Source organism: Indicator indicator, chromosome 16, assembly GCF_027791375.1.
Source record: "Indicator indicator isolate 239-I01 chromosome 16, UM_Iind_1.1, whole genome shotgun sequence".
NCBI classification, from domain to species: Eukaryota; Metazoa; Chordata; class Aves; order Piciformes; family Indicatoridae; genus Indicator; species Indicator indicator.
Window position 1 is genome coordinate 20,570,970 of NC_072025.1, and position 54,016 is coordinate 20,624,985.

The 54,016-nt window shown below is 49.7% G+C and overlaps 1 protein-coding gene across 2 annotated transcripts; it reads left to right on the forward strand.

Annotated features, from left to right (window-relative positions):
- Positions 1–1,082: 1,082 nt before the first annotated feature.
- On the forward strand, positions 1,083–37,158 carry ST8SIA2 (ST8 alpha-N-acetyl-neuraminide alpha-2,8-sialyltransferase 2). Of its 2 annotated transcripts, XM_054388061.1 has the most exons (6): positions 1,083–1,180; positions 16,677–16,739; positions 19,277–19,405; positions 19,940–20,197; positions 24,051–24,344; positions 36,873–37,158. In XM_054388061.1, exons 1-6 carry the CDS (start codon positions 1,083–1,085, stop codon positions 37,156–37,158), a joined length of 1,128 nt encoding a protein of 375 aa, XP_054244036.1. The 2 variants fall into 2 exon arrangements, with proteins under 2 accessions (XP_054244036.1, XP_054244037.1); XM_054388062.1 differs by lacking the exon at positions 16,677–16,739.
- The last annotated feature ends 16,858 nt before the right edge of the window (positions 37,159–54,016 follow it).

Sequence of the window (54,016 nt, forward strand, 5' to 3'; positions counted from 1 at the left end):
CTCTCCCATCCAGGAGCTGGACTGACAGATAACAGGGATATAAGGAAAGGACATCTTGGTCTTTTTTTTGGCTGTTCTTCGGTTCAGCCAGCCCCTTTTCTTTCCTTTTTGCCAACTTTCGTACATTTCCATCTCCTTTTCTGGGTAGACCCTGCACCCGTTTCTCTCCAGAACACGCTCTGGCGCAGGATGTTGTTGGCAGAACTGTCACCCGCAGGAGACTGGTGGCAGAGACGCACCCAAGCGCTTCAGCAGCGGAGCCCCTTGCGCAGTTTCTGCTTTCAATAAATTCTGCCCATTCAAACTCAGCGAGATTTGAAGAGCAGTGGCAGAAGCACGGTGGTGATGAGGGTCAGGATTTATAGTAACAGAAAGGATTAGCGTTCCTAAAATAGGAATTAATAGTAATACGTGGCATTAATTACTCATCATCTTTACCAACAAAGTGTTTTCCATCCCCGGAGATCCGCTTCGTCACAGGCACCTTGCAAGGGAGCGCAAAGTACGGTCACGGCCACCGCCACTGCAAACGCTACTTTGCTTTGTGTCATTTTATGACAGCTTTTGACCTTTCGGGGAGAAGCCACCCTCCTGCTCCTAACCCTCACCACCACCCCAGGCAGGAATGACCCTGCCACATCGCGCCGGTGCGCAGAGCAAAGCAGGGGAGGAGACATGCCACGGCCGCGCAGGGCAAGCGACAACAAAAAGCGAAGGGGGCACCTCTGGGGTGAGCGGTTGGCGGCTGTCCACCCCCACGCCAGGGACCCGGAGCTGCTCGCAGCTCCCGGGACGCAACGCAAACTTTAGCGGCGGGGGCAGAACCCGCCCCGTGCCCCCTCCCCTCCTCTCTTCTCCCCTCCCATCCCACCCCCTCCCCGCGCCGGGCGGGGCGGGACGGGCGCTCGGCGGGCGCCGAGGGGCGGAGCGGCCCCGCCGGGCGGCGGCGGCGGCGGCGGCGGTGGCGGGGCTGAGCCGGGACGCGGCGCCGCGCTCCGCACCCCGCGGAGCGGTGCGGAGCGGCGAGCCCAGCCCTGCCCTGCCCTGCCCTGCCCTGCCCTGCCCAGCCCAGCCTGGGAGCCATGCCGCTGCCGTGCCGGGGCTGGACGCTGGCGCTGCTCACGCTGCTTGTCGGTTTCCTCATCTTCGCCGATATCTCCGAGATCGAGGAGGAGAGCGGGTAAATAATCCTTTTCCCAGGGCGGAGGGGCGCGGAGGGGCGCGGAGGATAGGGGTGCTGGAGGCAGAGGAGGAGGAGAAGGCGGCGGAGGGCGGGAGGGGTGGGCGGGCGCCCGGACAGTTTCTTTGTCTCCGGCTCTCCCGGTTTCTCGCTGTGCCGAAGTGGGAAGGGAGCTCGCTCCGCTCCCGCTCAGCGCCGCGGAGCCACCGGCAGCCCCGGGCGGGACCGCCCCAGTGCCGGGCAGTGCGGGGTGCGCCGGGGCACGGGGGGCAGCCACGCCGGTCCGGGCAAGAGTGCGGGAGGTGGTACCGCTCGTGTTGGAGACACTGAAGCACCGCTTGGGCGTAGAGATGCTGGAACAGGTACCAGTCCCGTTAGAGACACTGAGGCACCAGTCTGGGTAGGAATGCTGGGGCAGGTACCAGTCCCGTTAGAGACACTGAGGCACCGGTCTGGTAGAATGCTGGGCAGGTCACCGTTAGAGACACTGAGGCACCGGTCTGGGTAGGAATGCTGGGGCAGGTACCAGTCCCGTTAGAGACACTGAGGCACCGGTCTGGGTAGGAATGCTGGGGCAGGTACCAGACCCGTAAGAGACACTGAGGCACCGGTCTGGGTAGGAATGCTGGAGCAGGTACCAGTCCCATTAAAAATGCTGAGGCACTACTCCAGGTAAGGATGCTAGAGCAGGTAGGGATGCTCAGTCAGGGACAGGTCTGGGTAGGGATGCTGGAGCAGGTACTAATCTGATTAGAACAGATACTGGTTTGGAAAGAGGGCTTTGTGTGCAGGCAGTGTTCAGGTGTTGATGGACTGATAGTGTCAGTCCCTAAGCAGGATACTGGTGGAGGCAGTCTGCTGGCCAGGGATGGTGGGGCAAGTTGCAGCCCAGGTGGCTTGGGCACCCATGCTGATCCAGATGGGTGTAACAGAGAAGGTGCCAGCCCACGGGGGTGATTAATAAGGGAGCAGTCTGCAGGGTACTCGATCAAAAACTGGTCTGCAGAGTAGAAGAGACTGAGGGGTCGGTTGGGTGAGGGTGATGGAGCAAGGTGGAACAGCTCAGCTCACTTGTCTGCCCCCATGGCTGCATCACAACTTTCATGATCACCCCTACCCCATTCCTTCCAGGGTACGTGTTTATCTGCAGGTGCCCTAAAGCAGCCTCTAAGTCTGAGGAGACAAGCAACACCCTACCCACCACATAAACCCCATCTCTGGGGGCTGCGTGGAAACTTAGGGGGTGAGAGGAGCAAGCAGTGAGTGGAGGGTTTGCATTAATGTGAGGAACTCACTACAGCAGTGTGGGAAAACCAATCCAGTAAATCTAGTAGTGTGGGGTGCACTTGTAGTGCCCAAATGACACATGGTCTTTCTGTTTGGGACCAGGTGGCTTATCCATTGTGTTACATCCAAACAAACACCTGGCTGAAATGATAAATTAATTGCAGTGACATTTGTCATCATTTCATTGTTATGTTATATTGGGTGCTGCAGGCAAGAAGTGCTTAAAGGTCAGTAGCCTTGTCCAGAAACATCCAGCAGTGGACTGTAGGTTACTAGATTGGATGAATTGTTGCTCTGCAATGAGCTAGCATTATCTACATAATAATAAAGGAAATGAAAAGCTTCTAAAGCATTCTCCCCATCATACAGGCTGTTCTTATCCCCTTGCTTTCCTGCCTTCTTTCTTCTCTCTCCTTGTCTATCTGCTAGATCTGTCCCCTAGAACTTGCTGTGCCCTTATTGAAAATCTATTCTGTTTTGTTACTTACTTCTCCTGCTTTTCACCCTGGTTCATTAGGGATTCCCATTGTTGTGTTTTTTTTTTTTTTTTCTCCTCTCTTTTCTCTACATTGTATGGAAATTAGATGTTTGCTGGCTGCTTATCTCCAAGCCCTGGCATCTGAGTTTGTTGCTGTAGTTCCACCAAGGAAGCGCTGCCAAGCGGGTGCAGCAGGGGAGACAGCAGCAGGGTCAGAGGAGCTCTGTTAGAAGCAGGAAGGGGCTTGTTTCACAGGGCGTTTCAGAAACTGTAGTCTATGAGGTAACTAGCAAAGGAGGGGAGCACCCTACACCCCAGGGAGTGAAGCAGGGGTCCTGCCATCCAGTGCTCTCAGATATGTGTCAGTCCCCAACCGTTTGTAGGCAAGTTCCCACATCAGCTGTGCTGCTGATAAAGGGATGCCTAGAGTGGAGGTGGGACCCTGCTATATTAGGAGGTAATCATGAAGGCAAACTGGCCCTTTCTCTTGCTTTGCCTTCTCCCACCCACTTTATTTTCCCATTGCATCTCTGAAGTGATTCAGGCTGGATGAGCTCCTTCATCCCAAATGCAGTAAGAAGCCAAGGACTGTTCACCTTGCACTCAAAGCTCTTAGCACAGGAGCCTGGCATCAAGAGCACTTCAGCCTTGTGCTGTCTTGGTACCAGGAACGGTCAGCAGAGTGCTCCGACCTGACTGAAGTATGTTGCTGGGGAGATGTGAAAAGCTGAGCACCTGATCTGCAGCAGGTGAGGGGATGATAAAGGGGCTTCAACTTTGAGGGCCACCTGATAGCAGCATATTTTGCAAAGGGGTCCTGTAGGTAAAGGGGACCATGACAGCAAAGGTGTACAACAGTGTAGAGAAAGAGACCCTTCCAAAGTTTTCCAGCATCTCTCTATGTGTCTGGAAGGGAACAGCTCCTCTCCATGAGAGGTCTGGGAGGTACTGGGTATTTGTGCAGCTCTCCCCCCAGATCATGAATATTTGGCTGATGAATCATGTGCCTCAGCATCCTCCTCCACATCTCTGCAGACCACCTTGGCTTTGGTCAGCACAGCCCAAGCAATAAGGCAGGCAAAGAGCTGGCCAGGTGTCCCCTGGCAGGCTTACAGCACTGAAAGGGGTGGGGGGGGTGGGGGGGGGCGGGGAGGGGGGGCTGGGGAATGCAGGCAGGTGCAACTCTTTTCTTCTTTTTCCTTGGCATGGAAACACTCTCTAATTACTGTGAGGAGCGAACAGCTTGCCCACTTTTACACATACCCTGCCCCCTGCCTGTGACTTGGATTGTTTTTGAAGAATATGCCTCACAAGGGTGGGAATAGGGGGGAAACATATTTCTCTCACCTACAACTGCTGAGAAATTGCAGGAAAAAAAAAAAACCAAAATGTTCATTAGCTACAAAGTAAGAATGTAATATTTCTGGCAAAAGGACAAAAAAAAATCAAAAAAGAAAAGTCATGCTGTTTCCCTGGACAGCAAGTTCCCAGCATCGCAGTTGAAAGAAGGTGGCTGGAGCTGCTCTGCCTGCCAGAGGCTTCTGAGAAAGATGTTTTCTTCTTAAGCAGTCCCATCTTGCTCCTCTGGATATTCTTACACCACCTCCTGCAGCCGGGAGATGCTGAAACAAAGAGGAGTCAGGGCAAGGATGAAAATTCAGCAGTTCCTTGCTGCCGACGCTGTGTCGCTCTCGTTAGCCTGTTCCTCCCACCCTGCAGCCAGCCCTGCGCACGGTTTTTCCTCCTGCTTACATCCCCGCCGATGTCTACGGGCATAGACACGCACTACCTATAGCCGCACGGCCGGGCTCGGCAGCTGCCGGCGGCCGGCCGCGCTCCTCCCGCTCTCCTTGGCTGGCTCTTCGTGTTGGGCGGCCGTGCAGTGCTACCGTTGCGAGTGGGCTTGGCACTTCGGTCCCCAACAACCGCCAGGTTCCGGGCTGCTGAACTTTTCCTGCAGCCCGATAGCAGCTACGTTTCCTCTCTGTCGCTCTGGTTCCGGCTCTTTGTTTCCCGGAAGGAAACAAAAGAAACGTTCACGTCTGGCTTGGGGGACACTAATGCGATCGCAGCCATCTCTTCATCCACCCCAGGACAGGGAAGCGGGCCGGACCTCTTGCTACAGAGCAAGACAAAGGACTTGGCATTGAATGGAATCATTATTGCCGGTGGCAAGGTGGGAAATCCTGCTCCTCGGTGGCAATTTAAAGGGACTCTTTGTTATTACGCCGCTGCTGTAGCGGTTCCGCAGGGGTCCGGCTGTGTCCTGATTGTCTGTAGAGGGAGCTGGTGACCCGCTGCCACCAGGTGACTTTTCAAATTAGCCTATGAGCCATCTTAGGGAACACTTGACACTTGGTGATGGGCTGGTCTTAATATGAGTCAACCTTTTCGCTGCTAGCTCGGACCACATGCCTCTCCATTCTGATTGCAAGAGGAATTATATTCTGCTCTATTTGAAGTGATGATACCTAATATTGCTGTCCTGCCTGGAAGCTTGTCAGGAAATTGCCACTTTTTCTTCAGGTGTCCTTTTCCAATGCCTGCCTTTCAAAGGCTCAGGAATGCCGCAAGGAGATTTTGTGCCCTTTGTGCTGATGTGCTTGCTTTGAGTGGTCTGTAGTGTGTGGTGGTCATTACACTTCTTGTCAGGGTTGGTCTGTGGAGTATAAATGTCCAGCTAAGATCTTTTGGGCTGTGATTTACTGTGCCTGACCCAGAGTTAGTCTAAGACTTGATCTCCACCAGAAAGTTCAGTTGATAAAGTGCTGTTCTACCAACATACACTCCGTGCCCTCATACAGCAGGTGCACACGAGCCAATGATTTTCCAGGCTGGTCTGCAAGAGTAATACCTCTCTGCAGGACAGAAGCTCACAGACATTCTCTAACCATTCATGTAAATGGAGCCACTGAAGAGACCTTGGTATGTCAGGGCTCTAACAAAAGCCCCATAGTGCATCCAGCTGGAAAATAATGTTGCAGCACTGATTGGAGCAAGGAAATATTTGGTGTAGGCTTTGGTCCGACTATTCTGATGATAACTTGAGCTAGAGCAGCCAGTTTCAGGTTGGCTTCAGTGTTCCACTTCATCTCCTGCTGCCCTGCGTGGTGTCTGCCACAACGACCTATCTGAAACCTGTGCTCCTGCCTAGAGCAGGTTGAAGGAGATGAGACCCCACAGCTTCCTTTGTGAAGCTGATCTGCAAGGGAATGGCAGGAGGAGTGGTACCTGCAGGGTATTGGTGTCTGGCAGGAGTGCTGGGAGCAGCAGGATGGGAAGCACTAGCAGACCCCTGAGCAGTTCAGTGGAACAAAAAGAAAACCTAGCACTGTGAACATAACCAGTCCCTCTAAGGGCTTTCCACTACAGTTGGTGAAAAGTTACTCTATGGTCCAGGCCTGACTGTCAGCAGCTTGCAAGACCCCTAAGGAGAGAATTTCTGATCTTGCCAGTGAGGAGAGCAATAGCTGTGGTACAAGGATGCATATCACCAGCCAGTAATTCTTGGGTGTAGAGGTGCTGAAGCCATGGGTGGTCCCACACCCAGCGATCAGAGCCATGAGGGGAGCAAAGCAGTTTCCACAAGGGCTTCAAGTTTCCGTTTTGCCTGGGTGGGCTTTTTGGGGGGTTTTCCCATCGCCAACCCTGCAGGTGCACAAGTCCAGTCTGGAAAGGGAAGGAAGCCATTTTCTCCCTGCAGAGAATGAGGAGTTGCAAATGTTGCTTCAGTCAGCAAAGGCCAGTTGAGCAGCTCAGAGTGAGGGTCAGTGATCAGCTGTACGGTGCCTACTCCTCCGTGCAGCTGATGTGTTTGTGGGCAGAGAGCAAAGCCCTGGGACCGTGGCCAGCAGTTACACAGCAGATCCTGCTGCCACCATCAGCCCTCCTGGCCTCTCCAAGCAATGGATGGAGGGCTCAGTTTTCCCGTATATTCTTTGCAGCAACCATGGTTGTTCTGCTTGGACATTGGCTCATCGGTGCCTTTTCGCATGCCAGGATGTGCTTTTGATCCTCCAGGAAAGCCTTCAACAGAGGCCCCCTTACCTTTCCTTGAGTTTTCAGGCAACAGGTATTTTAGGTTTTCATCTCTGAGACCAGCACTACTTAAATACAGCTATAGGCACAGTTGCTATAAAAAACAGCTGCTCCAAAGACAGGCTGCTAATTGCCTCCAACAGTTGTTTTCTCTAGGCCTGGGTTATCCTCAGCAGCAAGAAATAAACCCAAACTACATTAGAAAACAATTGTTTTGCCCTTTCTCTGATTTCTGTTCCCAGTTGCCTCTGGAAACAAGGGAGTTCCCTGGCATGTGAAATTCACCCTAGGAGCAGAGTTTCAGGTGTATTTCAGCAAACACCATGGCAGAGCAGGCTGGTGTGAGCAGCTCTGCCCCTTGCAATGCAATAGTAAAAAAGAATAAGAAGGAAAAAAAAAATAATAAGCATCTTTACAGCTCCCTTTTCTATGATTTCCCACTGTAAATGTAAACAACTTCTTGTTCTGGCTGAGTAGCAGCCTTGCTAGTGGTAGTGGTGGCCTTGTGAGATGCCTCTTCATCAACAGCAGCAGCACTGGCTCCAGTGGGGAAGCTGATCCAAGGACAGGGGCATAACAGTGCCAACACCTGCCAGGATAGTGGCAATGGTGTGGGGTGAGGAAGGAGGATGAGCCAGGAGAGCAGCATGTGGTCAGGATGCTTGGAGTAGGGGTGATGGGATCAAAGTGGTCTTCCTGAATCAGCAAGTGATCCTACAGTCCAAGTGCTGTGTCCTGACAGGTACCTGCAGTCAACTAACCTTAGGAGTCCTTGCACCAGCCCAGAGGTGACCATCACTCCTGGGTGTGACATTACAAGACAGAAATGTCACTGGCTTTAGGGATGCTTCCCTTTGCCAGGCAGTCAGCAGCTTCATTGCCCTGACACCACTAACTGCTGGCCTCATTATTGACCTTTCAGAGGTTCCTTGTTTGAACAGCGTTTGATTCATTGAGCTGGTTGCTTGTGCACCAGGTCAGCTCTTTCCAAATTTAAGTGCTGGACTCTTTCTTATTGCTACAGCAAGTAAAGTCCTTGTTAATGCATACAAAAATCCCCATGGAATATCAGAAACACAACCCCCCCACCCCAGGCTGGCCATCTGCTTGCTGAGCACGCTGTCCCTCCCTGCCCAGTGCTCTGTAGGAGCAGGGCTGCTTTTAAAAGCACATCTTGTCACATCACATGACACAGTTCTGAAGTGCTCTCTCAAGGCCTCCCTCAGCATTGCAGCTGGCTCCAGGTATCCCCCATGTGTTTGGCAGCTCTGAACCAAAGGACAGTTCTTGCACCATGACACATCACCTCCCAGCCTGGCTTTCTCCAGCATCCTCAGGAATGTAATTCAGCTCCCAGCCAGTGGCTAAAACAGGGGACATGCTTCCCCTTTGAAGGTTAAGCATCATCACAAGGCATCTCCAGTGCCATTTCAGATACCCAGAAGCACACTTGACAGTCAACCAGCAGCTGCTCAGTCGGTAATTAAACTTCTCCTTCTTGCTGCTGCCTGATTTCCATGGTGTAACTTTGTGAGCCAAGGCTGAGCTCTGAAACCTCTATTGGCTTTTCAATATTGGCAGCTGGACATTGTCATCTGGTAATTAAGTCCCTGTGAAGGTCCTAGGCTACACTACTGGTGACTGCCTGTGACACTGGGCAAACAGCTCAGGCTGATTGCAGGGTGTAGCTCTCAACTAGGTGCTCTCAGCCCTCTTTGTGTAGGCAGCAGATGTTAGTTTGAGGATGCTCATACAGAAGAACAACCCCAAGAGGATGTCACTGCCCAGGAGAGGTCCTCAGGACTAATCCAAGGGGCTTCACATAGCAGTGACAAGAGATGGGTGTGGGAGGATGAGCCTGAGTTCCCACAGCCCCTCAGACACCATCCCTTTTCATACTGCACCATTCCCATTTCCCAAGGTCTGTGGCATTCAAGATGCTGCAGGAGCCAGTGAGATTTCTGTCTTTTGGGGACACAAATGCTAAGGGTGCCAGGATCTGCTACAAGACTGATGCTCTGCTGTTTGTGCTCCCTGAGCTCTCTGCTTTGTTGGCTGAAAAAAATTATCTCCGGAAAAATGTACAGCGTAGACATGTTTGTTAAGCAGTGAGGCTTTTGTCTCTGCTTCTTTCTAGATCTTTGCTGGGCTTTGGGGATTTTTTTCCTTTTCCTTTCCAGAAGGGGAAAGTTATATACACAAACACATGCTTGGGATGAAGGGGGTGTGTTTGTGCCCACTGGATCCTTTTTTGCCTGCTTCAATTTTAGTATTTTTTTTTCTTTGCTGGCTGTTTCATTAACACAGCCAAAGAAACTCAACTGAATAAACTTCTGATGGAAGACCTGAGATGAAGGAAGGAATAAGGTCGTGCCAGTGTGTGGGATGAGAAGAGATGAAGTGTGTGACAATCGAGCCCTGCAAGTGCACGAGTATCCTGTAATTAGAGCAGTGATAAAACAGGAGTATTGCAGGGTGATCGAATCAGGCTGTGCTGAGGTTGTGCTGGATGCATGTGGATGTGAAACCTGACACTCTACAGGTGTGAGAGAGGCTTTTCTGGTACAGGGGAAGTGCATTCTGGCTTGAGGGCAGAGCCTGAAAGCTCTGGATCACGGTTCTCTTGCTGGCAGCAGAAATGCTCAGGCTGCTCTGAGCATCCTCTTGCTTCTCATGGGTCCTTCAGGGCAGGTAGCTGAAGGCAGGAACAGGGATTTGGTTGTGGTGCTCTGATTATGCCAGTGCAGAGTGAACCCCAAGCAGCATGCTGGTGGCAGGCTACCATGGACATCCCTCCTGTTCCCTTCTGTCCTTTAGTCACTAGAGCTGTGCCTTTCCTGCTGGTTCTTCACCAGTCCTGTCACCTAAGCGTTTCAGCCTAATTGACTTATTGCTATGAAGCAGCGGGGGTCTCTGCTTTGCAAACTCTTGTGCCTTAATTCTTGTGTCCTCAGTGCAAGCTTGCAAAGACTACACAGAGTGCTCTGCAGCCAGGCAGAATTCTGAGGGCCAAACCTGCTCTAGGTCATGCAGGAGCTGATGTGGAGCTATGGTTTCCACCTGGCAAATAGGGATGTGGAGCACCTCTGACCTTTCCATCTCCCTGTGGTCCCCAGGGAGGAGCCTGCAGGATGGGTGATGTGGTGGAGGTGGGATTGGGGCATGGAAGGAGGTGACCAAATTAGCAAGGCTGGTTTGCATGAGACTGACAGGTCTGGTGTCCCTTGGAGAGTAATAGCAAGTGCTGTGAGCAACAGCAAAGCTGTTGGCTGGCACTTTCACACTGACCCTCCTTGGATTGCTGGAGGATGCTGCTCTGCCAGCCTGGCTGCACAAGCACTGCCCCTGCAGCTAATGTCTGGAGCTGCATCAGGACCCCAGCAGGGAAAAGTGATTTTCCTGCAAGACATGATATGGACACACTCTCCCAAATGTGGTCCTATGACTTGGTAGAAAGAAAGAAAGAAACTCAGAGCAGTAAAAATAGAACCTGAAATTGAGGAATTTTTTGACACTCAGGCTGCCAAGCTGTGACAATATGAACAAGTGAGATTTTAAACACATTGAAGTGCAATTTCAAACATCTCATCAAGATGGATTGCAGGTCCTTTTGTCCTAGCAGACAAACACTTTAGAAATGTTTGACAAATGAATCCCATCAGAAGGGACTTGGCTCAGCAGGAGAGTGTGAGTACGCAGGGCTGCCCAGTGGCCACCACTGCTCTTAATCTCAATCACAGAATCATTAAGGTTGCAAAAGACCTCTGAGATCAGCAAGTCCAACCTGCAACCCAACACCATCATGCCCACTAAACTATGTCACAAAATGCAATGTCTGCACGTTTTTTGAATGCCTTCAGGGATGGTGACTCCACCACCTCCCTGGGCAGCTTGTTCCAATGCTTGGCCACTCTTGCAGGAAAAATTGTTCCTGAATCAAATCTAAACCTGCCCTGGCACTACTTGAGGCCATGTAATCTCATTTTGTCATTAGTTACTTGGGATGAAAGCCTCAAAGGCAGCTGGTGAGTTGTCACAGGGAATGATCTGGAAGTGTCAGGTGTCCTGTTTTCTCCTGGTGTGTTATGAAATGTGATGTGAGATGAGAAATGGGCCTGCAAGAGCAGCATGCACTGGGGGAAGACCAGTGTTGGGGAGAGTGCATGATGTAGTGTTCAAGAATATGATCTCCAGGGTCAGAAATGCATCTCTGATCCCATCACTTCTCACCTGGCTTCCAATTTGCAAGTTGCTTTACATGCAGGGCTGACCAGCAGTGAGTGAAGCCTTTTCTCTCCTTGTTTGTCTCTCCTGTGATAGCAGAGCATTTTATGGATGTGGCTGGGCTTTGACCTAAGCCCCACAGAAACCCTGGAAAAGCAAAATAAATATAGATGGTGTTTTTTCTCTGCCTTATGGCTACAGCCTCCAGCCAATTCAGGGGACCAGTGCCTGCCTGTGCTTCTGAGGCTAGTGACACCTTGTCAGATTGATTCCCTTGGGCCTCTGGGTGACATAGATTTGTAGAATGGTTTAGGTTGGAAGGGACCTTACAGATCATCTAGTTCCAATCTCCCTGCCATGGGCAGGGACACCTTCTACTTGCCCAAGGCTTCATCCAGCCTGGCCATGAACACCTCCAGGGAGGGAACATTCACGACCTCCCTGAGCAACCTGTTCCAGTGTCTCACCACCCTCACTGTAAAGAATTTCTTCCTAATACTTAGTCTAAGTCTTCCCTCCTCAAGCTTCAATCTGTTGTCTCTTACCCTATCACTACAAGCCCTTGTAAAAAGTCCCTTCCCAGATTTCTTGCAGCCCCCTTCAGGTACTGGAAGGCCATTATAAGGTCTCCCCAGAGCTTTCTCTTCTCCAGGCTGAACAGCTCCAACTCTCAGCCTGTCCCTGTGAGGAAGGTTCTCCAGCCCTCTGATAAGCTTCATGGCCATCCTCTGGACCACCTCCAGCAGTTCAATGTGCCTCTTATACTGGGGACACTGGAGCAGGGCACAGTTCTCCAGGTGGAGTCTCACTAGAGCAGAGCAGAGGGGCAGAATCTCCTCTCTCATCCTTCTGGTCACACTGCTTTGGAAGCAGCCCGGGACACAGCTGCTTTCTGGGCTGCAAGCATCCTGCCCTCACAGCCAGCAGCAAGAGCTGTACTCACTCTCAGCAAGTGAAGGGCAGCATTTTCAAGAGGACAGATCTGCTGTAAGCCCATAGTCCCTGCTCCTGTCCTGGCTTCTGACACTGTCTGACATTTTTTGATGTTGCAGGTCAAGCCACTTCACCCACAGTGCTCCAGCTGTAAAACAAGGATCCTAAAATGCACCCAACACAAAATCAGGGGGTGAAAACTTCATTTGTAGGTGCTGATGGTTTGAATCCCTCAGATAAAAACTGTGCCACCCTGAAGTCTTTCTGAGGAATTCAGGTGGATGAATTCTGCTCAACAGTCTTCCAAAGGGATTGTTATCTGTCTTTTATGTGGAGGAAAGAGAAGAGGAGGACTTGGGTTACCCAAGTTCAGAAAGAGGCAGAGGTTTTGTTCCACCAGGAATGTGCTCCACCAATGTGGCTGAATGGGTGGCTGGGTGCAGGTGAAATTTCTGGCTAGTTCATGCTTCTCATGCCTGCTTCCCAAGTGTATTGTCTGCCACAGATGCTGGGGGGGGAGGGTGGGCAAGCAGGACTTGGAGGTGGGCAGGGTAAAATCTCCCTGCAAAACCACATCTTTTAATTGGTAAGCCTGAGAATCTGGATGCATGGAGCCTGCTCTTGGAGATCTGCTCACCCAAAGAGGCTGTGTGACCTACTTGTTCAGTCAAAGCAGCTTTGATTTCACGTGTGGAAATTGCTCGAAGCAAGACCAAACCAAGCCTAGCAACAATTAAGAGAATCATTTAAGAAGTGGGAGATGATGAAAAGGGAAGGGGAAAACAAAACAAAACCAAAAAAGAAAAAACCCTAAACAGCCCCTTCATAGTGGGTGAATAGAAAAGTCCTCCCAGATCTGATTTGTCAGAAATTATTTGTCTGGGAAAATCTGGACCTGAACCATAAGACAATTTTTTTAATATATTTTTTCCTTTTTTAATCCTCTGATATATGAATCAGTGTCACTTTACATCTGAGCACAGAATGTTTTGACCTATATAATATCTTAGATAGTGGAAATTCAGCTTGGAAATCGCAGAGCAAAACAAAATAATAAGAAGGAGAAAGGCTGGCATGAGGCAGTAATATGGCATTAAGCACACAGAGATGAGACTTATCACTGGGAAACATCCCAACAGAAGTCAGAAGAAGAGCATTTTTTAAATAACAGGATTAGGAAGCAGGTTGGTGCTTTGTGGGGCTGGCTATCCAATCAAACTGATAACAACTAGATTAATAAGGCAATCCAATCTAAACACGGTGGAGCACCAGAAAGCTTTTCAGAATCAATGCCTATCTGTGAAATTTTAATAGAGGTTGGTCTTCACCTTCTGGAGCGAAGGGATTTGAAGCTCCAGGTCAGCAAGGTATCATAAAATGGGCTGAGCTTTTTGGCTTTTTTCTTTCTTTCTTTCTTAGCATGTGCTTCTTAATTAGTGCCCCCAATTTCTTAGTGTCTTCATCTTCCCCGCTGGGGGAAGTGAAGCAGTGCAGCACTAGTGGCTTGTCTGTATTGGTAATGAAGTATGGCTGACCTTGGAAAATATCAGGTGTGGCTAAACTTATAGGTGCCTTCAGCAGCTGGTTTGCCTGGCTGATACACAGTGGTGGGCTGAAGTGAGCAGGATGAGATGAGCAATACACTCCATGGGACCATAGCCATAGTGTATGTTGTCTTTGACTGTACAACAGGAGGTTGTAGGGACCTTGTCCAGTATCATAGAATCATTAAGGTTTGAAAAGACCTCTAAAGATCAAGTTCAACCATCAGCCCAACACTACCATGCCCACTAAACCATGTCCTAGTGCCAGGTCTACACATGCCTACAAGGACAGTGACTTCACCACCTCCCTGGGCATCCTGTTCCAATCCCTGACCACTCTTGCAGGAAAGAAATATTTCCTAAACTTCCCCTGGTGCAACTTGAGGCCATTTCCTCTAGTCCTATCTCTAGGTACTTGGGGAAAGAGACTTAACACCCACCTCATTAGGAATTACAGTGTAGGATACAAAGGGCCAAAAGGCTGGTGGTTTTGAAGCCACAGGACCATTTTAGGATCTACTAAACCAGCTGAGACCTTCAGCCAAGGATTATGTCCCAGGTTCAGGCAATCTTCATGGTTTGGAAAGAGAAACCAAGCCGGGTACAGGAAGCAGTGTCTTTGACAGCATCTCAGGTGTTCACCCAGGGCATCCTGGCTACTGCCAGCCAGCAAAGCAGCGAGGCCAGTGCCATGGAGCAGGTCATGGGAAGATGCTAGCAGAGCCCTGCTCTCCTCCACCTACAAGCCATCCCCTCCATGTCCATGTATGACAGCAAAACACTTCATGCTCTGTTTGCATCACAGTATTTCAAAACCTTTGGCATGTGAAGGGGAAAGAGTACTCCCTGTGATTGTCCTTGAGGAGCTGCTCAGCAAGGGATCTGGGCAGCCAGTTGCCTTCCCCACCACTTCAGTACACAGTGAGCTGGGAGGTGTGCTCCCAAGATTGTCTTCTTCCCATCCAGCATCTCCAGTCCCTGTGCCTGCATTAGTTTCAGGAGGAGACATGCACAGACCTGTTGCTGGGGGCATGTAAAGCTAGACTGGATAAATGCATTTGAATACTACATTGTGATGCTTTGGATCAGTCCTGCAGTAGCCACAAAACAAGGAAGAGTGAGGAGCTAACAGGTCTGCTCCACATCCCAATTTCTTTCGCAGAGATTGTGAACCAGCACTTATTCAGGGAGCAGCATTTCTTTTTCTAAGCCTTTAATCCAGTCCCTATCTGTCTTATAGCAAGTGTGAAGGAGTGTGAATCCCATTTGGAAGGCTCCTTCAGAGGAGACATCTCTGAAAGAATGCGTGGTTTGCACACTAATCCAGTCTGCTCCCACACCCCGTGGTGAACCCCATTAAAGCAGAGGCTTGTTAAATGCCAGTAGGCTCCAGGAAGAAGCTAGTCCTGCTGTTCCCTTGATGCACCAAAAATATGAAGCAGCTTGCAGGCTCTCAGGTTTGTCACAGGAAAGAGAAGAGTGTCCAAACAGGAATCTCTCAAATTTGGCCATAAATGACCTCTGGCAGAAGGGAGTGAAGGGACAACCATAGGTGGCATTTCCAAGGGTTTGATTTGTGTGGTGATGGGTGCTGTGCTCACCCTGATAGAAGGATCTGCATTGCATCCCACAAGTTTGAAAGTCTTTTTCTGGTGGTACCAAACCTTCATGTACTCCTGTTTTTTTCCTTTGTGTCTAAGGCATTTAGGACTTTTCAGAGCTGTTAGAAATACCTGCTCCTGAGCTACATTGTCATTAAGGTGTATGTGTCCAGGTAACAATATTTCTGCTGGAAAAGAGTTTGCTTCTCTTTATGAGCATATCCATTTGGATGTCTGTGCAACAACAGAACAGCAATGAGCATGTGGAGGTTAAAATGTGTCTGATCAGGAGCCCAGCTCCTGCTGAACATCACAGAGTGGGCAACTGGGTTTTTAGGACCCTTCAAAAACAGCAAACTGAAGCAACAAGAGGCTCTGCAGCCAACTAGATGCAGACCAGTGCTTGTGTGTGTTTATTTGAAGGGAGGATTCACAGTGTGTGTGAGTGGCATTGGTCTGTGAAAGGGCTTGGTCCCACCTACTCTTCCTTATAGCATCACGCAAGTGCTGGAAACTCTGACTGTCCATTACCATGGGTCTTGCTCAGCAGGACTGGCACCTGTCCTTGTGCAGTGATGTCAGACCCTGGCAGTGACAAGGCTGTCACTTCAGGTCTCAGCTGCAGCATGCAAATGACTGTGGCAAATTAGCCTTATGGCTTCAGCCAGGTTACACCGAAGTTGGAGAAGAGGGGCTTCAGGGCAGTCATAGGATCAGAGCGGGCTAGAACAGGGCCTTGGGTCTGGCCTGGGTCACTGGGAGCTGGGAGAAGACACACTGCAAAGATAAGGTTACACAAGTCACCCAGGAATAGAGATAGAATGGAGATGTTGAGTGACTTTGAGTGAAAACCCAAGATTACTCAGTAGTAGGAATCCTGTCCAGTTCATTCAGCTCAGTCCCTGCCCTGAAAAGGACAGGGAAAGTCCATTGGCAACCTGGAGATGCAGGAAACCTTCTCTGTGCACTGCTGGCACCTGACTTGTTAAAAAAGAAAAGAAAAAAAAAAAAAGAGAGAGCTGTATTTAATGCAACCAGTAGGCTGCACGCTGCTTTGATGACGGAGAGCAGATGTCTTTGATGGCTGGTTGGATTGCACAGGTATTATTCATGGGGTGGGTTAGGAGTTTGTTGGGTTTTTTTGTTTTGGTTTTGGTTTTGTTTTTTTTTTTCCAGGATGCTTTTACAGTCACACAGCAGGGCAGCAGTGAGGATGGATGTGAAAAGCCCTTCAGAGGCATCAGGACATCTCCCTTCCGGATGGGGTGGGATGCGAGCGGCACAGCAGCGTCTCCGCTCAGAGCCCTCCAGAGCAGGATCTCTTGACTGTTGAACAATGCTTGGCAAAGAGGAGCTGGCTTTATAAATAATGCATTTCCTTTGTCTTGCAGGAGTTCTGGAGGCAGAGGTACAATCAGATCAGCTGTGAACAGCTTACATAGCAAATCTAATAGGTTTGTAAATTAGATTTTGTGTTCATTTGTTTTTGCTGTGAGGCAGCTATTAATCTGCTTCTCCTCTTGGCTGGATGGTGCTGTTCTTAGTTAGCAAATGTATCTGCTGCTTTTCACTTCTGCTTTGCATTTGCTTAATCGTTTCCCCCCCTCAATACCCTTCCTTCCCCCAGCTCAGTGCAATAATCATTTGCAAATAACCAAGGATCTGCAAGTTGTAGTGATTGAGGGAATGAGAAAGAGAGAGTTACTTATTGTGAAAATAAGTCAGTGATAGAGTTGCCATTTTCATAGCTTTCCTACATGCCACCACCAGCTTCAGCAGCAGAACTTCACTTGGTTTCACCATCCTGCACTTCAGGAGCAGAGTCATTGCATGGCATCACAGCTTCATTCAGTCTCTCTGTGTTATTTTTACAATTTCAGTGTTACCATGTGGCACTGTTGCAAAGCTTAGTGTCACCATGTGAGGAAGACAGAGTGATACCATTCTGTGATGATCAAAAAAAAACAGAAAATGGGCAAGGCCATAAAAATTGTTCTTATTGCCAAGGTTTCTTTACCCTGTTTCCTTTATGAGTTTTCATAAAATCATAGAATGTGCTGCACTGGAAGGGACCTTTAAAGGTCATGTAGTCCAACCTCCGTGCAGTAAGCAGAGATATCCCCAATTAGATCAAGATTTTTGACACCTTATGAGTAAGCTTTGCAAGGCATGAGGTGATATGGCAAAATGCAAGACACAGATCCAACAGCCTTGCCTGGCAGCTTCTGGAGAGGTGCAGTACAAACACACAGAAAGACACTGGCAGCCAGCACTTATGAACACTTCCTTGTCTTTCTGAAATGTCACATAGTCTGAGCCACAGTGTGTCCTCAGGAGCTCCTTCCCTGGGCTGGAGATGTGCTCCTGGCAGCTGGATGTTACCCATGATCCTGGGCCACCAGCTCTGCCCCATCTCTCCCTCTTCTCTCTCCTTGAGGTTCACGTGGTTTTTATAAATGTATTTATTGACAAACCATTTCCCCAGCTGGAAAAAGCCCGTTGCACCAGAGAGGGAGATTCCCTTTGGCTCATAGCAAGTGCTTTGGCTGTGTATTTTTCAGAGCACTCTGAAGTCTGAAGGTTTTTTCGAAGCTGCAGATACACGCTCAGCTTCTTGATGAGGTGCTTGGGTATTCTCTTTGGAGGGTGGCTGGCTGCAATCAAATATTCAGAGGCTCTCTTAATTCATGCCATTTGGTGTGAATGCCACTGAAGTGCTGGGGCTGATTTGCCTCTTAGTGCAGGTCTTAATAACCAAGGTCTCCCAGTGATCATCTCCAAACCACAGCATCTAGCTGTTGCCTGTCCCCCAGCTCATTTCTGGGTCTGGAGCAGGCAATAAAGATGCTGAAATCCCTGTGCTGTCTTCCACAGAGGGGAAAAAAGCTCCCAATGAGCCAACTTCCCCCTTCAGTATGGGATGCTGTTAGCCCAATCCCACAGGCAGCACCCAGTGGCTCAGCTAAATTAATTTCTCCTTTGGGTGAAGTGAAGGTTGTGTTTAATGAGGATTTTCACAGAATCACAGAAAAGATTGGAAAAATACTAGACTGGAAAAGAAATTAGATTGGAAAAGACCTTTAAGATCACTGAGTCCAATCATTATCCTAGCACTGACAAGTCCTTGACTAAACCACATCCCTAAGCACCACATCCACATGACTGTTAAATACCTCCAGGGTTGGGCACTCCACCACTGCCCTGGACAGCCTATTCCAATGCCTGAGAACCCTTTCAGTGAAGGAATTCTTCCTAATATCCAAGCTAAACTTCCCTTGGTGCAACTTGAAGGCATTGCCTCTCATCCTACCACTAGTTACTTGGGAGAAGAGATCAACTTCTTCCTCTCTACAGCCTCCCTTCAGGCAGTTGTAGAGCGGTAAGGTCTCCCCTGAGCCTCCTCTTCTCCAGACTAAATAACCCCAGCTCTCTCAGCTGCTTCTCATAAGACTTGTCTCTGGGTCCTTAACCAGCTTTGTTGCCTTTCTCTGGACACACTTCAGCACCTCGATGTCCTTCAATTTTAACCCTCTCCAGGAGCTGAACTGGCTCTGCTTTGGAGTGCTCACATGTGCCCAAGAGACAACAGGGCAGCAGCCTCAACTGCCCACACAGGATATGTCTTGGTGAATTTGGGGGTTCCCCAGGACTCTGGGGTGTCTCACACACAAGTATCCACCTGCCAGCTTGTCTTTGCAGAGCCTGATTGTGGTGGTGTGTGCATGCTGGATGTGCAAGGCTGAGTGTTCTGAAGGGCTCTGTCGGGCTGTACGTCTGTGCTGGTGTGAGCAAGCAAGTATTTAAGGATTTGTGTCTGTCTGCCTGAGTGTGGCAGAATGCAAACAGCCTTTCCGTTCTCATTTAAGCTCATAACTGCAGTTTTGCTTTTCTGATGAAGTTTGAATTCCAACAGCCAGAGCTGAAGACAGTGATTAGAAATGCCATTGGGATGCTAACGGATTCTGTCTCCCTCTCCCTGTCTTTTCTCCAGAGCTGAAGTAATAATAAATGACTCTTCGTCTCCAGCTGTTGTTGACAGAAGTAATGAAAGCATTAAGCACAACATTAAACCAGCCTCATCCAAATGGAGACACAACCAGACTCTCTCTTTGAAGATCAGGTACTGGTAATTACCTATAGGACAAGAGACAGATTTGGTCTTCTCCAGTGCAAGCTGGCAAATTGCCTCTCTATATCATCTAAAGAAGTGGAGGAAGAAATAAAAGGCTTATCTCCTGCTGAGCTAGGCTTCCTATCTGTAAGCGATCGCTTGGAAATGAATTCCCAGCTGAACCAGCTGGCCTTGCAACGATGAAACGAGGAGCACTTGAGCCCCCGTTTTCCAGGCCAAGTGGAATTAGTGTGCACTGGTGCTGGGTCAGGAAAAGGGAGAAGGAGACCCTCTCCCCAGGGTAAACCGGGGGATCCTTTGCTAATGGTGGGCTGACCATGGTAGCCTGCCCCTGGAGCGATGGGTGGAGAAGGAGCAGATGTTAAGACAGAGATAACCATTTGTAAGCTCTTTCTGGAGAGCATCGGTCAGCTGGGACTTGCCACAGAGGGAGGGTAGCCAGGAAGGAAGAGTTCATCTTGTATATGACCCAAGTTCTCTGTGTACCTCGCCTGATGGGGCTGTTTTCCTCCCTGTCCTCAGAAAACAGATCTTGAAGTTCCTGGATGCAGAGAAGGACATTTCGGTGCTGAAGGGGACGCTGAAGCCCGGGGACATCATCCACTATGTCTTTGACAGGGACAGCACCATGAACGTCTCACAGAACCTGTACGAGCTGCTCCCCCGTACCTCGCCCCTCAAGGGCAAGCAGTTCCCCACCTGTGCCATCGTGGGCAACTCAGGGGTCCTGCTCAGCAGCGGCTGCGGCCCCGAGATCGACGCACACAGCTTCGTGATAAGGTAGGGGACTGCAGCCTGCTGCACGCTGGAGCTTGGAGGGGCTTCAGGGGCGTTGGGAACAGTAGAGTATTGTGTCCAGTTCGGGCCCCTCAGTTCAGGAAGGACCTCAGGGAACTGCTTGAAAGAGTCCAGCACAGAGCCATAAAGATGATGGAGTGGAACATCTTCCTTATGAGGAGAGACTGAGGGAGCTGAGGGCTCTTTAGCTGGGAGAGGAGGCGGCTGAGGGTGACCTCATTCATGTTTCTAAAGATGTGCAGGGTGAGTGCCAAGAGGATGGAGCCAGGCTCTGCTGGGTGATGCCCAGAGTCAGTGGTGGAAGCTGGGGCATAGGAAGTTCCATGGAAACAGGAGGAAGAATTATTTCACTGTGAGGTTGACAGAACATGTGAACGGGCTGCCCAAGGGGGTTGTGAAGTCTCTCTGGAGATATTCAAGACCTGCCTGGGTGCATTCCTGTGTGTACCTACTCTAGGTGATCCTGCTCTGGCAGAGGGGTTGGGCTGGATGATCTCTCGAGGTCCCTTCCAGCCCTTAATTCTGTGAAAGGGGCTAGAGTCCTGACTGCATGGTGCAGTGCAACCTTGCAGCCACATGTGCATGCCTAGCATGCCCTGAGGCAAACCTCCTGCTGCAAACTCTGCTACCTATCACCAGGTGCTTCCTTGCTGTTCTTTCACCCTGTGCCTGTGCTGTTAACCCCCACAGGGCACCATTGACCCCCAGCACCCCCAGTCCCACTCACTTCCTCCTCTTTTCCCACCTGCTTGTCCTTTTGTAAACAAAGTCACTTCTGCCCTTGAGCACAAGGTGCCCCACACGATGCCCTGGCATTGCACTTTTGCATGCCCAGGTTTGATGCTCCCCTGTGACTGCTCTGTCTCCAGCACTGATGTCAGTGGCACTGCCCCATGGAGCTGCAGCAGCAGATCCTGACCACCACTGGATAGTACAGCAAATTCATTGCAGAAGGTGCTCAAAGTGGAGAGGAGGAGCAGGCCTGCCCTCCCATCCCCACACCTCTGTACATCTGTCAGCTGAGGGGCTGCAGGGGCTTGATGATTTATGTATGTGCAGACATTTGCTTTCTGGTGAGTCTATTATGAAGACAGCCCAATCCATCAGCAGCTCACAGAGGCGGTCCCCAGTGTGACGTGGGACCAAGGATAATGTCACCTCTGCCCCCTGCTCAAGGCTGGCTGCTCCAGGCTGCCTGGCTGCTAGCAGCTCTCATCCTGGCTGCAGGGGACAGGGGGTTATAGTTCCCATCCTTAAGTGTAACCAGAGCAAGCAAAGGGAAAACCTGCTTATTGCAGAGTTGTGGCAAAGTTTAGGGAGAGGTCTTTGTGTCAAGCAGGAAAGTTGGAGGAGGAAAGCACTTCTGGGTATAAGGACTGGGATTTTGAGTGACTTCTCTGCAGCTGGGTTATGCTGGTGCAGGTCTGGCATGCACATGCTCTTCCTGCCACTTCTGAGCCACCACTTGAATCTGCATTTTACAATCATAGGATCATCAAGATTTTTTGGTTGGAAGAGACCTTTAAGAACATCAGGTCCAACAGTTGGCCCAGCATTGCCAAGTCCACCTCTAAACCATGTCCCTCAGCACCACATCTGTACATCTTTTAAATACTACCAGGGATGTTAACTCCACCAAGCAGCCTGTTCAGTGCCTCACAACCCTTTCAGTGAAGAAGTCTTTCCTGATATCCAATCTAAACCTCCTCCAGCACAATTTAAGGCAGTTTCCCTTTGTCTTAGTGCTTGTTACTTGGGAGAAGAGACCAGCCCTCCCCCCTTCTCCCCATCTTCCTGAAGGTTAGCTCCATCCAGGCAGCCTTTTTCAGCAGGGCTGGCAGTGCCCAGCAGTGAGCTTTGTGCCCAGCAGTGAGCTTTGTGTCCAGGATACAGCTCCAGTGTTTATTTTTAGCGACTTTACTCCTGTGATGAGTGGATCAGAAAGGTCCTGCCTGCCAGCAGCTGGATTTTCTTTGCACCAATCCCTTAGCTTCCCCATCTGTAAGGCAGAGAGAAGAATAGTACTGGCTGCTTATCAAGGCAGATGGCTAGGATGCAATTCCTGCTCGTTAAATACTGTCAGCTCTCCGTGCACCACCACAGGAGAGCACGCAGTGTTCTGATGTGTGGGTCCCCTCTGCTCTTCATCCTGCTGGGGGAGCATCTCTCTGCATCCCCCCCAAGAGCTGGTCACTGGTGCCATTTACCCAGTGCCACGTGCAGAGCAAGGCCATGACTTAACAGCTGTGGATCCTCCCCCCTTCAAGGAACTGTAGGAAACCACCACATAACAGGAGTGATTTGGTGACAGCTTATCCCTCAGCCCTGGTGTGAGGCAGGAAGTCATGGCATGGAAGGTCCCAGGGGAGTGTGTGTGCCCACGGTCATGTGCACAGCCTGAGAGAAGGCACCAGTTGATCACAGAATCAAACAGCTTGGAAAAGACCTCAAGTCCAACCTATTACCTAATAACTCCTGACAACTAAACCATGGCTCCAAGTGCCACATCCAAGCTTTTTTTGAACACCTCCACGGATGGCAACTCCACCACCTTCCCAGGCAGCACATTCCAATGGGCAATCACTCTATCTGTGAAGAACTTCCTCCTCACCTACAGCTTAAACTTCCCCCTGCACAGCTTGAGACTGTGTCCTCTTGTTCTGGTGCTGGTTGCCTGGGAGAAGAGACCAACCCCCTCCTGGCTACAACCTCCCTTCAGGTAGTTGTAGACAGCAATGAGGTCACCCCTGAGCCTCCTCTTCTCCAGCCTAACCAACCCCAGCTTCCTCAACCTTTCCTCACAGGGCCATGCTCCAGACCTCTCCCCAGCCTCGTTGCCCTTCTCTGGACACATTCAAGTATCTCAATGTCCTTCTTAAATTGAGGAGCCCAGAACTGGACACAGGACTCAAGATGCGGTCTAATCAGCATTGAGTACAGGGGAAGAATGATTTCCTTGATCCTGCTGGCCACACTATTCCTGATGCAGGCCAGGATGCCATTGGCCTTCTTGGCCACCTGGGCACACTGCTGGCTCATGTTCAGTCAGCTGTGAACCACCACCCCCAGGTCCCTTTCAGCCTGGCTGCTCTCCAGCCACTCTGACCCCAGCCTGTAGCGCTGCATGGGGTTGTTGTGGCCAAAGTGCAGAACCCAGCACTTGGATTTGTTGAATGCCATCCTGTTGGACTCTGCCCATCTGTCCAGCCATCCATCTTACCACAGAAAGAGATGAGTTTTGAAGGTCAGAACCTCCAGACAGCCAAACCTTGCAGAGACCATGTCCTGGCATCCACTGCCCGCTGGTGTCATTACCGCTGCTGGTGCCACTGGGTCTGCTGTTAGCAGAGGCTCGTGGGGACAGGGAAAGGGACTTGGGATCATATTACCCCAGCAGGGCTGGAATTAAGAGGCTTTCCTTGCGTGGGAAAGGCTGCTTCGTTTGCAATCTGCTGTGGCAGCAGAGCCGGGAGCTTTGTTGCCGCATGTTATTTTTGAACCACACCAGAGGAGATACAGATCCATCTGAACCCACCCACCAGACACCAAAGTTATGGCTGTGATTAGCATTGCCCCAGAGGAGTATGCACACACACACATACCAACCAGTGTGCTGAGCAGCGATGTCCTTATATTAGGATGGCTCATCATTACCAGATCAGAGCTTCTCTAATTTATTGCAGAGGCTCTTTCTCCCTCCTCCTCCTCCTCCTCCTCCCAGAAAGGAGGGCACATCTATCACTGCCTCAAGCTTTTGACATCAAGCACCCCCTCTATTTGTCACCACCCTCTCCCACACCCGTTGTAAAGGGCTGTTTGGTGTTTCCCCTCACAGGTGCAACCTGGCCCCTGTCCAGGAGTACTCACAGGATGTGGGCATGAAGACAGACCTGGTGACCATGAACCCCTCCGTCATCCAACGGGCCTTTGAGGACCTGGTAAATGAGACCTGGAGGGAGAAGCTGCTGCAGCGCCTCCACAGCCTCAACGGCAGCATCCTCTGGATCCCGGCGTTCATGGCCAAGGGGGGCAAGGAGCGAGTGGAGTGGGTGAACGAGCTCATCCTGAAGCACCACATCAACGTCAGGACTGCCTACCCCTCCCTGCGCCTGCTGCACGCCGTCCGAGGGTGAGAGCATTTCTGCTGTGCTCGGAGCTGGGATTTCATCAGCCTCCTGAGCTGGAGAGCGAGCAATGGCTTGGTGCTGGACGCAAGCAGCATGACCTCTTTCTTTCTACAGACCCTGAGGAGGGCTCCATGAGTGGTGGCTGGCCCCTAGATGAGAAGTGAAGATCACTCCAGCAAGCAGGAGCTCCCTGCTCTGCTCTTTGAGTGTGAGGGCATTTAGCAGGAGCTCCCTGATCTGCTTCTTGTCTGTGAGGGCATTTGCAGGAGCTCCCTGATCTGCTCCTTGAGTGTGAGGGCATTTGGCAGGAGCTCCCTGATCTGCTCCTTGAGTGTGAGGGCATTTGGCAGGAGCTCCCTGATCTGCTCCTTGAGTGTGAGGGCATTTAGCAGGAGCTCCCTGATCTGCTTGTTGAGTGTGAGGGCATTTGGCAGGAGCTCCCTGATCTGCTCCTTGAGTGTGAGGGCATTTAGCAGGAGCTCCCTGATCTGCTCCTTGAGTGTGAGGGCATTTAGCAGGAGTTCCCTGATCTGCTCCTTGAGTGTGAGGGCATTTAGCAGGAGTTCCCCACTCTGCTTCTTGTCTGTGAGGGCATTTAGCCATGCAATATATCAGCTCTAGGTCTTCCAGTGCTTTCCTGGGTGCCACCATGATAATTCCCTAACCTCCAGTTTAGGGCTTTCCTTAGAGAAGTGCATATGTGCTCAGCTAGAGATGGGGTTTGTCACCTTGTGCTCAAGTGACACGTGGAGATCTCACCCAGCCTCTCAGGTGAGGGAGCTCACGGCAGCCTGGCTGAGCCTAGCAGTGGCAGTTCATGAGTGGCCTGGATGGTCCTGTAGTGCTGTTAATTGCACTGCTCATCTTAAATGACCACCAAAGGCAGGGAGGGGACTGGCATGGTCTGGTCCTGCTCATCAGATAGAGCCAGATGGTGGTGAATGGACTTACTAGGAGGGAAGAAAGGGGTCTTTTTGCCCTCTCCTTGCAAATGCAGGTATTTGGGAGATGCAGGTGTGGCGGGGATGAGGAGGTCATAAAAGAAGGAGAACTTCCATGTAAGTGGCTTGAGGACAGGGGAGGCTCTTGCTATATTCCTTTATTTCTCTGGGGAGGATATGATTAATGAGGCATATAGGGAGCCCAGCCAGTGGCTTATGTTGGAGGTGGCTTAGTGGCAATAGTTATCCTCTCTGACCCCAGGTGTACCCTGTTGGTCTCCCAGAGTGGGAATTCTCTTGTTTGGCTGGTGTCCCACCTCTATGTCTCATCATTCATGCTTCTTGATAGCTTTGAGCACTTCTTTCCCTGCAGACCTCGGAGCCTGAGCTCTTCTGGTCAGTCAGGCCATGTCCCAGGTCAGGCTGTGTGTCATTGCAGAAGCTGAGCACAAAATGCATTTTGGGGTCATTCCCCACAGGAGCAAGTCTAAGGGGGTGCTCTGTGGAGAGAGATGTGAAAGGCAGCTCTGCAGGAGCACTGGTGGGCCAGGAGGAATGGAGGCTGGGAGGAGTGGAGCATCTCAAGTGCCGTGGTACATCACAGGCAACATTAATGGATGACAACAACCATGTCTGCCCCAAGTGCCTCTGTTTGAGGCTTCCCTGGGCCAGAGATGTCAAGAAAACTGATTGTGAGGTAAAGAAAGGGAAGGAAATGATACAACTCACAGAAGGAGAGGAGAGGAAGAAAACCAAAAAGACAGCCCAAATTCTGAGCTATTTCTAGCTGTAATTGACTTACTTTCATCTGTCAAAATAGAATTAAGCTCCTGTAATAAGCCTTTTAAATCAACAGGCTGCTAATCCTGTGCTGGCAACCATTCCCAGTGCCATAAACTTCCCAGAGGAAGCTTTGCAGAGGGATTGGCAAGCACTAGGCATCACTTCCCCATGGGAGAAGAGGAGGATGCCTCAATAAGCTCTGCTGCTGAGCTTACCTTCCAACTCATAGCACCTTCCTGGCCCTCCTGTGCTGCAGCCCTGTGATCCAGGCTGGCTGGCATTCTGCTTGTCCCTATGCATTCCACAAAGAGCAGTGCTGGAGCCACCACCTGTGGCTGGCAGGTCATGTCTGGCTGTAGGGGATGCAGGGTTGTGGGGACATGCCCAGGGGTTCAAGCACTTTCTCTCCGTGCATGAAGTGATGCACCATAGAGTATTATCTTCCTTTGGCACAGGTTAGTGTTGCTGTGGGTTTTAATGGGGTCCCATGCAAGCAGTATGGGTTTGGGCTTCTGAAAACCTGCTTAGGGCTCAGAAGGATGCAACCAGTCAGACCAGCAAGGGAGTGAAGTGGCCACTGTTGGTGGTCATCTGGGATGGATATGGTACCAGCACATGGCTGGGCACTGTCTAATGCTGATGACAGGCTCTAAATACCCAGTCTGAGATACAGCTGAGAGCTGGGGGCTGTGCTGTGGGCTGGTCAGCATGCTGTGGGGCAGTGCAGAAAGGTGAGTCAGGGCTGCATGGAGGCAGCACTAATTCAATTATCACCGCCGAAGCCAGCACTAATCTTCCTCAGGGGAGCTGCTGCCTGCCCTGCCCTCCTGCTCTCACACTCAGCAGCAGCCAAACAAGGATGCCTACTAATTAACAATTAATAGAATTAAAAGTGCAGCCCCTTCAGACAGCCAGAATTGATGGGAGCACTTCAACACCTCACCCAGTATGTTGTGGTCTGGCTAAGAGACCATGCAGGGCTGGGGGTCAGAGGGCTGTGCTGTGCTGGGGCAAGGCTGGAGTCAGTATTAACCCTTCCCTGATGCAGCCTCCTCAGGCTTGGGCTGGGATGGATTTAAGAGAAATTCCAGCAGTACTGAATGAACTGGCCACAGCTGAAGGAGAGTGGGTGTGCTGTTGCCCAGGGAGGTGGTAGGAGCCCCATCCCTGGAGGTTTTTAAGGCCAGGCTGGATGTGGCTCTGAGCAACCTGATCTGGAGTGAGGTGTTCCTGCCCATGGCAGAGGGGTTGGAACTAGATGAAACTAGATGATCCTTGAGGTCCCTTCCAACCCTGACAATTCTGTGATGCTTTTGGTCTATACAGGAGGTCTCTCAGGTACACATAGAGTTGTCTTGACCATCTGCTCAGGGTAGCTGATATGATGTAGTTTGGGATGAGAGAGCCTTTCCTTAGGTCAGACTGACCAGAACCTCTAGGAGTTTATTTTTTCATCTTCTGTAATACTTATCCCTACTACCGTCCTACATTTTTTGCTTAGAGCTCCTTGCTGTTACAGGCACATGATCTTCAACAACTTTCTCTGTCTCCCCAGCTCTCTCTGCAGAGCATGGCAGTTCATGGCATTGCACTTTTTCCTTGGCAGATCTGGGATGTGGGAACGAATACAATTTGTGACATGCAGCATACTGCAGAGAATCAATAATCCACTAAACCCCACAGAACATCCTGCTGGGCTTCAGTGGGCTGCAGTTGCAGAAGCATCCTCTCTTCATTGCTGGATAAAGATACCCTTTATCCTAAGTTGATTTGGAAATCACAAAGACATGGGGGAAGTCTTACAGCCAAGTCACTCTTTTGTATATACATTTTTTTTTTTTCAAGGACTAAGACTTTGCACAAAAGCTAACATCTTGGTTTGGCTACAAAAGCTTTGATTTTTCTCTTCTTCCTTTGCTACCAGCGAAATGCTTTTGTGAGTTCTTGACATCTCCTTGAACCTCAGTGTTTATTGTCCTGCTCTGCTTTCCCCAAGACCAGAATTTCAGTGGAAAACGAGCTTTTTTTTTCCTATAATTTTCAGTGTATTTGGGGCATCTATGGAGTGTGCGTCACTGAGATAAGTAAAAAGCCTTTGGTTTTGTTGTCCTTAGCAGCATGATTTGAGACATCACCTTCCTAGCTATGAGGGTGCCTTAAATGTTTGTTGATAGCTTTTTGCTTTGGTGGGTCTGGATAATCTGTGCAGTAGGACAGAGGCTCTTCTTACACTCTTAAACTCACCACTTTCATGCCAGGAGGTGAGACAGCCATCAGCTTTTCTTTGGAGGAGCTCAGAAGGAAGCCAAGTTGCTACCTGAGGCTGAGGAGGAGGGCTGTGCCATGGCGGGGAGCCAGCTCACAGGGCCAGGGCTGGTGCCATGTGTTTGGGGGGTGTGTGACTCACTTGAGAGCAATTCTGCAAAGCGTCTCCTGAGCAATTCATCTGGCGAGCAGAGCGCTCATCGCCTGGCTGGGAAGCAAGCGAGCAAGCCCCATATAAGTCATCTGTTAGTGTCTCTAAAAAGCCTTGTAATCCCTATTGCCAAGCAGCTTTTGTGAGAGAAACAACATGAAATGCAGGAAGCAGGGGAAAATAATCGTGTCTGAGGGGCTGACTATCACTCCTCGCAGAGGATTCATGGACACGTTTCAGTTTGCCTTGTCTAATCGAGTCTGGCATTTCTCACTGTGTCCGTCAGGCAGTAACCAATTCTAATCCTGTAAGATTTTGTTAAGAGCTTCTTGAAAGGAGAAGAAGGAGGCAAAAAAAAAAATAATCAATATATCTCCCAGCTCCTTGGCTGGGTCTCCTGTTAAGTTTAACATCCAAATAGCTGTGACAGGTTCACCTGCGCTCTGCATGGCAGCGATCGCCTTGCTCGGGGTCTGCAGCTTCCTTAGTGCAGCTCTGCCATGTATCATCACCAGTGCATCCTGGTAGATTCAGAGTGGCCTCTGAGGCAAAGAATAATCCACCAGACTCAATCCACACACTACAGATCCAATCTGGAATATAGAAGCTTGATTTGGTGCTTTAGGCTTTGCCCAATTCTGACTCCAGCTCCAGCTTTTTGGAGTCCATGTTAGCACGAATCTGAATGGGGACCTGCCCGGTCCTACCCATCTAGCACAGATCTCATCACTGTGCACAGCTCTTGGAGCAGGCCATGAAATTGATTAGGGGGTTGGAGCACCTCTGCTATAAGGATGGGCTGAGGGAGCTGGGCTTGTTCAGCCTGGAGAAGAGAAGGCTCTGGGGAGACCTAATAGCAGCCTGGCAGTACCTGAAGGGGGCTACAAGAAGGATAGAGACTGTTTGCAAAGGCCTGCAGTGATAGCATGAGGGGCAATGGCTTCAAACTAGAGAAGAGAAGATTTAGATTGGATGTTAGGAACAGATTCTTTATCATGAGGATAGTGGAACAGGTTACCCAGGGAGGTGGTTGGTGCCCCATCCCTAGAGATATTCAAGATGAGGCTCAACAGGGCTCTGGGCAACCTGATCTAGTGGAGCATGCCCCTGCTGACTGCAGAGGGGCTTGGACTTAAGTGACCTTTGAGGGACACTTCCAACCCAGATCATTCTATGATCTAGGGCAACAAAACTGATGAGGGCTCTGGAGCACAGCCCTGTGAGGATTGGCTGAGGGAGCTGGAGGTGTTTAGCCTGGAGAAGAGGAGGCTCAGGAGAGACCTCATTGATGTCTACAACTACCTGAAGGGAGGTCACAGACAGGTGGGGGTCGGTCTCTTCTCCCAGGCAACCAGTGGCAGAAGGAGAGGACACAGTCTCAAGCTGTGCCCAGGGAGGTTTAGGCTGGATGTGAGGAAGAAATTGTTCACAGAGAGATTGGCCATTGGGATGGGCTGCCCAGGGAGATGGTGGAGTCACCATCTCTGGAAGTGTTTAAAATAAGACTGGAGGAGGAACTCAGTGCCATGGGTTAGTTGGTTAGATGGTGTTGGGTGATAGGTTAGACTTGATGATCTTGAAGGTCCTTTCTAACCTGGTTAATTCTGTGATTCTATGATTTTAGTGGAGGTGACAGGGGAAACTGGATACATGGACAGAAAAAGGCTGGGAGAAGCTTGGTGGGGGATAGCAGTTGCCCCTATGGGCTCCAGTACTTCATCTCCATCCACCCATCAGCTTGGGTACATGGTGTGCCCAGCACAGCAGGTCCTGTCCTCTCCTGCATTGACACAAGCACAGAGCACTGCTGGGGCACTCTCTGACTATCTGTAGCTGGTTTTTCTGCAGTACTAGTTGGAGCTGGCTGTGTGTGTCAGACTAATAATATGCTTCTGACAGTCAAGGACTAGCACCTCCACAACAGCTTGTGTTTGTGTCACAGTTTCATGAATAAGCTGGTTTAAAAAGGTCTGAAATTGCATTATTTCAGCTATTCTGATTTGTATCAGTAAATAATGCAGCTGATAGTGCTGAAACCTGATTCCCTCATTGACCTGAGTTTTTTATTCATTTCATCAGGGCGATGGATTTTCTGTTCCTGTTATCCTGCAGGTTAACCCTTACCTGGAGAGTACAAGTTACTTTAGGGTTTGCTCAGAGAGCTCAGGAGGTGATGGGTCAGCACTGAGCAGAACCCTGCCCTCACCAGTGCTCCTCAAACACTGCCTGCCCAGCATTTCAGCCCAAGTCAAGGCCAGGATCTGCTCCCTGGGCTGGGTGATGCTGGGAGAGGATGAGCACCATCAGTGCAGTGAGGGGTGTGCTCCGGATGAGTGATGTGGAGGCTGCCACCTTCTCTGACTTTGGGTGGAAGCTGTGGCTTCCTAGGGGCAGTTCCAGCGTGTTTTGTCTCCTGAAGGGTACCCACCAGGCTTTAAGGACCAAACACAGCAGTTGCTTCCCCTGTGGCTGCAGTGCAGTGCAGGAGGCTTACACCAGTGGTTAGGCAGTGCTCTGCAGTTCCTTTTAGGAGACTTCTTAGGTTTCTTGGAAACCTTTTGGAAAACTGATGTTGCTGAGGAGCAACCAGAACCGCCAGCTGGGATGAGACACTCTGAGCTGCTTTTCTCGAAGCCTCTGTCCTCGGCTGCCATCAAGTATTAGTTCAGATAGGTGCTAGGGCTCGTGTGTAGGCTGCCTCCTTACAAAAGGCAGCCTTGAAGATCTGCTGACATTTTCCATCTGTCAGTATCATGATCCCAAACAAGAGCTGTCTTGGACAATTTTTGCCTGACAATTCCTGCTCATAGCTGCATCCCACTCAGGCACCAGCCTGTCTCTGTAGCTCCTTCCACCCCTGAGGGTTTATTTACAGAAGCAACACAGCAGGAGCTTTTGAAGGAGGTCCACACTGTGAGAATGGGTCTGAGAAAGGAGGTATTGGGTTTCAGGACTGCTCTTTGCTCCTCTCCTTTAACTGCTGTCTCTTTTCATAAAATGTTGCAGTTAATAGTTATGGTGATTGGTGTAGCCAATCTGAAAAATAATTACTGCCTGCTTCAAGATTATCTTTCCTCCTAATTAAAATCCCGGACCTCACATATTAAAGGTGTGCTGTTGACACAGCATCCCATGTGCACCCAGACAACCTCATTTGGATTTACAGAATTAATTAGGTTTTATTTCCATCCCCAGCTGTTCTCTCCTGCACCAAGAATGTGGCCACTCTCTCAGCTGGCCAGTGGTGGGAGAGGTAGGAGGTAGATCTTCTTGCATACCTTCCACGCTCCCATCACAAACTCACCATTAAAAAGTATTCCCCAGGCCTCCCTGGAGGATTTCCCACCTTCACTGTCCAGGAAACAAACTGCAAGTGGGGTGGCATAGCCTGTGGTCTGAGCATTATAGGTTAGGTATGTCATCTGTGTGGGTGGACTGGGACAGCCTGGAGTCCATCACCCCCTCCCAAAGCTGCAGCCAGCAGGTAGAATTTATGATGCTGCAGGAGCAAGGTTTATCTTCCTTCTCCTATTTCCAATGCCATGCCTACAACAGAGGGAAATACAGATAAAGGAGCCAGGGGGGGCATTCTGATTTTATTTGAATCACCATGGTTTCTTCATAGAATTGTCAGGGTTGGAAGGGACCCCAAGGATCATCTAGTTCTAACCCTCTTGCCATAGGCAGGGACACTTTCCAGGTTTTCCGGAGCCACATCCAGCCTGGCCTTAAAAACTTCCAGAGATGGGGCTTCCAGCACCTCTTTGGGCAACCTGTTCCAGTATCTCACCACCCATATGGTAGAGAACTTCTTCCTAACATCTAATCTAAATCTACCCTCCTCTAGCTTGGATCCACACCCAGTGTTATTGACTGCTTGATAGCTGTGTGTGCTGAGGGGGATACACCAGCTTGGTCTTGGCAGGGCTGCTTTTGGGTGCTGTTTGCCTACACTTGTTGGTCTTAGGAATGTTGTTTGTGCTGGCTGGGTTGCAGAGGACCAGAGGCTTCTGCAGGGCACCTCTCTGTTTGACCCAGGTGATGAAGGGGACCTCAAGAATGATGGGAAGGAACTTTTTACAAGGGCTTGTAGTGATAGGAGGAGAAGTAATGTTTTTCTAGCTGGAAGAAGGTAGATTTAGACTGAAGATTAGGAAGAAATTCTTTACAGTAAGGGTGATAAGACACTGGAACAGGTTGCCCAGGGAAGTTGTGGAAGCCTCCTCCCTGAAAGTGCTCTAGGCCAGGTTGGATGAGGCTTTAAGCAGTGGAAGTTGTCCCTGCCCATGGCAGAGAGATTGGAACAAGGTGAGGTTTAAGGTTCATTCCAAATCAAACCATTTTATATGATTCTGTGATTTTTGACATTATTAAGGCACTTGAAACACTGGTGGCCACAGGTGATACCCATGTGCAAGGGTCACTTCATCACTGGTGGCCACAGGTGATACCCATGTGCAAGGGTCACTTCATCACTGGTGGTCACAGGTGGTACCCATGTGCAAGGGTCACTTCATCACTGGTGGTCACAGGTGGTACCCATGTGCAAGGGTCACTTCATCACTGGTGGCCACAGGTGATACCCATGTGCAAGGGTCACTTCATCACTGGTGGTCACAGGTGGTACCCATGTGCAAGGGTCACTTCATCATGCTGTGAAGGTCATTGTATATTCACAGAGTTTTTACAGCTTCTCAACAAAAACTGGAAGTTAATATTTTGAGCAGGCATAAGGTCACCAGCATCTTTTTGTGCTCCAGCTGGTAGCTTGATAAAAGGGGAATTTTAAGGCTAAAGCAGCTGCAGGACAAAGCCAGCCAGTTAATAGGCTTCAAGTTCTTCCCAGGTAGGATCCCTGCTTCTTGAGGATACCCTAATTCAGAGTGTTAAACGGTTGTGATCATCTCCCGTTTCTCTACCTGCCAGGGGTCTAATGTGCTCACCTGTACACTCGTCAAGGAGGCTGCTTTATGGTTAACTGTGGGAGAAGATTGCCTTGGCACTGCAGCAGACTTTGCTGTGTCCCCATAGCACAACCTATATGGCCAAGGAAGCCCAGAAAATGCTGATATGGTGCCTCTGAGCACTTTTCTCAGTAGTTTTCTCCCAGATTCTTGCTCCTTTTTTTTTTGTGCTGGATGCCAAGGCAATGAGGCAGGCAAGGAGAACCTCCCCAGATCACCATGCTAAAACTACAGGCACTTGGGCATCCCTGAACTATAGGACCTGCCATCCCCTTCCTGCACAGGTCAAGGCAGTCACTGTGCTTCCAGAATTTTATTCACCAGAAAGGTCAATTTTTCTCTTATCTGTCTGCAAACAAGCAAGTATGTTTTGTGCTCTGGTTGCTAAATTTTCATGGCCTTCGTGAAAAGCTAATTGAAGGATTAAGACTCAGATCTCCCGAGGGGTTCCCATTGCCTGAGTGCCAGACCCTTGGGAGCCTGGTGGAAAGTGTGAATGACAAGCAAGACACTCCATGTGTGACAATGGGACCCAGCTGAGGATCCCAAACCTCCAGGTGAGGGCACAAAAATGCCTCGTGCTTTGCTCTGCTTCCTGATGCTTCTAATCTGAAGCATTGCCAGGCACTGACCTGAGCTCAGGCCCTTGGAAATATCAATTAAAGATAATCCTGGGGCTTGGAGGAGCTGTGACACAGCAGGATGTGCTGCCCACACCATCCCTGCCTGCTGTGGGGCACCACCAGCATCAGACATGCTGGGGAAAGAGGGTGTACACTGCTGGGAGGATGTCTTCTGCCTCATCCAAACCTTTTGCTTTCTGGTTTTGCTCCTCTGACAGTGTTTTTTTCTGCTGAGCAAAGCAGGTAAGGTGCCTGCGCAATAAACACTGGGTGCTGGAAACATCTTCTTAGAAGATATTGATGCTGCAGTAACTTTTATTGTCAGCCCAAAATACAGCTGCTGATCCTGCTTCTGCTCATGCATCACTACAGGGGGGGCTCCTTGCCCTGTTCTTTTTGCCATTCCTCATGAAAACAAACAGGCTTTTCAGCAGCTGACCTCCACCTCACATAGCTACATTGCAGCATGCATGGGGCTGGCAGGCTGATGGCTGGACTCGATCGATGGAGTGTGGCCAGCAGGTCAGGAGAGGGGATTCTGCTCCTTCACTCTGCTCTGCTGAGACCCCACCTCCAACTGCCTCCAGTTCTGGTGTCCCCGGCATAAGAAGGACACAGAGCTGTTGGAGTGAGTCCAGAGGAGGCCACAAAGATGATCCAAAGGCTGGAACACCTCTGCTATGAGGATAGGCTGAGGGAGCTGGGGGTGTTCAGCCTGGAGAAGACTCCAGGGGGACCTTTGAGCTGCCTTCCAATACCTGAAGGGATCCTACAGAAAGGCTGCAGAGGCTGCTGAGTCTAGTTGAGAGGTGTCCACACCCATGGAAGGGAGGTTGGAGTAGATGATCTCTGGGGTCACTTCCAACCTGAGCCATTCCATGATTCTATGATCTCAGAGGTCTTTTTCAACCAAAGCAATTCTATGGTTGTGTATCTGATGGACTGCCACTGCAGAGCATGGTGATATATTTGGTGCAGGTCCCAGCAGCCCTTACTGGGCGTGGTGGGAATGCAGTGGTGTGCTTTAGCTCTCTCCCAGCCTGGTGACCCTTTCTTCCAAGGCAAACAGTTGCACAGCCCTGGTGTGTTTACTGTCAGAGTAAAAATTTTCAGTCATCAGTGAAAGTCATCAGCTGGTGGTGTGTGAAAGTGCCTTGTTCAAGGGGTCATTGGACTCTACTTGACACATGGATGGTTGGGTCTGTGGTATTGATCTCCTAGGCTGATTGCAAGGTAATTGTAGGCTGAAGTACTGGAGGCCACCATTGCAAGCAATTTGGTTTTCATAAAGGATTGCCGAGGCATGAGATGCTTCAGTGCCATAGCAACTGCCAGACAGAGAGCAGAGGGATGCTTATTCATGAAGCAACCTGTAGAGAGGCTTTTTCTTGGCATGGAGAACTCTTCTGCTAGTCAGAAACCTCTCATTTTGAATTACTAACATATCGCAGTCAGAGGCTGGAGAGGGAGAATGTGTGAGACACAAGCGTGGAGGGCACTAACACCAGGCTGGAGAGGGAGAATGTGTGAGACACAAGCGTGGAGGGCACTAACACCAGGCTGGAGAGGGAGAATGTGTGAGACACAAGCGTGGAGGGCACTAACACCAGGCTGGAGAGGGAGAATCTGTGAGACACAAGCGTGGAGGGCACTAACATGAGGCTGGAGAGGGAGAATGTGTGAGACACAAGCGTGGAGGGCAATAACATGAGGCTGGAGAGGGAGAATCTGTGAGACACAAGCGTGGAGGGCACTAACACCAGGCTGGAGAGGGAGAATGTGTGAGACACAAGCGTGGAGGGCAATAACATGAGGCTGGAGAGGGAGAATCTGAGAGACACAAGCGTGGAGGGCACTAACACCAGGCTGGAGAGGGAGAATGTGTGAGACACAAGCGTGGAGGGCAATAACATGAGGCTGGAGAGGGAGAATCTGAGAGACACAAGCGTGGAGGGCACTAACACCAGGCTGGAGAGGGAGAATGTGTGAGACACAAGCGTGGAGGGCACTAACATGAGGCTGGAGAGGGAGAATGTGTGAGACATAAGCATGGAGGGCAATAACACCAGGCTGGAGAGGGAGAATGTGTGAGACACAAGCGTGGAGGGCAATAACATGAGGCTGGAGAGGGAGAATGTGTGAGACACAAGCGTGGAGGGCACTAACACCAGGCTGGAGAGGGAGAATGTGTGAGACACAAGCGTGGAGGGCACTAGCATGAGGCTGGAGAGGGAGAATCTGTGAGACACAAGCGTGGAGGGCACTAACACCAGGCTGGAGAGGGAGAATGTGTGAGACACAAGCGTGGAGGGCACTAACACCAGGCTGGAGAGGGAGAATCTGAGAGACACAAGCGTGGAGGGCACTAACATGAGGCTGGAGAGGGAGAATGTGTGAGACATAAGCGTGGAGGGCAGTAACATGAGGCTGGAGAGGGAGAATGTGTGAGACACAAGCGTGGAGGGCACTAACACCAGGCTGGAGAGGGAGAATCTGAGAGACACAAGCGTGGAGGGCACTAACATGAGGCTGGAGAGGGAGAATGTGTGAGACATAAGCGTGGAGGGCAGTAACATGAGGCTGGAGAGGGAGAATGTGTGAGACACAAGCATAGAGGGCACTAACACCAGGCTGGAGAGGGAGAATGTGTGAGACACAAGCGTGGAGGGCACTAACACCAAGCTGGAGAGGGAGAATGTGTGAGACACAAGTGTGGAGGGCAATAACATGAGGCTGGAGAGGGAGAATGTGTGAGACATAAGTGTAGAGGGCAATAACCCTTTCCTCTGCTCTTCCTTTGCAGGTACTGGCTAACAAACAAGGTGCACATCAAGCGACCCACCACTGGCCTCCTCATGTACACCTTGGCCACTCGATTCTGCAACCAGATCTATCTCTATGGCTTCTGGCCCTTTCCCCTGGACCAGAACCAGAACCCAGTCAAGTACCACTACTACGACAGCCTGAAGTATGGCTACACCTCGCAGGCCAGCCCGCACACCATGCCCTTGGAGTTCAAAGCCTTAAAGACGCTGCACCAGCAGGGAGCCTTGAAGCTGACAGTGGGGGAGTGCGACGGGGCCACGTAGGGTGGTCCCTGGCCACGTTCCTGCACAGCTTTGGGAGGAAGGGGAGGGGTTGGAAAGGACGAGTGGTGCCTGGTGGGGTTGGTTGTCTTTCTTAACGCGCAGAGCAGCGACACAAATATATATACGTGGTACCTCTATATATTGACCTGAGTATTATAACTGTTTGGTGTTCACCAAGGAAGGGGCAGGAGATGATGCAGGAGCATCCGATGTGACTGGCCTGGGCAAGACCCCTGTGGTGTGGGCTTGCTGGGCTCAGAAAGGCTTTCAACCTACGTCCGAAGGGTGTGAAGGTGGCCTTGGTTTTTGAGGGTATGTTAGGTGATGGGTAAACGTTAAGCCGTTTGTCGTGACTGGTCCAAGGTTGGTAGTTAGTTCGGCCAAGGACACTGCAGCGAGGCACGTCCTTGGCCCTGTGCTCGTGGCGGGGAGGGGAAGGGGCAGGGGGCGGGGTGGGCGGGGAAGGTTTGTTGGCGGCACTCAGAGCCGAGGGACTGCCCGTGGCGCCCAGCGGGACCTGTATCCTGCCCAGCAGGAACCAGTGCACAGATCCACCCAAAACATGGACTGCCAGGCTGAGCCCAGCCTTCAGAGAAGTCTTCTGGGCTGCAGCTTGACCTCCAGGGTGTGGTGGTGAGGAGCTGTGCTAAGCCGATCCCAGTGCCATGTGCTGGGAGAGGAAATGAGAGGGCCTCCTGAGAACAGGCACACCGGTGTTGAGCCAGGTGGGCAGGGAGCAGGATGCTGAGCGTGTATTTTTCTCTTCCTTTCCTAAGGAGCAATTCAGAAAGGAGCAAAGATGCTGGAACGTGGCAGGAAGGAGGTTTGCTGCTACAGAGTGGCACCATTAGGATTAAGTGTCTTACGGTGCCACAGTCGAAGACGCTCAACATCTGTCAGGGCTCCTGAAAACCATAAGTACATTTAGCCCTTAATTCCCAAATGCTACCTGCTAAGCAGCCTGACTCCTCTCCCCCTCCAAAGATAACTGCTGAAATATTGGTGATAGGCCCAAGACCCAGCCAAGCAGAAAGACCACAGGACTTCAAGGGACTTTGTCAAGTCTAAATAATTTATTTTCACTTCCTCAGCAAAGAGCCAGCATGCAGAGCTGCATTCCTGAAGTCCTGCTCTCTCCGTCCTTTCAAGCTCCAATGAGCTCTTACTCTGGACAGTTAAATAGGATGTCAGATGGATCTTGATGGGAGGCTTGCCTGGTAATCAACATCAAAGAAATTATCTTTTCTTTTTTTTTTTTTTTCCCTTTTTTCTTTTTCTTTCGTTTTTTCTTTTTTTTTTCTTTGTTTTTCCTTTTTTTCCTTTATTTTTTTTCCCTTTATTTTTCCTTTTTTCCTTTATTTTTCTTTTTTTTTCTTTATTTTTCCTTTATTTTTCCTTTTTTCTTTCATCTTCTTTTTTAATTCCCCCCCTTTTCCTTTATTTTTGTTCTTTTATCTTTTTTTCTCTTTTCTCTTTTTTCTCTTTTCTCTTTTTTCTCTTTTTTCTTTTTTCTCTTTTTTCTTTTTTCTCTTTTTTCTCTTTTCTCTTTTTTCTCTTTTTTCTCTTTTTTCTCTTTTTTCTCTTTTTTCTCTTTTTTTCTTTTTTCTCTTTTCTCTTTTCCTTTTTTCATTTTTTTCAGAGAGAACCCAAAATACAAAGAAGTTTTTACAGCCCCATTTGCTTTTCTCTAAAACTTGGAGGTTTTGAGGAAAGCAACTAGACTGTTTAACTTTCTGCTCTTGTAGCCCTCCCTGTCTCCAAATCATCCCTCAGTGCCAGAATTCAGGTGAGTCTGGGACCCAGTGAGTGCAGTTTGGGTTTCATTTGTGGAAGAGTGAACAGGCAAGCTTTGGACATGCACTGCAATGCTTTCCTTGCTGGGTAGCATCACCTTTGTGCCTCCTCCTCCTGCTGCCGTGGCTTTTTGAGTTAAAGGATGCACAGTTTGGGGCTGAAATACTTGACATTGTGTCTTTAAAAGCTGAGTGCTTCATGCAGTAAAAGGAAGAGCTCACTTTCATGTTCTGAGATGCAGAAGCTACTCTACCCATAGGAGTCTCCAGCCTGCTAATTAGTGTCAGATGAAGATGCCTAAGATTAAGGTATAAGCAACATTATAGTGGATAAATATGGGCTAATCTGCCACCAAGGGGATGTTTCTTTCCAGCTCCAGAAAATGATTTCTTTTATGTTGTTTTTTTTTTTTTTTTAAACCTAGCACTTTTTTATTTTATTTTATTTTCAGTTATTCTTTTCACTCGAGTTTGGTTGCACGATAAAGGTAAACCTGGCTGTGAACCTCAGCTTAAGCTGAAGCTGGAGGAGACAGAGAGTGAAACTGCAGGATAGAAGTAGTCTGCAATCCCAAGGAGCTTCCTGTGGTTCAGGCTGAGCAGTTGTTAAAGCTGGATCACTCCTGGGTTTGTCCTGGTGTGGAGGAAGGACAGAGCAGGGCTGAAGCCACAGGGACTGCTAAAGCCAACTGTTGTATTGAGGGGCCTGCACCACGGCACTGACTGCTGTTAGCAAACCTTCTTTTTAAATAAAAATCCAAGAAATGAAGTAAGTGTGCAAGAGTTTATTTTATTTGTATTTTGCATTTATTTTCATTGACTAGAAGGGTGAGAAGCAGAGCAAGACCATAAATACCATGCCATTGAATAGGGACACCCTGGAACCTTCTTTGCCAGGGAAAGAGAGGATCAGCCTGGGCTTGTTTACCCATCTGGGTGGATGTCAGTGCTCTGCCAGGGGGACATTCAAAACCACCAGGATGTCCTCACTGTGCCTACAGAGATGATTGAGCTGAATCTAACAGTGGCACAACTGGGGCAGGGGGGGGGCATGAAAAGCAAGTAGGAGAAGGGATTTCTGGTGCCCTTGAAGCAGCTTCTGCATCAAAGCACAGGCAAGTTATAGACAGAGTATTCAGGGGGATGAAATTGCTGGTGGTGTTTCCATTCCCAGAACGGGTCCTGCTCAGCCCTGTGTTAAAAATACATTCAACAAAAAGCAAGCCCCTGTGGCTATGGAAATCAGTGGCCGAGCTCCCGTTTCACCTCGCTGCCAAGCCAGTTGATCCCTCCTGAGTTTATATGCACAAAACCACCTAGAAATTTCCTCTTGCTTTAGTAGGCTGTGACAAGCCCTCTGGTCTGCCTCTCCCAGCCCTCTGATCAGGCTGGGAGCAGACTATCCTCTCCATTTCCAGCAAGCAGCTAGGACCTGGCTTCGCCAAGCCCTAACCCCTGCAACTTAGCAAGCCTTGAAGCCCATGAGCAGTGGGAGCAGAGTTTCAGGTTCACCTTCTGCTCCCCACAGGGACCACTGGTTGTTGCAGTGGGTGGATGATATTTGGGCTATATTGGGGCAGCCAGGAGCCATTGAGCAGCCAGGGGGCTGTGGAACAGCAGCTGCCAGATGCTATGGGGACCCAGCAGCCGCACCAGGCTGCTGCTTGATGAATTTTTTCATGCCCAATTAAGGCTCTACTGTCATCAAGAATGAAACAAAAGACTATTGATGTTATTCAGGCAGGGATGCAGGTGCATGTGTTGCACTGTTAATGTACTTAACTGCCCTAAATGACAGCAGCATCTCCCTTTAGTCTTTGTTCCACCCTGTTGCTCTCTCAAGCAGTGAGACCAACCCAAACTGGCATTGCTGGTGGCTCCTTCCTATGCATTAGGCACATTTGTGCCAAAAAGGTCTTCAGATGGTAGCAAGAGACCTAAATTTGTAAAATAGAGGTAAACTTGCCTCTCCACCCAGCTAAGCACAGAGTCTGGAGCTGTTTCCCAGAGTGGCTTTTGGGGCAATAGCCCAAAGGGTGTTTCTGGGCAAAGCCAGCACCCTTCTCCTCACTGTGTGCCTCTGGTGCATTGTCCCTTTACAACAGCTTGGTGATAAGGGTCTTGTTTTTCCTGCTCAGCCATGCTGTGGCCAGAAGCACAGCTGCCTGGATTACTTTTCTTTTCAACTGTGGTTCACTTGGTTACATCCCAGCCTTCTGATCTGCCACATGGTTCTTTGTGTCTCCAGGCTAACTGCCAGCCCAGCCACCAAATCTCACTGTACCCACCAGTGCTGCTGGGCATCACAGCAAGCACGTGCTCCCTCCTGCTTACCTCACCCCTTCCCGACTCCAGTGATTTTGGTTCCTGGTGAGCAAAGCCCAAGCAGCCAAACCTGTCATTGGTGACCTGTCCAGGCTGAACAGAGGCTCCTTCAGACAAGAAGCTTAATTCAGCTCTCACCGTGCTTGTTGCTGAGTGTGAGCTGCAGAGCCAAGCAGGGGAGGAATGCAACAGCACAGCACTTTTGCTCTGCCTATAGAAGTATCCATCACAGAAAGGCTTGAGTTGGAAGGGACCTTAAAGATCACCTAGTTCCAATTTCCCTGCCATGGGGAGAGACACCTCCCACTAGACCAGGTTGCTCAAAGCTTCATCCAGCCTGGTCTTACACACTTCCAGGGATGAGGTGTCCACAACATCTCTGGGCAACCCAGTCTAGTGTCTCACCACCCTGATAGTAAAGAACTTCTTCCTAATGTCTAAGATAAATCTACCCTGCCCTAGTGTCAAACCATTGCCCTTTGTCCTATCACCACATACATGTACAGTGACGTGGCTGCTGCTCTCCTGGGGGAGGCATTGCTCAGATCTTGCACTGGCACAGAGCACAGCTCCTCTGGTCAAGCCTCTGAGCCTGCAGGCTCTGTGCTGCCAAGATCTTTATCATTCATGCCTGCACTGCCTTATTTACAGCTGACCTGGGGGAGCTGCAGTAGCTCTTCTGAACCTCGGTGCATGATCTCAGCTCTCTCCCACAGCCCTCAGCCTGGGCAGGGCTGGCAGAGGCACTGCTTCCCTCCCAGCTGCTGGGACAACCACCTTCCCCTGAATGCTTCATCAGCCAGGGTTTGATGCAGGGTCAATAACCAATCCTCTCCTTCAGATACAGCCCAGGTAATCAGTGAACAAAGTGCAAATAGTCTTTGTGAATCAAATTACAATTTTTTTAATGTTCTTTTTCAAGGTGCCTGAGGGTTTGGGGGTTTTTTTAGTGCTAGGAATCAACTGAATCATCTCTTTTTTTTTTTTTTTTTCCTTTTGAGACACCAGTCTTGCAAAGCAGACAGACACAACATTTTGTTTTGAAGGTGTGATGAATATTGTTTGCATGTTTCCATTGTTATTTTTCTGCTTGGGACTAACACTGAGCACTGTGGACTTCAGTCAGCCCCACTTATATGGCATCAGTGGTTTCAGCTGACTCCAACAAGAATTCATCTTTAATTTTGTGCACAACAGTCCCCCCCAAAAAAGGTTGCACCATCTACAGCTCTTGGTATATAGATGTTATTTTTTGACCACAACGCCTCTTAGAAATGTGAAGGATGCAATTTCATGCTACAGTGGCTTGAAACTATGGAAATTAAAGCTTAAAGCTTTGAGAAACCCACAGAGGACATCAGGGAAATGGTTTGCTCCAGAGTGCCCCTCAATACCAGGAAGTAAAACCATGGTTTCCAGTGTAATGCTTTGTTAAACCACACATTTTCAGCTCTTTCAGTGTTTTGGTTGCTTTCCTTAGCAGCTTTCTCACATTTATAAATGATTTATTAACACCTATTTTCATCCCTGGCTGTTATTTTATGCCCTTGGAATCAGACAGCAGAATTTCACTTTGGGGTCCCCTTTTTGACCACATCAAACGCATTCCAGCTTTCCTTTTCTTCATCCCTACTTCATCTTAGTCTGTCCTGTGAAAACAACTGAGCACCCACGAGCTGGCAAGTCTTCTTTGCAACTCCAGCACTGTCACAGGATGGCTCATGTCCAAGCTCCACGTTGGGTCATCTCCTCGCTGTGGATGCTATCATCATCTCCAAGCAAATCTCCTTCTGCCTCTACAAGAATCACAAGCAGCCCTCACCAACCCTTCCCACCGTGATGCCCTCATGACCTTGTGCATGAGCTGAGAATAAACATGCAGCAACAGTATGGGTGGAATAACTCCCTCTCGGTTAGCACAGGAGTTCTCATCACCCAGCCACCAGCAGCTATCTCCTACCCCCTGAAAATGGCATGAGGCAGGAGGAGGACATCCACCACGGCACAGGGAGATGCCATCATAAAGACCACACCAGCCTCCTTTGAGATTGCATGGTGCAGGCACTGAATTTATTGCTCTCAGGCTCAAAACAGAGCTGAACCATTCTGTATCTGTTGTATTGATGAGAAAAACAGAGTTTGAGTAAGGATTAGGCAGCAGAACAAGCACTGTCCTTGAATGCTAAAAAGCAGCTGGGGATGTCGTATCCCCCTTCAAGCTGCTGGCCAGAACAAACTTGCCTGTGCTGGTGGAGGAGTGTGGCCAGCAATAAAAGTTAAATCCCTAACTGCTGAAATGGTGGCAGACCATCTGATACTAATCCTGTGCCTCCAGCAAACAGAACCTCCCAGGCATTGTGAAATATCCTCAGCTCTTTGCTGCTTTGGTTGCCTGGAGAAATTCCTCCGGCGAGGGCCGTGGCAGCACTCCGTGTTCCTGCACAACCCAGGCAGCAAAGGTTAAAGCACATTACAGGGATGTAATGGCTTTCCTTAACTAGCACTCTGGAAAGCCTGACACGCTGCTTTCTAGAAAATGTTGCAATTTAGGCTTCAGCAGGAACCACAGAGCAAGGAAAATATTATGCTTGGACCATCAGCCTCGGAGCGTCTTGCTGCACAGGTTCCAGATGAGCTCACTTTACTCAGCCTGTGTCTGAAAATGACTTTGGATTTGAGATCGCTCAAAAAAAAGAGAGGAGAAGAGGCATGCTCTATTCCTGGACTGCATATTAGTGTTCCATATGGGTGCAGAGCCAAAGCATATGGACCTCCATCTGTTAGGCAGGCCTGGCCTGGCCCCACGGATGGTTTATAATGTGCATAGATTCATCCAGATTTGGGATTCCTCCAAAGCAAGAAGAGAGCCAATGACTCAAATATTGTGTAAAGCCATTGAAACTAATGGCACTAAACAACAGTCATTTGTCTCCTGTTTGATTTCACTTGCTGGAAAATAATGAATTAGTTACGGGGGAGGGTGACTGTTGTGTTATGGGTGGAAGCTTTGAAGGAAACATGGTGAAAAGGAAACAAAACAAAACTCTTCCCAGTTATGCTCTATCAGCTTCCTGCAATGTGTTATTCCCCAGAAAGTAAGCTGTGTCCTTCAACAACATGACATTTATGCTCCATCTGTGACCAGATTTAGAGAGGTTTGCAAGCATGACTCAGGAAACCTCCAGTGACAAATTCAAGGAAGCTGGAGAAAGGAATCTTGAAGTTGTTCTGTAACTAAGACAGCTCTAGGAAAACTGAACTTGAATCATAGAATCCTGCACCATAGAATCCTAGCACCATAAAATCCTAGAAACATAGAATCTTAGAAACACAGAATCCTAGAACCATGGACTCCTAGAACCATAGACTCCTAGAATCCTGGAACCATAGACTCCTAGAAGCCTAGACTCCTAGAATCCTAGAAGCCTAGACTCCTAGAATCCTAGAACCATAGACTCCTAGAACCCTAGAATCACAGAATCCTAGAACCCTAGAATCACAGAATCCTAGAATCACAGACTCTTAGAAGCCTAGAATCAATCCTAGAATCATAGAACCACAGAATCCTAGAACCATAGACTCCTAGAAGCCTAGAATCAATCCTAGAATCCTAGAATCACAGAATCATAGACTCGTAGTATGGTCTGGTTTGGAAGGGACCTCCCAGGGTCATCTAGTCCAACTCCTTCTGCAGTGAACAGGGACACCCTCAACCAGATGACTCCCACAAGCTCTGTTATTAACCACAAGCCCTGAACTTGAACGTTTTCCTTTCTTGAAAACAAATAATGAGCCCCAAAAGACTCCAAGGCTTTACAGGCAATGATGTTCCTTACATCAAGAAACCAATGTGTGATGGGACACATCCTGACCTTGCTGAAGTCAAGAGGCAACTTCCACCGAGTTCTGCAGCACCGCAGTTTCGTCTGACTGCTTCAGGAGGTCACACCTCTGTTTCAAAGGCTGGACCTTGGCAGCTCAATTTTTAGGTACCACGCTGGAAAGGCAAAAAACAAAGAAAAAAAGCAACACAACACCAACAAAAATTTCTGCTGCTTTTTTTCCTGCAGAATGGTGTGGGACACATGGGATGACCACCAAGGAGATGAGCTGTTGTGGCAGCCCTTGGGAGAGTTCATAGCAGAAAAAAAAAAACCCCAAAAACAAAAACAAAAAAACAACCAGCCAAACCCCACACCACCAAACCCTCTCTTCACTAAAAGAATTAATTACCATGCATGTTAGCTCTGTGGTTTGGGGAAATGACTGTGGCCTGATTTCCTTCAGCGCTTTAATTCCTGGCTGGAGACCAGGGGAGTTGTTGAGGTTGCTGACTTAAGACACCATAACAAATGCCTAGAACTGGCTGGGCGGGAGGTATGATTGGTGTGATTTGTAACCTGCGTGTCTCACCTGCCTCTAGCACAGGCTTCACAGCAGGGTTTTTGTTGTTGTTGTTGGGGTTTTATGGAGGAGGCAGGCTTACAAATGAGCCAGCCTGCTCCTGGGCTTTCCAGGAGAGACCAGGAGGGCACAGATTTCTTGGCTGAAAACCATCCGAGAAGCCAGGCAGCTCTGAACATCCCCTGGTTTATTTTTGGAAGAAGCCTTTTTGGTAATTGCATGTGTTAAATGAAAGGCAATTAAGGATGGAGGGAAGGTGGTACATGTGTGCTGGAAAGGGAGCCAGCTCCTAGCCAAAGGGCCTGTTAAAAATGTGGATGCCTGAGTGTGCTGCAGGGCAAAGCGGGCAGAGAGGAGCTGCTGTAGGGGTGCCTGGTCCTCTATGAGTGGGTATGGAATTCTCTGTTAATGGCTATGGAATCACTTGCATCTGTGATGTGTCTTCTATGGTCTTCCCAAGGTTTTAATTAGGAACACAATCAACTCCTGACTGTAGGGAAGCAGAATGTTGTTAAAATCATCTGCTCTAAATTGTTTTGGAGGAGAGGGAAAGAAAAAAAAAAATCAAAGGACAACTCTTGGTCTTAAAGCATTCAGGACACTGAGTTCCCATGGAGAAATAAACCCTGTGGGGAAGGTTTTCCTGTTAGGAAGCACGTGTGCTGCACAAGACTATAAAGTGCAGTGCCATCACGAGGATCTGCTGCCTGGCTGCTTCCTGTTGGATGCAGCTGGCTTCCAGAAGCACGCTGCCTGCCAGAGGGTGAGCAGCAGGACCACACGCTGGGAGCTGGGATGGCGAGGGTGTGGGGATTTGGGCTGAACTGAGGTTTGGATGGCTCAGAGGGGTTTCAGCTGTAGTTTTTGAGATGACACAGTGTGATGCATTTTGACCTTGGTGACACAGGCACTAAAATCATTTTGTGTGGCACTTGTTGCCTTCAACAGAGGCCACGGCAGAGAAGCGCTGGCACGTGGTGGAAGGGAGCTGATGAGGCCCCAGGAGATGGCTGCAGGCTGTGCAGGCATCATCTCTGCTGAGTTTAAAAGGCTTAGATGAGTTTGGGGTGGCTCACACAGGATCACAGGATGTCAGGGGTTGGCTGGGACCCGAAGAGATCATAGAGTCCAACCCCCCTGCCAGAGCAGGACCATGCAATCTAGCTCGGGTCACAAGAGAACACATCCAGACAGGGCTTGAAAGTCTCCAGAGAAGGAGACTTCACAACCTGTCTGGGGAGACTGTTCCAGTGCTCTGTGACCCTACAGTAAAGACCCCTTGTGGTGAGGTGGAACCTCCTGTGCTGCAGCTTACAACCATTGCTCCTTGTCCTATCACAGGGAGCAAGGACAAGGAGCAATGGATGTAAGCTCAGCACAGGAGGTTCCTCAACACAAGGTTCATGGCCTTAGAAGGGATCAGGGGTTTGCTACCTGCTGCCATGGTAGTCTGGAGATAAATGCAGTGAGCTGGGCACCTTCTTCATGCCTGTGTGTGGTCACATTTCTCAGCAGAGAAGGGAACCCTGGGCCAACCACCCCAGCACTCCCTGGCTCTTTCTCCATCAACCTATGACCTTGGTGCCTCAGCCTCTGCACACTCAGCTTTTTGCAAGAAAAGGCCTAAGCCCCAAAATGGTCCTTGCTGCTCCTGCAGAAGCATCCTGGGTGAGTTTTCTCTCTGCCTTCAGGTGAATGCAAGGAAAGCCCACAACAGCCCTGGCTCCAAGCAGCCCCTGAGGACCCAGGTTCCTCGAGGTGGTAGTTCAAACAGAGATTAGCTTCTAAAATTTAACAAGGATCTCTGTGAAAACAGAGTCCCCAGGATAAAACAACAGCTGGAAAAAAAGGAGCCCATTGAATACCCATCCAATTAGGGCTTCCAACTGATCCTCATTAAGCATCCTCTCCTGACATTTGACAGCACAGTTTAGATTAGAGTGGTGAAATATCCCCCTGAAAAGGCAGATTGGCATTTTGCAGGGGAATGTTTTCACAGCCATGCTCATGGCTTTGAACCCTCAGCTTTTACCCTAGCATGGAAAAAAAAACACCTACCCCTTGGACTTGGCAGCAGGGTAAGGAACAGCCATGCTGGCTGGCAGAGAAACTCCCAGCACCCAAACTCCTGGCTGCAGTGAGTGCAGACAACCCCTGGCCTTGGCTTTCCATGCCTAGGGTCCTTGCAAGAGAGCATTTAATAAGATACAGCAGCTGGATTTTTTTGGCTGAGCTGAATATGAAATCGCCATGGCAACCTTTCTTCGGAGGTGATCCGAGTCAGGTAGCAACAGCAGAGACGAGTTAAAGGTCATCCCTGCAGAGGAAGATGGGCACTGATGAAGCACTTTAACAAGTCCCAGAGGAGGTGGCATTTAAAAGCCACCCAAAGGGCTCAGCCAGATCCATGAAGGGAGAGCAATCTGCGAGCAGCAGTGATTTGGGATGCTCCTGGCTGGGAAGCCAGCAGCGTCTGGCAGTGCCCAGAGGTTGCTCCCATAATGGCACAAGAAGCCATGAGGTGTGGATCCAGCCCCAGGTCTCCAGGACTTGGGAAAAAAGAATTGTTTAGCAGCTGGGTAGGAGCTGGGGAAAACCTTTGCGAGCAATTGCTCCTGCTCTGGAGTGAGAGCTGCAGCTATGTGCAAGAAATGAACCCTTGTGCTCCACTGGGGAGATAACAGGGAGAAAATCATTTCAAGAACCATCTAAGACTAATTGCAAACTGATTTTCACTGGGGCTTACACTTCTGAATGCCTGAGGTTCTTGGAGACACCTCCACTCCTGCCTCAGACAAGGGGCTCAATGTGATTTAAGACAATGAGCCAATGCTGTCAGCCTCTCTCCACAGATGAGGCAAACAGAGGCATGGAGGGGGTTACAGCATCTCCTGAGCTAAAGCCAGGCACTGTGAAACATGGCTTGGTGTTCAGGGAAGGCAGTGCCTTATGTCTCTACAAACCATGGAACCAAGTGGCTCACACATGGTGTTTTGGGCATTACAGCCTGGGTCTCAGTGACCCACTGAAGGTCAGGCAGCAAGTTAGTGGCAGGGCCAGGGACAAGCCTCCCAGATCTTCTGGCTCCTGGACCTCTAGTCTGCTCCTTTTATCATATCAACATATCCTTTCTGGGTAGCAACTGCTGGACAGGGGCATGTGACAGCCACAGTCCAGCCTCTGCCAGACCTGAGTGTGCAGCAGATTTTGGGACACTCACCTCCACCCTGGCTGGGTCATGGCAACCAAAGGCTTAGCTGGATTGAGAGGGGAGGACAAGGTAAACATCCACAAAAGACTCCTGGTATTTCAGGATGCTTTTCTCTCCTGGAAGGGAAGCACAAGAGTTCAGTTCCTCCCAAACCACTTCATTTTTCTTTCTTTAATACCTGTGGGGATCTTTCTGGATGCCATCTATTGTTAATTTTTTGATGTTTCTCTGGTTCTCAGGGTCTTTTCCCCTGTAACCATGAGGGCTAGAAACTTGCAGCTTTTGTTGTATTGATGAGAGCTGAGCACCTCAAATAATCTCAAGTTCAAGAGCTGTGACTTCAAAAACACCATGCAGCATATGACCAGTGGAAAAAAAAAAATCATGCAACTTCTCTGTCCCATCCCTGCAAAGCTCAGCTTTTACCTGGAACTCACAGCATACTCTCAGCCATAACTCACTTTCTTCTCCTCCATGGTTGCAGTTCCTGGGTCAGGACCTTCACCATTAGAAATCAGGTAGGAAAATCTCCTTGGGGTAATCCCAATGACTGGGAGAGAAACCAAAGGTTCAGGAGATCCTAAGGTCTTAGTCTTGCTGCCGTATTGCTGGGAGCAGAGACCTTGAGAACCACAGCTCCCCATCAGCATTTTTAAGCAAGACCCAAACAGAAACTCCTGCCACCTCCAGCCCTGCCACCTCTGGGCCCCTTTTCTTGCTGCACACATTTCCAATCTTGTCTGCTTACATCCCACCAGTGGATGTGTCCAACTCAGTGTCTATGTACCTACAGCAAAAATGTCACCCTAGCTCTGTTTTGCAGGGAAGTGATCAAGAAATGATCTGAAAGGAAGCCCTAAGAAAGGGCACTGGGGACACCAGGGTCAGCAAAACAAATGGAGGTCACAACCTCCCGAGGTCACAGGAGCCTGCTGCTGCTTGCTGAGATTTATAGAATCGTAGAATTGTCTGGGTTGGAAGGCACCTCAAGGATCAGCCAGTTCCAACCCCCTTGCCATGGGCAGGCACACCTCACTCCAGATCAGGTTGCTCAGAGCCACATCCAGCCTGGCTGCAAAAACCTCCAGGGATGAGGCTTCCACCACCTCCCTGGGCAACCTGTTCCAGTGTCTCACCACCCTCATGGGGAAGAATTTCTTCCTAACATCCAATCTGAATCTACCCGTTTCAATTTTTGTTTCATTCCCCCTAGTCCTATCATTACCTGACACCCTAAAAAGTCCCTCCCCAGCTTTCTTGTAGGCCTCTTTCAGCAAATCCACGTGCTCACTGCTGGCCCCAGACCTCCTGGCTGCAAACCCATCTGAGCACAGCATTACACAACTGTTTTGTGCCTGGCCCCCTTTTCAGGGACAGGGACAAAATGAAGTGTCTGCTCTGCTTGTGAGAAGGATCAGTCTGCACCTTCCTTGGTCATTAGAAGCTAGAGTTGCCATTGGACTCATCATCAGGGCTGCCCTAATTTGAACTAATGACTGGGAAACTCGTTGCTGGTCACAGGGCACTGGCTGTCAATGTCCAACTGCAACAAAAACCCTCTCTGTTTCCTCCCCCCAGCTTGGTAGGATAATAGTTCACAGCATCACCCATACAGCCATCAGCCATTTCTTTTGACAGCTGTAGTTTTAATTATCTACAAGAAGAGTTTACCCTGTGTTGGTAAATAGACTGCAAGGTGTTTCATTAAAACCCCAAAGTCTTGCAGTAGGCTTGGCTGGGGGCTGCAACAAACCAGGAGGGAGAAATAGGCAAAGGCTGTACCAAAGGGCTCTGACTAGCAACGTTCCAGAGACCACAAGAGAAAGCTGTTTCCTTTTGGACACCTCAATAGTTATCATAAAGGTGACCATGTGGACAGTTCAAAACTTGGAGGCAGGACACAATTCTGCTCTTTTTTTTAAGAGCATAGGCTTGTTGCAAGAGGGAAGAGACCTGTGAGCAGAAAAATCAGTGTGCTCCAACCTTCTGCACTTTGATCCCATGCCACCCACCACGCAGGAGAAGACCCTTCCCACTGCAGTGGCTCAGCATTTGCTTTCCTAGGGAATGAAGACAAAAGGCACAAGTAGAGTGCTGTGTCCAGCTCTGAGGCCCCCAGCATAACAAACACATAGATCTGCTTGAGCAGGCTCAGAGAAGGGCCACAAAGATGATCAGAGGGCTGGAGCACCTGCCCTGTGAGGACAGGCTGAGGCAGTTGGTGGTGTTCAGCCTGGAGAAGAGAAAGCTCCATGGAGACCTAACAGCAGCCTACCAGTACTTAAAGGGGGACTACAGGAACAATGGGGAGGGACTCTCTCAGGGAAGGTGGTGATAGGACCAGAGGCAATGTTTTCAAACTGAAAGAGAGGAGATTTAGACTGGAGATTAGGAAGAAATTCTTTACAGTGAGGGTGGGGAGACAGTGGAGCAGGTTGCCCAGAGAAGTTGTGGATACCTCCTCCCTGGAGGTGTTCAAGGCCAGGCTGGATGAAGCCTTGAGCAACCTGAGCTAGTGGAAGGTGTTCCTGCCCATGGCAGGGGGTTGGGACAAGATGATCTTTAAGGTCCCTTCCAACCCACACCATTCCATGATTTTTCACAGAATAGAGAGTCACACCAATGCATTCACACAGGGATATGGAAAGCTTTCAGCCTGTCCAACATTCACCCATGTTGCTGACATGCCCCCACTGGCATCACAGCTTGGATATACCATACCCTGGTGCTCCTCTGCTAACCACAGCCCTTCACCGTGGGGTCCACAAGACACCTCATGGTTAGATATACACACCTGAAATTTGCAGGTTGGATCATCTTGATGCAGCTTGGGTTTTCTCAGACAGGAGCATCTGTCAAGATCACAGCTCACAGGATGTCAGGGGTTGGAAGGGACCTCCTGAGGTCATCGAGTCCAGAGCAGGACCATAGAATCCAGCACAGGGCACACAGGAACACATCCAGCTGCAAGTCTGCAGAGAAGGAGACTCCACAAGAGGGGGAAGGAGGAAGATCATGCTGTTTGCATGGAAGGTTTCAAGCATACAGAACTGAACATTTCATCAGAAACATATTTCAAGAGGATATTTTTTTTCCCTGGTTCTACTAGGCAGACCTTAAAATGTGTGAACTTCAGGAGATAATTTGGCATCACTGCTTCAGCTCTTCATTTTCTATAGGAGGAGAGAAACAGTAGACCACCTTATTAAAGCTCTTGGAGATGGATTGCTGGAGAACATTAAATAAAAACTCAGGTCACTGTTATAGAAGGGAGCATTCCAAGGTCTTGAATTTGCACCATAACTGCTGCTTGATTAATCTGTGCCCATCACAGAGGCTGTCCCAGAGATACTGCAATCATTGCTTTACTATTAGTCTGAGGGGACCCATCACTTCAGAGATGATTTTAAAGAGGAACATGAAACGAGCTGAGACTTAACACTTGCACAGCAAGAGAAGATAGATGTGAAAAATAATTTGTTATCTCAGGCAGGGGGTCAGGCTCCTCACCTGCAGGCTCTGTTTGCTTGGGTGTGTTTTTAACACAGCCTCCAGACTTGGGTTTGCCCATGCTGAAAATAAAAGTTAGTTGGCATGCCAGAATCTTTCACACAGGGATCAGGAGAGATCCTCACTCCATCAAGTACCTTCTGCCACGAGATACCCCTTTGCAGTGGGGACACAGCGGTGCCATGCACACTCTGAAGGGCAGCAGCTATGCCCCAGCTCTGAGCCAAACAAACCTCAATAACTGGCCAAGCCATCCCTGAACAGCTTGTGCCCACCTCTGCTGGCTTTCACCTTCTGTGGTCATTTGCAGCAGTGTGAGAAGCCTCACGAGGTCGTTTCCATGGCCATGCTGGATTGATATAAATGACTGCAGAATACGCAGGGCAGAGGAGACTCAGACCAGCCCTTGGCAGAGTGTTTTGCAAAGAGGATTAGCAGCTGGGGGGGGTGGGGGGGTGATTATTACCATTAGTGGTGTCAGGAGGGAGGCAAGCAGAGCTCTCAGTATCTAATATTTTGACAAAAGCCACAGGGTCCAGGTTTGCAGGGAAATCCTACAGCAGGCTCTGCGCCGAGGCTTCGGAAACACAAGGTGAAAGGTTTATTGTGCTAATCATTCTTCAGTGAACACCAAGGCAGGCTGGACAGGGTACCCAACACTTGATCCCTCACTGGGGCTTTGGCAGTTGTAAAGGCTGAAAAGACTGATGAGACAACAGAGATTGCACAGCAGTAGCTGCACAGGGGCTGCTGGGGATTCAAAAAGGGCTGCTGATTTCCAAACCTGCCAAGGAGCTGTTGGTGCCCTGGCTCTTGACCCTATACAGCCTGGAATCCAGTTTGCTCTGTCTCTCTGACCTCTCTGCAGCCTGCCATCCAGTGTGCTCTGTCTCTCTGACCTCTCTACAGTCTGGCATCCAGTGTGCTCTGTCTCTCTGACCTCTCTACAGTCTGGCATCCAGTGTGCTCTGTCTCTCTGACCTCTCTACAGTCTGGCATCCAGTGTGCTCTGTCTCTCTGACCTCTCTACAGCCTGGAATCCAGTGTGTGCTCTGTCTCTCTGACCTCTCTACAGCCTGGCATCCAGTGTGCTCTGTCTTTCTGACCTCTCTACAGCCTGGCATCCAGTGTGCTCTGTCTCTCTGACCTCTCTACAGCCTGGAATCCAGTGTGTGCTCTGTCTCTCTGACCTCTCTACAGCCTGGCATCCAGTGTGCTCTGTCTCTCTGACCTCTCTACAGCCTGGCATCCAGTGTGCTCTGTCTCTCTGACCTCTCTACAGCCTGGCATCCAGTATGCTCTGTCTCTCTGACATCAAACACACACCCAGGAGAACGTATTTGGACAGGGCATGGCAGCTTTGGCTCTCATGTGGCACCTGAGAATGCCACAGTGACGACCTCAGCACAGCTCTGCAGGAGCTCTCTGAGCCTCAGATTGCCTCAGAGTGGGGGCTGTTTGCAGCTCCAGCTCCTGAACCTGAGTTCAGTTTTCACTTTCGAAAACCTAACTAGAAAGCCTTGCAGGTGGCAGGGTGTGCAGAGAAGCATGCAAACAAATCTCTGCTGAGACACTCAATTTAATTAGGAGACAGCTCTAAATAAAGCACAATAAA

Bases quoted from the DNA above. Each gene is read 5' to 3' on its own strand.
- ST8SIA2 (XM_054388061.1), top strand. From the start codon at position 1,083: ATGCCGCTGCCGTGCCGGGGCTGGACGCTGGCGCTGCTCACGCTGCTT. The intron at 1,181-16,676 runs GTAAATAATCCT...TTTGTCTTGCAG, and splicing joins GAGATCGAGGAGGAGAGCGG to GAGTTCTGGAGGCAGAGGTA. The intron at 24,345-36,872 runs GTGAGAGCATTT...CTTCCTTTGCAG, and splicing joins CTGCTGCACGCCGTCCGAGG to GTACTGGCTAACAAACAAGG.